This window comes from Populus alba, chromosome 2, assembly GCF_005239225.2.
Source record: "Populus alba chromosome 2, ASM523922v2, whole genome shotgun sequence".
NCBI lineage: Eukaryota > Viridiplantae > Streptophyta > Magnoliopsida > Malpighiales > Salicaceae > Populus > Populus alba.
The window spans coordinates 18741100-18813188 of record NC_133285.1 but is presented as its reverse complement, the minus strand read 5'-3'; the positions used below and the strand labels follow the sequence as shown (position 1 = coordinate 18813188).

The window sequence follows — 72089 nt, the reverse complement described above, 5'->3', positions numbered from 1 at the left end:
TACTTAGTCCTCTGTGTTTGAAAACCTATAACTTAGTCATTTGACTTTGATTGACCATTGTATAACTGAAACCTTGGTTGGTTTTTTAATAAACCCCAAAAGCATGATTTGACGTTTAAATTATTAGATAAAAACTAACACAGCAGGGTTTTAGAAAGGAAAAAAAAAAAAAACAAGACTTCTTTAATAAGACAGCAGTTAAAAAGAATCAAGGGACTAAGTTGTTAGTTTTCAAACATGAGCAACTAAGTTATAATTGTGTTCAAAACAAAGAGATAACAGAATAATATACTAGATAAATTACTTCCATAGATCTATATATGACATGTGTGTCTTCGTGGGTTGTACATACTACAAAGGAAATATGCTTTTGAAATAAGAAAACAAGTGATGCTTTCAATATTTTGTTTTATTTATTTTATCAATCAGTTCATGATTGGGTGGGTGGGAGGGTGGGTGACAGGAACGGCTATTAACATTGTCTTGCCCATTACACTAGATTTTTCAATTTTTTTAATGTTGTTCTCTTTTTGGTAGAAATTAAGTTAGAATCTCTCTGTTTTACGCATGTACTGAACTAAATTGCTAAAATATTGACTTGTATCGAGACAAGAGAAAGGTAAATTTCAGGAAAATTATAAATATGTAAAAAAGCCTCTGTAGGCATGATGAGATTCTTCAGAAAAGTGAAGCGCAAACGGTTACAAGAAAACTGTAAATAAAAAAGTTGCAAGCACAAAAATTCGTATCTAAAAGTCCAATTTATGAAGATTATTGAGAGTTGGATTGACATCTACCAAAAGAATTTTTAAGTCTTGGGTGCTTTCAGGAGTCCATGCCATAACAACTAAGAGGAATCATTATTTCTCTTGTTTTTCTGTTTCACGGCTAAGAAAAATTCAATAAGAGCGGGCAGCTTCCAAGTGCATTAGCAGTTCTATGAATAATTAGAATGGAAACCTTCCACTGAGAAGAGGAAATACGGTTTTTGTCATTATTTTTTCAGCATGGTTTTTTTATGGCTTTATAAACAGACTACCAAAATCAGTTTATATGTATATATATATAACAACACTATAGTTGATGCAAACGACAAAAGAAGCAGAATTAATAAATTCTATCATGACTTTTGTGCACAAAGGTATTTCTGTAATTTCCAATTTAGCTGGAAATTCTCTAGGTTCTTTTATTTCAAGTTTAGTCTCTTATTAGTCTTTAATTTAAGAAGATTTAAATAGAAATAGCAGTGTTTTCTTATTTAGGAGATAAACTTTGTTGAGTTTGTTTACATTATAGGACAAAGTAAGAAAATAAACATCCATGTACTTAGTCCATATATAACACCTAAAATTATTATATTTTTGGGTTAGGGTTTATTTGTAAGTGCTTCCATTCTCTACACTTTGGTGGCTAAAAACATAGGAGAAAATGTGAATTTTGGGTTACTTTGGATCTTGGAAGAGTGCAATTTTAATAACACCTTGTAATCTCCTTTTCTTATAGTGAATTTTCATGATCATCTTGCCCATAGAGTAGGCCTAAGATGCTGCACTACATAAATTTCTTGTTTGCTCTTGTATGATTGATTGTGCTTGATCTTTTATATTTCTCTACTTGCCAATTAGTTTGAGATTCTAGGGTTGTTTCCGTAACAAATTGGTATTAGAGCTTCCCTAGTTATCAGTTGACTATTGCTATGGCGACAAAAGTAACGTTGGCTACAAAGTTTGATGTAAAGAAATTTAATGGTATGAACAACTTCAATATCTGGCGTATTAAGATGCATACCTTGTTAGTTCAACAAGGTTTATTTAAGGCACTGAATGGTGTAGACAATTTGTCTAAGGAAATCAATGATGAGGAGAAAAAGGATCTCATGTAACGGGCATGTAGTGCTATTCAACTTTTTTTATCTGATTTCATTCTAAGAGAGGTTGCTAAGGAGACTACAGCCGCTAGATTGTGGACAAAGTTGGAAAGTCTTTACATGACTAAATCCTTCATAAACCAATTGTATCTGAAGCTTGGGTTGTATACTCTCCAAATAAAAGAAGGTATGCACATTAAAGACCATCTTGATGAATTCAATTGAGTAAATTTAAATTTGCAAAATGTTGATGTTAAGGTTAAAGATGAGGACCAGGATTTGATTTTATTGTGTTCATTACCTCCATCTTATGATCATTTTGTTGATACTTTGTTGTATGGAAGGAATATTCTTAATTTAGAAAATGTCAAAGCTTCCTTGAACTTTAAAGAGTTGAAAAAACACGTAAAAGAGTTATGATAATCATGCACAGGGCTTGATTGTGAGGTGTAGAACAAATAATAAAGATCCAGGTAGTGAAGGTAGGTTTGGATCAAAATTGAAATCTATAAAAAATAAATATTTTGAATATCATAAAGTATGGCACTTTTGGAAGAACTATCCTAGGCAAAAAGATAGGAGAAAGAAAAAGAAAACCTAATGATGCAAATGTTGCTAATGAAGGGGAAATTCATGTTGATGTTGAAAGTGTTCTAGTTGTGTCTATTGGTAGCTCAAGTGATGGGTGGATCCTTAATTTGGCTTGCACATTTCATATTTTTCCGAATAGAAACTAGTTTGACGCTTATAAAGTTGTCAATGGTAATGTTTTATTAGGAGACAACAAAAACCTTTTTGTTGTTGGTGTGATTACAATTCGAATTAGAATGTATGAAGGCATTGTTAGGACATTGGAGGTTTGAGATGTTCTAGAAATGAAGAATTTAATTTCTTTGAGTCTTTTTTATTTCCAAGGTTATGGTTATTCTACTAAAGGTGAAGTTTTGAAAGTTTGTACTGGTGCTCTTGTCGGGGTGAAAGAAAAGCTAGTTAATGGTCTACCGTCTTCAAGGTTCAATAATTATTAATTCAACTAGTGTATCATTTGTGATTGATTTGGATAATGATTCTACTTCGTTATGACACATGCGACTAGGACATATGAGTAATAGAAGATGATAGAGTTAAGCAAGTGAAATTTGATAAGTGGTCAGAAAATAGTTAAATTAGATTTATGTGAGCATTGTGTTTATGGAAAACAATGTAGTGTAACATTTAGCGTAGTTATTTGTTGATATTTATTGATGACTACTCTAGGAAGGTCTGGGTGTATTTTCTAAAAAGAAACAAGCAATGAAAAGCCTTGATTGAAAAGCAGACGAGTAAGAAAATCATGCACTTAGAACTGATAATGGTTAGGAATTATGCTCAAGTAAGTTTGATGAGTTATGCAAGAATAAAGAAATTGCTAGACATCGCACTGTCAGGTAAACGCCATAACAAAATAGGGTTGCAAAACATATGAACAAGACACTCCTAGAATGAGCACATTGTATGCTTTTATAAGTTGGATTGTCAAGAGACTTTTAGGCGGAAACAAATAACATGTCTTGTTATTTGGTTAATAGATCCTCATCGATAGTTTTAGAGTTAAAGTTTCCATATGAGGTATAGTCTGGCTCTCCTGTTGATTACTCTAAACTATGAGTATTTGGTTGTACTATTTGTGCTCCTTAGGGAAGATAAACTTGGGTTAAGAGCAAAGAAAGGCATATTCCTAAGCTATGCATTTAGGGTGAAGGGCTATCAATTATGGTGTGTTAATCCCAAGTCTCGTAAGTTTATTACTAGCAAGGATGTGATCTTTGATGGGTCTAATATGTTTTGAAAGGAAAAGAAATCGATTGGGATTGATATTGAGATGAACCAGAGTACTAGCAAATACATGGAACTTGAGGTTGGAGTTTCAAAAACAGTGTAGAAAGAAAATTTACATAAGCTTTTTAAGGAAGTGGTGCAGCATATTATTGTTAAAAATTCACCTAAAGAACAACCTTACAATATTGCTATAGGAAGAAGACAGATGAAAACACCAATTAAGAGGGTTATGCTGATCTAGTTGATTTTGCCTTGAATGTTATAGATATTCTTGATAATCTTGACAATCATGAGCTTTGTTCTTGTAAAGAGACAATTTCTTGCAAAGAATCTTCTCACTAGTTGTTTACGATGTATGAGAAGATTGAGTCTCTTTATAAGAATCAGACACGGGTGCTTGTTCAACCACCACAAGGCTGCAAATTGATTTGGAAGAGGAAAGATAGAATCTAAGAGGTGATGGATGCAAGGTTTGAATTGTTAAGGGCTTTACATAAAGATAAATTGACTTCAATGAAGTGTTCTCTTCAGTTGTGAAGCATAGCTTTATTTGGGTATTACTTGCTATGGTTGCTTTGTTTGACTTAGAGCTTGAGCAATTAAATGTCAAAACAGCTTTTCCATATGGTAAGCTGGAGGAGAGGATTTATATATGCACAAGTTGGATGGTTTCATTGCTCAAGGTAAAGAAGACCACGTGTGCTTATTGAAAAGTCATTGTATGGCTTGAAGCAATCACCAAGACAGTGGTATAAAAGGTTTGAAGCTTTTATGCTTGGACATGGTTACTTTATGTGTGACTGTGATAGTTGTGTATATTTTAGAAAGCTCTCAGATGGTTCATTTGTGTACTTGTTGTATGTTGATGGCATGTTGATTGCTTTCAATAACATATTTGAGAAGATCAACAATTTGAAAAATCAGTTGAGTTTGAGACGAAAATTTAGGTGCAGCTAAGTAGATTTTGGGTATAGAGATACTTGTCATAGATAAAGTATCATGAGAAGGTACTTAGTGTTTTAGTATACAAGACTACAAGTCAGTGAGTACACTTCAAGTTTGTCACCAGAAACTGAGGATAAGGACACGTCTCAGGTGTTCCACATGTTAGTGCAATTAGAAGCATAATGTATGTTACGGTCTATACTCGTCTAGACATTTCACATATTGTTAGTGTGGTCAGCAGGTTTATAAAAAATCCTAGTAAAGTTCACTGGCATGACGAGAAATGAATCCTAGAAATACTACATATGTTGGCTTAATATATAAGAGGAGTCGTAGTACTAGAAGTAATATTGAGGGCTTTGTAGACTCATATTACACTGGTAATTTAGACATAAGGAGATAGTTGACAGGTTATGTTTTCACTCTCTCAAATTATGCCATTAGTTGAAAAGCAATTTTACAATCCACTGTTGTCTTTTCTACAATAGAAGCTGAGTATATGACATTGACAAAAGCAACGAAAAAAGCTTTATGGCTAAGAAGTTTGGTTGATAATCTTAGTTTGTCACATGAGTTGACTGTTATACATTGTGATAGCCAGATTGTTATTCATCTGGTCAAGAACTAGATGTACCATGAACAGACCAAACATATTGATGTTATGTATTATTTCATTCTAGATATTATGTCACGGGGTGCTATATCAATGAAGAAGATTGCTGCAACTGAGAACCCTACACATGTGTGGAACTAAAAACCCACCCTACAGATATGTTGACAATGCTTATCTTTGTAGTCAAGCTCAAGCATTTCTTAGACTTGATTAGTTTGTGTAGTACTTGAAAGATACTTGATGAAGGTGATCATAAAGGAGTTCAGGTTTCGTAAGTTAGCTCACTCTAAGCCAAGGTGGTGATTTGTTGGAATTTTCTTAAATTATAGGCCAAAATGAGAATAAATAATCATGTACTTGGTCCACATGTAAAAGCCTAAAGTTCTCATGTTTTAGGATTAAGGCTTATTCATAGATGTCTCCATTCTCTATACTTTGGTGACTAGAAAGACAAGAAAATATGAGTTTTAGGTTACTTTGGGATCTTGAGTTTGAGTAATTTTGCATGACACTCTTGTAATTTCTACTTTCTCATAGTGAATTTCCTTCGTCATCTTGCCCATGGAATTGGCCTAAGTTCCTGAATCACGTAAATTTCTTGTGTGCTCATGTGATTGATTAAACTTACTCTTTTATATTTTTCTCTACTTGCCAACTAGTTTGAGATTTTAAAGTTATTTCCACAAGAAAGTCCTTAATCCAACCATATGCTTTTGGTTGAATGATGCAATCTTCCTTTTGGTGCAACTTCCAAGGGAAAATTAAAAGAGCATTAAAAGTAGTCATAGGATTGAATATTTTTTTCTTAATTTGTGTAAGAAGTCAAACAAGACGCTCTTTATGGGACAAGGAGTGCAGGATTCTGGAATACCAAAGAAGCTTAACCAAGCAGATCCAAAATCACTATGCCAACCATTTTAGTCATATTTGGAACCTAATTAGCTTTAGAAAAAGGATAATTCTGGAACAGAATAAAACAACTAAACCATAAAATGAAATCTAAATAGATAATCAACCAACTAACATCGAGAAGTATTTTCTAGTATAATGCTCAAATGTGTTTAAAAAATAGGAACAAAAAGGTATGAACCTTGATGTAGCAACATCATCAGCATAATCTCTAATTGAATGTCTATCACCACTTAACATGGACCGACCACGCACTTGCAATGAAGGATGTTCTGGACTGCAAAACAAAGATCGATGAAGTTGTTAGCTAAAACTTCACCATTACAAGTTTTATAGTTTAACTTTGACATAACCACAAACAACCATATTTAGGACTTATGAAAAATGAATATACAACACACCATCAGATCAATTGATTCAGAGTACATAGAAATCAATGTGTATTAATTGCATGCATGTGAATGAAACCTCTAACCCCACATCTGCCCAATAGAATAAATGGAAAAGAATGACACTGGCCAGGCAACTCAAATAACAATTAAGAATCCATACATGCAAAGTCAAGGCACAAACCAAACAATACCCAATGCAGTGTTAGAGCATCCAACCTCTATCTTTTCCATTGAAAAACAAATCTAAGGGTACCCTCCTATTCACTATTTGAAAAGAAGCATTTCCAAGTGACAAAGTTTCTAATTTTTCTAGGAATTAAAAGCTAGAAACTAGAAATGTAGAAAAGAAAGCTAGTGGTCTAGGTTCCCATCAAATAAGAAGTCAAAAGTGCATGCTTTCTTGAAAAGCATGAAAAAGCATCAAATTATGCTTTTGCTGGAAAGGCATGCAGCCTGGAAATGCCCAACCACATACTCATCTAGTTAATTATTGCTTATAAAAAGATATAATAAATCCCCTGGGGGTAAATGCTTGAAAAATAAACCACAAATTAAAAAAAAAAAAAAAAAAAAAAAAAAAAAAAAAAAACACCTAGAATATAACAAGTATGGTATCAAATGCCATAATATAGTTCAAGCCTTTAGCACGTCAATTAAAATGGGTAAATCCCCGCCTCACCAAATAAAAAAAACAATTTTAAGAAAAACTCGCATCCAGGCCTATATAAAGTTTATGAATTACACATTAATATACTTTAATAGGTTCATTATGCCCATAATACCACAGCCCTACCATGGGATCTCATTCTTTTAACTTATGACTGTTAAAAGATAGGAGATCATTCCCCCAAAGGAATGCGGGAAAAGAAAAGAACCAAGAGAGTACATATATTAGTACTCTTGGCAGAAAACCTTTTGAAAGAATTGAAAGTTCCCACCTAATAGAGTACTCTTGGCAGGGACAGAAGTAAAACATAAGACTTCCAAACATTCATGTTGATTCCCTGTAAATGTGAAACCAAATGAAAAAGCTCTCAAGGGAAACCATGCTATTACCTTGAACTAGCAGTCCGCTGTTCAGCAATGACCTTTTTCCGGCTATTTCTCCAAAAAGTTGTTGCAATATTCGGTTCGCTTTGTGATAAGCTGAGAGGAAAAGAACATGTTCAAGTACAACATTCTGCTCTATAGTATGGTTAAAGTCAACAAAAAGAAACAAAAAATTTAAACAATAAAATAGAATACAAGAAACAAGAAGTGTCATACCAAGTTCGCATTGCAAGAAGGAACTTCTCGGGTGAAGATATATATTATTACCTCAATTTTCTGTCAATAGACGTGGCAGATCGCAACATCATATTTCGCAATGAAGGGCCTGACACGTTCGAAGATGCCTCTAATTTCTTATGGAACTGAAGGTTTTCATCTTTTTCAGCACTGTGGCATCAAAAATAAGACATAGCAACTTACTATTTTCAGAACTCCCATTAACAGATTGTCATTTTTGGAAAAATCATGCATTAGCTATTTGCTAACCTGTCAGGGTCCGCTCTTTCTGCAAAACCATACAGAGGACTGTTTGGCTCTAGAGGAGAATCACAGGAATCATTTTCTGCAGAGTCACTCTCCCCTGCTGCTGAAACGTGAGTCATAAAAATCGCCCTGGTCGAACTCGGTATCAGTTGACCAGGAAACCGCACAAGATCAACCAGTAGTTCCACAGAATTCAACACAACAATCACTGACATGTGTTTATATGAGTCCACACACTCAACAATCCCATCATTTGGTAAACCCTGGGGGGAAAAAACAGTAAGAAATCTTTCAGATATTGTATATCTTAATTAGCAATAGATTGCATCTTTAACTAATTTTGGGCATTCAATAAAAATGGAGCAGAACAGTTTAACTCACTGGGTGAAGTTAAAAGCTTACCACCATGAGTCTACTTTCAAGACCAACAGAATCTGCTAAAACTTTAAACAAGATTGCCCTAGGAAAGCATGACCCTTGCCTTATTTGCCCCAGCAACTGAACGCCTCGATTTTCTAACACGTGGGAGGCTTCTTCTAGTGCAGCTTTTGCTGGACTCTCCACATTTGGTCTTTTATAAAAATCAGAAACCTGCTCAGGAACAAGAGAAATGAAAATGAAAAGAGCAATTTTTGGACTGAATAATGGAACAAAAAAATTATGAAGATCGACAAAACTAGGTAGAATTTGGTCCCCGAATTGGCTTGGAAACAAGGAATTATTACCTTAATACATTGCAATTAAATTACAAGTAAAAAGATAAATTAAAGCAGAAGTGAAAAACAGAAAAGAATTTTTCTTCATTGTAGCACAAATAGTTAAAGACATGTGTGGTTTGAGAAGCCTGCACCAGACATGCATGAAAATATCCAATGTAGTTGCATAGGCAAGAAAACAGTTTTTGCCAAGATGTGAAGGGGTTTGTAATATGTATTGACAATAGGTTGAGGATGTATAGATTTCCCTGGCATAACCAAGACTACATCACAGTAAAAAAGAAAAATAGTTTAAGGTGGAGAGGGCAACAAAAAAAGAAGAAAAAGGTAAAGATAATTAAAGGGTGAAAAACGAGCAACTGAAAACTTCAAATGAGATATCCATTTAATAAAACAATGGTTATTCAAGAATTCTTACCAATCCAGCAATCTTTTTTATCATTGCAGCGGGATTTGAGTTCAACCCTTTTACCAGTGCCACAATCAATTGCTTAAGCATGGATAGCTTTTTGTCTTTCTTAGAATCTACAATAATGACATCAACCTTGAAACCCTCGGCTCCCATAGAATGAAGCTCATCTAAAGTTGGAATATTAACAAAGAGCTCCTTTAGCCTTTTATCCTGTAACAATCCATGATATTAAATCATCACAACATGAAGGAAAATCAATGCTCTAAGTGGGCAACCAAACAAATGGAACAAGTTGGAAAGTAAATTATAAGCTAGGACACAATCCATCATGTAATGTTCGTCCTCTTTGAAAATATCAACAATTTAAATAATCCAGAAAATGCATTTAGCATTGTTTGAACTTATTTCATTTCTCACCATCCAAAAAAGAACAGAAAGAAAAGAAAGGGCATTTCTCAACAACACACGTGTAGAAAAAATAGTATAAAGAGGTCAAACTGTTTTTGGTCAACAGAAAAAATTCATATTGACTTTCAAAGAAGCAGAACAAAGAGACAATGCAACAACGGTCACAAGATTGATGGATGCATTTTCTGATACCACTATTTTATCATGAATAGTATAAAGAGGTCAAACTGTTTTTGGTCAACAGAAAAAATTCATATTGACTTTCAAAGAAGCAGAACAAAGAGACAATGCAACAAAGGTCACGAGATTGATGGATGCATTTTCTGGTACCACTATTTTATCATGAATCCTCCTTCCATCACTCAAGTCTGATTCTGATAGAACTAAATAAAACTATCTCTATCAAAGGTCTAAGAATTTAATAAAAACTAAAAATCAAAAGTTACAATGTTATAAATTTATTTGTTAAAAACACGAAAGGTCCACCATCTCAACCTCAAAGTTGCACATTATGCATCAATTTCAAAATTTCTCTTTAATTAAGTGTTCTACAACACAAAAAGCAAGAAAACAAAGAAGAATTTGACTCCACCCAAGATACCACCTATTGTAACTATATGGAAGCACGGGCCACGTTATCCACAAAAGACCTAATAGTACATTTTAACATGCAACTTCTAACTCTTAGTTAAGAGGAGAGGAAAATATTTGCAATAGAGAAGGTCAAGAAACAGAACACAAGGTTAAGGTTAAATCATAACCAACATAGTTGAGGATAAGAAGATAATGACCACAAATTAAAAGGAAATGATTATCAAACACAAGTATAAACAAGAGAAACAATCTCATAAATGAACTATTTCTTCACAGCCACATTATTTGTGGATCTGTTAAAAAGATTAAGTTCCAGCAAAGATCAGACTACTCAACCAAAGGAACTTATAGCAAATAAATTTGAACAAGAATTTAGAATATATAAATTCTCACCGGTATGACAGAGTAAAAACCATTTGGGATTTGTTTGGAAAGCATCCCAGTGCTCCAGAGAATTTGTGATGCAGTCTGAGAAGACAAACCATCTTCCTCATAACTTTTAGGTGATTCTTTATTACTCAAAGTATCTTCTTGAGAAAGCAAAGAGACAGAGTCAAATTTCTCGATAAAGTCTGAACCCCACCACACAGAATTTGAAGGCCCTTGCTCCACTGGCCCCGAATCATCTCTTGTCTCCTCCATGTCCTTAAATATTTGGGATGTAAAACCATTTCGGTCCCCCACTCCTTATCCCATAAAAGACCTCGCCAATCTCGCAATGGTTTTTACACAACTAAACCATGTATTAAAAATCTCTTCTGTTCTGGCTTGGTTATGCTGGAGCCCATTTGACCTGCAGAGCTAAAATCCTATGTGAAACTGGAAAATTCATAATGTCAGTTTAAATATTTTTCTTTTATCTAAAAAAAAAAAAGCTAGAGAGATCACAGTGCAAAGGCACAAAATCCCAACAATGATACAGAAGAGCAGAAACCAAGACAGTTCAGTCCCACCTCATTTATAGATCGAAAGATCACCACCACACCAATCTAGTAAAGCTCAATTATTAGAAAGGAGCTCTAAGAAATCAACGTCAGAAGCCTGATGGATGATTGATTCTGACTAGAGATTGCATCTGCTGATAGATATTTGATTTGACTAGAGATGGCAATCAAACATGATTTATTTTGCATTAAGGGAATGTCATTGCCATTGGAGCAGATACGCAGTCATTTACCATCACGCGCGCGCGCGCGCGCATGTAAAAGAAGAATAGAAAATAAAGAACAGAAAATAAAAAATGTACACACAGAATTAACTTAATTAAACAAATTTACTATTTCAGTATTGTTTAAAAATAATTGTGCCAATAATCAACCAATCAATCCTTAATGAATTAAACCTGAGCATTGCAAAATGGGCCTAACAAAGAGAAAGAAAGATCCAATCCTAAATCTAGAATGATATATAAATCTGATAGAAAAGAGATACAAGTAAATAGAGTAGGAAATCAAATCTAAAGAGAAAAAGGCAAGAGTGATACCAGCAGATCGAAGCATTGGAAGAAGCAATAGCCACTCCAGCCAACACCAATTGAATCTCAACTCTTCCTTTTAAAACAAATAAAACTCATCTCTTTTTTTCTTTCTAGAAATACATGATAAATATACCCTTTTATTGTGTGTTTGAGTAAAAACTAAATAGAAACAGAAAGCCAAGGAGAGGAGAGGGGGTTGTAGATGGAGGGAAAGAGAACAGGTTAGAGAGAAGAAAGAGACGGAGAAATATTTATATCTTTTTTTTTTTAATATGTCTTGAAGATGCGGATACGAAAAATAAAATATTTAGCAAAATCTTGGTTATTTTATATTGAGAGAGCGCGAGGGATAGGATATTAATAAATAAATAAATAAAAAGATAGAGTTTTGGAGAGATGGGTGACGTGCTGTGGATGCGCTCGATTCGTGTGAGTGATATTTTTTGGTTACTTTGGAATTATTTATTTATTTATATGTCAAAATTAATTAATGAGGAAATGGTTTTTTTTTTTTTTTTTTTTTACCTTCTTCTTTTTTGGTTTTTGTAGAAAGGAATGAAGGGAAATGTGTTGAGTCACGTGCAAGAGAGCGGGGCATATGGGGGGACCTCTTTCCGACGGGCAGCTGGCAATGGGGGTTGGCTCCCCGACACCTTCGTTCGCGTGAAGCTCTCTCTTTTTTCCTCTCTTTTATTCAATGTGTTTTGTTTGAGTTATGTACCGGATAGCTGAAGACTTTAGTGGGAAAAAAACAATGAATGTTCGGTTGTTGTTAGTGTTTAAAAACAAAAACAAAAAAAATCCATTACTTAGATATAAATTTAAATAGATTTAATAAGTTAATTTTTATTTATTTATACAATAAAAAAATAGTAAATGGTCTGAATTTAAAAAAGAATCTTTCATAAATAAGCCTAACTATTGTAGTGGGGGGTTTAAGCCATGCTTGGCTCAAGCTCATTTATAAAAGAATTTTTAACAAAAAAAATACCTAAGAAAACAAAGGATAATTTATTATGATACTTAAAGACAATAAAAATCACAAAAACAAATTTATTAGGCAGTGAGACTATAACTCGAGACCCGATTTGTGAGGCCAGATAACATCATAGCAAGTCGATAAAAATTACAGTGTTTAATTCTCAACAATCAAAATTTAGAAAAATGAAATAAAAACCAATTAAAAAAAAACACCAACAAACCTAGGTAAATAGACAATAAAAATCACAAAAACAAATAGACTAAATTTAAAAAAAAAAAATCTTTCATAAATAAGCGGGATGTGTTTGGTATTGCGGTAGCTATTGTGGTTGTGGTTTTAAAAAAAATTATTTTATAAAAAGTACTTTTAGTTAAGGTTGGTTTGAAAAAATAGGTGTTTGGTTAAAATTGTGGTTGAAATTGAGGTTGAAGAAAAAATAATTTAATATGTTTGGTTAATAATGCTTTTAAAATTGAGATTATAAAATAATTTTAAAATATATATAATTAATATTAATGGTTTTTAATTTAAATATTGTGGATTTAACTATTGCTATTATATCATGAAATAAATTATACTTTATATAAAAAAAAAATTGTTTCGTTAAACTATCAACAATTTCATTACGTACAAAATTCATTCAACAAGAACTACAAAATTAGATAAAATATTTTCAGGAATAAAATTGAGATTACAATATGAGTAAATTTAATTCACCTTAAACTAATTTAAAAAAAATACAAAAAAAATTATTGTTCACGTTCACATGAACAATGTGAATGAAATCAATTAACTACACTAGTTTTTCGAAGAAAAAAAAAAGTGAACAGTACAGCAGTGGAGCATGGCTCCACTATTCACTGAACAGTGGAGCCATGCTTTACTATTCATTAGAAATCCTCACGAGAAGTCTCCAAAACCTGCAGCATGGCTGCAAAGTTGGTGAGTCCTACCATGGAAAATTACTTTTTTATTTCTTTACCAAACGCTGATATGTGTGGCTCTAGGTGAACCTCATCCACAACCACATTACCAAACAACACCTAAGTATAGTAGTAGTGGGTTTAAGTCATAGTCGCTTAGCTTAAGCTCATTTATAAAAGATTTTTTAAATAAAAATACCCTAATAATTTATTATGTTACTAGAATACAATAAAAATTCACAAAAACAATTTTATATTCTGTATTGAAAAGTGTAAGTGGGACATTCTACAAGATACAATGAGGAAAAAAATCTTCTTTTAGAAAGAAAATAAACTTATTAGGTAAGTTAGCCGCTAACTCAAGATCCGATTTGGGAGGCCAGATAACATCATATCAAGTTGATAAAAATTACAATGTTCAATTCCTAACAATCAAAATCTAGAAGGAAGAAATTAAAAAAAAAAAAATTGAAAAAATTGAAAAAAAAAATAAACACTAACAAACCTAGGTAAATCTACCAAACCCCACAAGTGGGATCATGCAAACAAGATAGCCTAATACAAGGCAATATATATATATATATATATAAAGCTCAATTCTCAAACTAATCTAACATTGAAGAATGAAACTGAAAAAATATTCAATCTTAAAAAATAACCTAAAAAATACTCAAGCCAACTTGAGCTAACCTGTTAAACTCATGTTGAAGTCATAAAACTAGGATAACCTCGTAGAAAGTAAAGCAAAAAAAATCATGAAACCCAATTTCCAACAACCTTGATGTGGAAAGAAGAAATTGAAAAGGAAAGTTAGTGTCAAAAAAGGATCTAAAAAGGATTGATGTTAAACTAGGCTAGCCTTACAAATCCATGACCTAGGATTATGAGACCAGGATTACCCCATCAAGAAAATTACAAAGCTTAATTCTTAACCAATCAAATATCGAAAGATGAAATTAGAAGAAAAAAAATTAATTTAAAAAAAGACGTAATGCAAAAAATAACATTAAAAAAAATGATAAAAAAATTTGATAAAAAAACAAAATGACATGTTATCCTTTTTTATAGATTAACGTGAGCCCCAAAAAGAAGAGAAAGAATGAGGAGGGGAAAAAGGTTGTTAGAGCCTTATCACCCTTCCATCTAGACACATGTCATCACACCAAAAAGGTCTTGTCATGCCACTTCCATTGCCATTAACAAAGGTGGTGTTCGACCATCGAAGAAGATGCACATGTCCATTGCTAGTAACTTCCTTCACATGTTGGGGTGTGGTTTGCACACACCAACTATTTGTCCATGCCTCTTCACCCTAACCCACCATGTTTATTTTAGTTTCAATGTGGTCCTTTAATACCTAATTGTTTTATATGAACATAATTTTATTTTGTTTTGTAAAATTGAGTGCTAAAAATTTCCCTCAACATTACAAGAATCTCATAACCAGCTAACCAAAATAAAATACCAAGTCAAATTCCAAATAAAGACAAAGTGAATATTCGCTTAAACTTCAAATTTAGTCTTAGAGTTCTAATTCTTTTAAATCAATTAAATTGAACTTTATCTTGCCAAATTGAGCACCAAAACATTCCCTCGGCACTGTGAGATCCTATATACAGACATAAAAAACAAATATTCAAGATCAATCCCGAATCAACATAATGTTATAAGACCAAATAAAACAAATAAGAGAATAAAATAAAAAATAAAAATAAAAATAAAGCAAAACATTGTGTGATTCTACATTGGTTTGCCAAACAAGCCATAGTACATTACCGATGGCTCTTAGTTTTTTTTTTTAATACTTTATTAGTTTGTGTATCTGTTAACAAAACAATCAAGCTCTTCTATAGCCTCATTAGAAAAAAATGGGCTTCAAATTATGGTAAAAATAAAATAATTTGAAGATAGGGTGTTAAAATGAAAAACATTGATAAAATACATGGCTAATCCCATATTAGTGAGGATTTTTATTTTGGCCCAAAAATTTGTTTTCTTCATCTTTCAATCCTTGAGTTAAAGAGATGAGAGAGAAATTTATTTGAAAACAACAAGGAAAGATAAAGTGGTTGATTGACATTGGTTTCATCCATAAAAAAGATCATTTTTTATGTCAAAGGTTTCAGTCAATAAGAGAAATCCCATTGTGGTGTTCTTTAGCCTTTTATCTTAGCTGAAATGATAGATTTGGGCACGTGAAGTTTTACCAATTCAAGTTGATTTTTTTTTTGTTTTTCAACCTTTTTTGGGTTATTTAAAGTCATAAATGATTTATTTAGGTATTTAGAGTGTTTTTTAGGTGTCTTGGGCCAGAATAATTGAAAATAGATTTTTTGGTTAAAAAATCATCTCCCTCGATTTTTCAGTCATCTCTATGATGACTAAATTTTGGATATAGATGACAAGTTGTTTTTTCATTGTTTATAAACTATTTTCTATTTTTATTTTTGAAAAATAAAGGTGATCGTTCGCCTCTTATAAAAGAAAAAAAAAATTACAAGGTGTAAAAGCGCAAGTATAGGCTGGGAAGCCCACACTCCTAGTTTTATATATATATATATATATATATATATATATATATATATATATATATATATATATATATATATAATTTATTATTTATTATTTTTTATCATCTTTCACAAATAATATTATAGGTTTTATGGAAATTTTAACTTTACTTTTTTTCAATTAATATGTGCCTAACACAGACATAAAAACTCATGAATATTTAATTAACATGCAATTTAAGTTTATCTTAAAGATTTTTTTATATAATTTGATCACATTTATCAATAATTTTTTTTATAATATAAAAATTATAATTATTTTATTTTAATGTTTTATTTTAAATTTTCTTTTAAGATCATAATTGTTTTTTTGTTAAGAAAATAATTCTTGCCATTTACAAAATGTCGTTGATTCTTGGTTTTGCAAAAAAAACATTTTTATATATTATTAAGAAAAAAATATTTTCAAAGGAGAAAAACGTAGTATGATACTAATTGATTAGTTTTTATAGTTTTGAAATATTAAATAGTCCCTTTGCCATCCTGAATTTCATTATTTTTTTAATGCCTTCGTTTATGATCAACAAATTTTCAAAGGAGAAAAACGTAGTTTGATACTAATCATGTGATTTATTTGAATTTAATTATAATTTAATACTTGTAGCTTATCAAAACAAATTTTTTAATCCTTGTAATTTTAAAACTAATTAGATAATCTTTTGATCATTATCGGTGTTATTTAATTTAATAGCATTTTGTTTCAGAAAAAAATAAATCTCTTTTCTCACCAATCTTTCCATATTATCTACTTTTTTTTTTCTTAATCTATTTAAAAATAAATAAATTGAAAAGAACATAAAATGGATGAAAAGAATTGAATACATAAAGAATTGAAAGTAATAAGATTAGATATTTAATTGTTTAAACTAAGATGACTCATTAATTAATTTTTATAATCTATAGGTATTAAGTTAAAATTAATTATATCTTTAATTTTTTTTATTGATGCTAGAAAGTCTTTTCAACTTGACTTCCATTGCCTTATTACAAGTCCAATAATTCTTTTCTCTAACGTAAAAATATTATGTGTAAATATTATTAATATATATTTTTATATTTAGTAAAAAATAAACTATGAATCAAAACATTAAATTTATATATAATAAAATATATTAAAAATTATATGTATTAATAAAAAGATGTAAAATTTCAAGCTAATTTTTAACATGGTAGAAAAATAGAACAATGTTGCAATCACTATAGTGAAATATCTTTTTTTTAAAAAAAAATTGTATGATATGTTTTCAAAATAAAAGTGAAAAAGAAAAGAACAAATTAAAAAATCAATTACAAAAGAATGAAGAGTGATAAATATTTCAAGTATAAAGAATAAGAAAATAATATTTTTTTTCCAAAAAAAAGTGTAAAGAAAAAAAAAAACAAAAAAAAAATATTAAAAAAATGATAATAAATAGATCAAGTGTAAAATAATAAATATACCAAGTATGAAGAAAAATATAAAAAACCTTTTTCTAAGAGAAATATAAAAATCACTATTTTCCCACCGCTACAGTAAAAAAATAAAAACAATTATGATTAATGCTATTTATATGGTTTTTCTAAATTAAATATTAATGTTAAAAATATAACAAAGATTTAAGAGTTTTTAAGAAATTAAAATAAATTACATGAAAAGATGAGTTCTTTTATTGATAAAACAAAGAAGAAGAAATAATTAAAACATTACGTAGGTTTCTTTAAATATATAATAATAATATTATATAGTTTAATGAACTTTTCATTGATACATTATTATTTTTAAATAACTCTAGTACAAGAAAAGATGATACAGCAGTTAATGAATTACAAAGGTTTTTTTTTTTTTTTTTAAAAAAAAAAACAAAGTATAAATACAAGATCCATAAATGCATTATTGGCATTTATGTTATTATATTTTTAAGGCAATTTTTCTCCTTTAAATAAAAGTAGCCTTGCATTGCTGCTTGTGCTTTTTTAAAGCAAAAACCAATATATTTTCAAGTAAAATAACTTTTTATAATGAACATTTGGAAACGTGATTATACTCGTATTTTTAAAAAAAAATTATTATTTTTTTAAAAAAAATTTATTTTTTGAATTGTTTTAATGTGCTAATTTAAAAAATAATTTTTAAAAATAAAAAATATATCATTTTAAAGTATTTCAGCACAAAAAATATTTTGAAAAGCAACCACAATTATACTTTCAAACAGACCTAAAAATCAAGCAATGGAGTATTAAAATCTTTACCAAACACTTAAATGGTGCTTTTGATTGCTTTGCTTTTAAAAAAAAACAAGTAAAAATTATAAATCGAGGGTCAAACAGGCTTTAAATTTGGAAAATAATTAGCAAAATAAAAATAAATATTAAAGCCGAGATGTGCTCAATGAACTTGATTGGAAATTAAGCATAAACGAAGATTGTGATTTATCTCAATCAAAGAAATAAATCAATGAATCCCTTAGTTTGATCCAAAAACATATGTGATTTATCTCCACAAATTATACCAATTGATCTTATAATATGAAAAATCAATATAATTTAATATTCCTCACTACAATCTTATTTATTATATTTTTTTAGTGGAGGGAAAATATGAAATGAGAAAGAAATAAAATTGACAAAGAGATTAAATTATAAATTGAATGAAAAATATAAACATTGAATATATGATTTCCATGATCTCTTCATATGCAGGGATGACACCCACTATTTTCAATAACAACCACTATAAGAAAACATTACAAATTCTTAAAATGATGGTTATTATTTGTACTATTAGATTTTATCGGTTAAATTTATCTTGCTTCAAGGAACATAATGAAATAACTTGCAATTAAATGGATGGAGGTTATGCAGATATATAGCCAACTTAACGAATAGTAAATTGGATCAAAAGAGAACACTAGAGAGACTAGGATATCGGAACACTAGAGAGATTAGGATATCAGAAAAATTATATTATATAGAGAGTGTTATACTTTAATAATGACCATACATTGTTCTAATCAATAGTAACAAACAGAAAGATATTAAGTATAGCATAAACTATATAAATATATTTGAGTAATCAAGAGCGGATTTACAACCTAGGTGAATTAAAAAAAATATTTTATTTGTTCTCAAATAGTATTGATTGTGAAATGCTTGGTCAAAATAGAATGAGTTTTGAAAAGAGTTTCAAAATCTTATTCAAATAATCAATTACTATAATGTATTGATATTAAGTATAACATAAACTATATAAAGATATTTGAGTAATCAAGAATGGAATTCACAACCTAGGTGAATTTGAAAAAATATTTCATTTGTTCTCAAATAGTATTAATTGTGAAATGATTAGTCAAAATGAAATGAGTTTTGAAAAGAGTTTCAAAATCTTATTCAAATAATCAATTACTATAATGTTGAGAACTAAAATTAACAAAGTAGATATACTACTTTCTATAATGTCTAAATTAGAATATTCTTGATAAAGATATAATAATTATACCAAGAAACTAGTTACTAAAATGTTAAGTCAAGTCACTTTATAACTTTCTTTATATTTGGGGGATCATGACAGCTTGTTATACATTGTACTTGTTCTTCAAATATAAGTCAATCAGTTGTTGAATTGATAAAAAAATTAATTTTTTAATCTTATTTTATTTAGAATTATGATTTATATTTAAGCCTACTTATTAAAGAACCTAATGGGTCTCATACATAAGAACCATTTGTTATAAATTAAAATGAGATAATTAATCAAGTGTGACTTTATTGTAAAAAAATTTTAGAAATTGAGGATTATAATATAATTAATATAGGGATTACAATTCTATACCTAGAAAAAATCAAGTATGGACTTTATTGAATAGATTTATAAAATTATCTTAAATAATATATATGATATTATTTAAGGGATATATTGATATATTTTTTTTATTTATAGGGTATTTAGATTTATTTACAAGTAAAATGTCATGTCTCTTATTTTTTAAGAGGAAAAGATGAGGAAAGTACAATGCATAAACACCTAAAAAAAAAAAAATAGCTAGCACTCTAAAGTATAACAATTCCTTTGTTTTAAAAGGGTTTGAGAGATTTCTCACTAGTGGTTTGTGTGGATTACATCTAGAGGCCTGACACTTGGACGATTATGGTCAGTGTCAACCTAACCCTGAATCAAATATTCAAAGCCAAAAAAAATATTTGATCTTCAGATAATCTTCACATAAACCTTACACAACTTTAGATCTATCTTACAAGATCCTTAAGACTTATAAAAAAAATTAATATTTACCATTTTCGCTATGTGTATATGTTATGGGAAATCAAGTAATGTCAACTCAATGATAAATCATATAAATTCCCTAATCAAGTAAATTAATTATTTAAAGGAAATTTTTTTTATGAAATTAGGGTAAAAATAGTAGCACTAGTAGTAGAAAGGCTTTAAAATTAGGTTATATCTATCCCCTTATTTTTTGTCTTAATTTTAGGTATTTTTTTTTGTCTAGTTTGTTTTATTTCAATTGGTTTTTTTATCAAGTTATCAATTCAAATTTATTTTTTTTTTTCCAATTTGGTTTGGTTTTAAGATAAAAAATGGTTTATTTATATCCATATTAGTTTATTTAGAGCTAAAAAAACCAAAGAGAAAAAAACTTGAAAAAGTGGACTATTAGAATTAGGTTATTAACAAATTGTTTAAATCATGTATTTGAGAAGCTCTTATGGTAAATTAAAGTTATTAGAAGAATTAAAGAACTAAATTGGGTTTCACATTAAAGTTTTGAGTTGTTCAGTAGCTAAAAGTTTCGAGCAAATTAGGCATACAACTTTAGTTTTTGTTATGGCATGCACCACGTGAAATGCTAGACCATCCTTTTGGATCAAGGAGGTTTTTGATGTGTTGGGATTAATAATGAAATTATAATTTGAAGAATTGATGAGTCGTCATCTAGTATTATGTTCATTAGAAAACCTAATGGTAATAGTATAAGTAAGGGGATTAGTTGTGCATGAGAAATACATATCACTCCCAGTGCAACCTATTTATGGTAAATTGCATTATTGATTGATTGTTTTTTCCTAAATCATGTATTTATTTATTGGTTTATCTAAATTTCAAGAAAGGTCATTCTTAGTAAGAAGGTTCCTAAATATTTGAGGCAGATCCTCTTCAGTATAGAGGTTTTTATCTTTAAGGGCTCAAACAGACCCCTCTCAGTAAAGAGATCTCTACCTTATCAAGTTAAAACTTAATCATTGTAAGGCCTTAATTTTAATGGTGTATTTATTTTTATTTTATATCTTTAATATCTAAAGTTATACTTTACATTATAATTTTATACCTTCAAAATATTAAAGTCTATAATGGGCTTAGCCCAAGCATATGAGCTGAGCTTGCCTAGCCCATTCCCGTAAACAAAGTCCAAAGCTCATTTGTGACAAAAATAAGATTAAACATTCTTTTGATATGAATTTCACCAAGAACATGAAGAATACCAAGAAGAAACCCAAAAACTACAATATTATCATAGACCAAATGGTAACAAATAGAAAGTACAAAAAGATGCGAAACTAATAACCAATACACAATAATACATATGAATATCAACAACAATCCTTGATTATAACAAAATAAAAACGGACATTCAAGAACCCTACCCAAACATTCAAACATATTATAGGTCGATTGGCCTAAAATAAATGTGTAAAGGATGAAATAATAGCATAGAATAATCAATAATTGATTTTAGCTTTGACTAAAACTTATAAGAGAGGATAAACTACAAAAACAAAAATGCAAGAAAACCCAAATTTGGGTTCAATAATAACAAGAATATTAACCCAGATGGTCATGTAAACTCATAAATGACTAAAAAGCTAAAAATCAACAAACAAACCTAACCAAAAAATAAGACTTAAGCATTGTGACTATAGCTTAAACATACTATACACAACTCGTTTGAACCATTAGAAACAACAAGAAACTTTAAAAATAGGCAAGACAACAATAAAAACATATTACATTTAGCAAACCATAAATTCATTCTCTTTGGCATAAATATTGTTTCATTGATCATTCTCATTGTCTCTAAACTCAAACATCATGCTTACAACTTCAACAAACCCAATAAACCAAAAAATTGCCCTAAAACAGCTTATTAATTCACAACAACATCATATTTAACATATTTTGCCATAACTTCGATATTGTTTAACTAAAAATTAAACCATACAAAACAACATTATACACTATTATTTATCATTTTATTATCACCTTTTAACACATTAATCAAGGCATTAAACAAAATTTAAGAATACACAAGCTATTATCAGAACATGCTTAGACATCTTAAAACAATCATTTATGACTTTTAAACTAATAAATGACTATACTGGATGCATAATATAAATTTAAGTAGAAATTTAAAAGACAAAGCAAAAAAAGAGGGGCATTGCTCATTAGGCTACACCCCTCATCAAAGTTTAAAGGTATACCTTGTAAATAGAATGTTGATTCCTTCTATGGATTATTTGCTTCATTCCTTTAGACTTTCAGCTTTTTATTTATTCGAGATTGACCTTCACTCTTTTCCTTACTTCTTTCTTAACTTAGCACACAATTATTGTAGCTTATCTCTTAATCAACTCAGGTTTTTCCTCTCAATTCTTCTATGTTTCCTCTTTTTTTCTCTCTGTAATTTTTTTTTTAAAATCCACCCCCTATTGCTTAAGAGTAAATGCCATTTTATAAGTAAAACAATAACATAAATTTCAAAATCATAATGGTTTTGGCCATGAGGTTGTTATGGAAGATTATTATTCTTTCTCTTCCAAAATCTCTCATTTTAAAATAGGTGGCATCTTGTCCCTTTTTCTCTTCCTATAAACAAAAATCACATATAAGAGAGTAGCCTAAGAGTCTTTTCTGTCATGGTGAATTTTGCTTCAGTCATAGATGATTGTGTTGGATACTTTGTCAAGATCATTGTGGAGATTGAGCCATAAACATATCATTTATTGACCTAAACCTTGTAGAGGGGATGTAGATTTGTCATTAGGAACAAACCATACTAGATTTAGAGGTCTAAAACTCTGCATTCATTAATTAGAATAAGAGCTATTGATCAGCTTAAATTTTCAATATAGAGATAGTTGATTAGAGACAAGATGTTGAGTTCATTAAGCTAAATTAGGTAAAAACATGTGATAATGATAGCTAATCCTTGTATAGTAGATGTTTTTAAGTCAAGTAATGATGGTTGGAGCATGTAAGGTGATCAGAGATGTCACATTCATTCACCTGAAAGTGATAGCTAGATCAACCTTTTTGACTAAAAGAGATGATAAGATGGTTAGACGACGTGTCACTCATTTCTTCATTAAAGTCTAAGTGACTCTCATCGTTCATTTAAATCCTAAAAATTAGGGTTTTTAAAATAAGATTTTAGAAAAAATTCAATTTAGTCCACGTCTTTCCAATTTAAACATATGAATCCTCAATTGACCCTCTCAATTTTGTTAATTGGACCGCTGGAAACATTGATTTAAATCCTTTAATTTGATCATCGTTTTCCTTTTGGCATTTGGCTTCCAGATTATGCAATTTAACCCTTATCAACCATCAAACTTTGAATTTATTTCAAGTAGACCCTTGATTTGATTAATTTTAGTCCTTAAACTCACACTTATTATGTATTTTAGTCCTTGGTTTTGAAATTCTTTAATTTGACCATCAATAAGATTTTAATTTTTAAAATTATTTCAATTGAACCCTTAATTGCAAAAATTTAGCCTTTTCAAGTTTCAATTAGATCCCTAATCTTATAATATTTGCATTAGGCCTTCAAATTTGATTTTTCTTCAATTGAGTCCCCGATTGAATCCATAAAATATATCAGAAGTTAAATTAAGTCCTTCAACTTAGTTAATTCTTTTAGTTTTATCCAATTTGACTTTTAAACTTAATGTTTCTTCAATTAAATCTTTAATTAGGCTAATTAAACCTATTAAAAGTTTAATTAAATCCTTAAACTCAATTAATTCTTTTGATTTTAGTTAAGTTGGATTTCAACCTTCATTTTCTTTCTAGTAAGTCTTTCTTCGACCCATCATGTTAAAATATCTTGGTTTGGTTATTTTGGTATGTTGTAGTTTAATGGCTTATTTCGTCATGTCCCAAAAAAAATTTTTTTTTTTTATTTTTGAATAAAACATAAAATGTGGTTTATATATATATATATATATATATATATATATATATATATATATAAACAGGGAATCAAAAAGTGGATTATGAAAAGTTTGTTAGAAAATTTTGTTATTTCGATAAAGAATTTAATTAAGGATTTGTTTGAAATATATTTGAAAAAGATATCTATAGAGTGGGTTTGATCAGTTTGATATCTATTCCATGATTCATTTTGGGTCTAATTCTTGATTCTATAGTATTTATTTCATATATATTTTTCTTGATTTCATAATTCGGTAACGTTATTGCTTGTTCTTATCTTGTGCTTCCTTTATTGTATTCATTGGTTGAATTCATTAGGTTGAACTTTGTAATGTGAATTTTATTGATTGTTTAGTTTAGTTTTTTAAAGAGTTGAAGAGGGTAATTCAGGAGGTAAATGGCAAAAAGATAAGCATAATATCATGAAAAGCCAGAATTTAAGTGAAACACGAGTGGAGTAGCATCTATTTAAGTGTTAAGGTGTGGGAGAGTATGTAGGGGAAAAAATTTGTTGTTACTAGTTTATTTTACATACTGAATATATCATCCAAAAATGAATCACCATGAAAGAAAAGGAAGGCTGATAATTCTTTTCTGTTTTAGGACATGCAATAATAGTTAAAGAGTGAATACAATTGATGTTTGGCAAGATCACAAATTAGTTAGATCAATAAGAAACCAGGATCGATTATATACAAGAAAGACCACTATAAAGGTTCCTAATTATAGAATGTCATAGAGATGAGTTTCCACACTTATAAATGAGTATATTGGTGAGAATGAGGATAAAGATGCAAATGAATTTGAGCAGGCCAAAGATTTCAACAACAAGGGCGTTTTGAAGATTAAAGGTTTCAACCACATGCCTAAGGGTTTAGGCATGGTTTTAAGAGCCATGATGGTTTGGATAGAAACTTAAGGAGCTTCAAAATGAAAATTCCTACTTTTTAATAGAGGAACAATCCATAAGCATATTTAGAGTAAAAGAAGAAAGTTGAGTTGATTTTGAACTATCATAACTATTTAAAGGGTAAAATGTAAAACTTATTGTTATTGAGTTCATTACATATTTTGTAATTTGGTAGGATCAACTTGTTTTGAGCCGAAAGAGAAATCATGAGAAGCCTATTGAAACTTAAGAGGAGATAAAGGCAATAATAAGGAAGAGATTTGTCCCTAGTCATTACTATATGGAGTTGTACTAGAAATTACAGGGTTTATCTCAAGGATCAAAGAGTGTTGATGTAATATCCCACATTGGCGGATGAGGACTTGAGGGAAAGTTTTATATGAGCATGCTCATTTTGATTAATAAGATGCATTTTAGGCCATGCATGATTGCTAAGAACAAATTCATGAGGTCCGTGGGCAAAAACAGACAATATCTTGCTAGTAGGGTGGGGTGTTACATTTGATATCAGAGCCCAGCTCACTAGCTGTTTGATGGTGCTGACGGGGTCGTTGAACTTTTTAAGGGGGGTGGATTGTAATATCCCACATTGACGGATTGGGACTTGGGGGAGGGTCTTATATCAGCATGCTCACCTTGACTACTAAGACGCGTTTTGGAGCCATACATGGTTGCCAAGAACAAATTTATGAGGCCAGTAGATTAAAGCAAACAATATCTTGCTAGGGGGTGGGGTGTTTCAGTTGATGAATACCATAAAGATATTCGGATCACAATGATTCCAGTATATATTATGGAATTTAGAGAAGCAATCATAGTTAGGTTTCTTAATGGGTTAAATCGTGAGATTACAAACATTATGAAATTATAACACCATGGAGTTATAAGATTTGATCTCTTAGGATATTGACGTTCAATCACCTTTTCTTTACCTTTTATAGAGTATGAACTTGTACTCCCCTTACTAAACCTCACTTTCTCATTTAATTTAGATGCATTCCATATTAATAAAGATGTGGAAATAGATTTTGAAGCATTTAGTGCTATTATCTCATCTCAAAAACTCATATTCTTTTATTGTCTTTTTATCCTCATTGCAAGTTTTATTACATCCTCAAGAAAGATATATTGTTGCAACTTAATAATATTAGTAATATCCTCCTCAACCCACCAATAAATCCAAATATGGTCTGTTATTAGGTTTCTATCAATTCACAATGTATAATTAGTAGCTCAAACCTCATTTTATACTCTTCTACACTTAAAGAACCTTGTCGTAAAGTCTAAAGTTTTATGTATAACTCCTATTTATAGTAATCATGTACAAACTTCTTTGTCACCCTTTTCAAAATCATCTAAATGATTTTATCCTCTTTTTTATCCATTCTTCTTTGAATTTTCAAGTTCTCCCACCATAATAAAGCATAATCAGTAAACTCTAATGTAACCACCTTACACTTCTTCTTTCTTTCTTTTTTTTTCCAGTATACTCATGCCAATCAAACGCCTTCTCAACCTTCTAAACCTATTCCAAGAACTCCTCAAGTTAACTACTACCTTTAAATGATGGAGCTTCAAGTTTAATTCCATTAGAAAATTGATTATTTTATCTTCTCAATCTACCTCTTTTGTCAGCCTTGTCATCCCTATTCGACTCCATTTCAGCCTCTATAACAACATTTCATTGCACCTTATGATCTTTCATTTGTTGGGGTTGCAAATTTTTCCTTTGTATTATTTGTATAAAGGCATTTATCTTATCAATAATTTTCATCATTTCTTTCTAAATCTCGTTATGAGATCATTGCACTTGTTCCAAATTGATTCCCATAAGATCTTTATCTCTTTCTTCAACCATTGTATATCAATTTCTCATAATTTACACAAAAATCTGAACAACAATGTCTTTCAACTCATATCACAAATTCAATAAAGAATACGAATGATTAGTACTTAAAAGTGTATTTTTATGAAGGTTTTATATCATCATTTTGCACTTGAAGTATCAATAACTCTTTAGCTAGAGCATGTTTTATAATAACATATCTAATAATATAAGATACCTTTAATTTATGGTAAATTTTAATCTTAAATGCACGCCTATCACATAAATCAAGGGATTGATTGATGAGTTTAACTACTGAAATTGAGAAGACAAAGAGAGTGCTAAGTTTAGAAAAGAGATGTTGGTTTAGTCCAAACTAAAACACCATTCGGTTATTGGATCTTAACTGGAGTTGTAGAACTTGGATTTATGTGTGCTTTATATGGATGGAAAGTTAAGACATAAGCCTAAAACTTTTATAAGGAGTCTAAGATTCAAAAAGGTTATTTTCAAGTTCAAATTATAGTAACAACGGAGAAGTTCGAATTTATCCTACAGCCAAACACCGTTTAGTGTTCAGCCCGTATCTCGAGTTCTAGAAGTCCAAATGCATCAATTCGTTTTTTGTTGGAAAGCTAAGACAATTTTCTAGAACTTTCATGACAAAAATTTATTCAAATTCTGACGTTAGCAATGATGTTTTGTTTAGACAAGAAGATAACGATTATAACCATGACATGGCCACCCATTCAACAATTAGTCATCAAATCAATAATTCCAATTTTTGGCCTATAAAAGGAGGCATTTGCCATGCATTTAGGCATTTTGGTGTTCAGATCAAGATCACTCTCTTTCTTTGTATTTTGAAATCTTATATTTATTTTATGTTTATGCTTTTCATTTTATTTACTATACTTATGTTCTTATGTTGTTTATTTATGTTTATACTCTTCATTATGTTTAGCTAAGTTTATTATGTCAAGGTGAAAAGGTTTCACTAATGGTGTTAAAATAGATATAATATAAACTCAACATGGACTTCAATATTTATATCCAAGAAATTTTGTTATTAACATGTCTTATCTTTTTATCTTATTAATTCTTAATACCTTGCTTGTTAAATGGTTAGTTTAGATTTGTGTTGTACAATACTTGGTACAACAAATGCTTGGCACTTTCATAACCAAGCGTATGATATAACCTACACCTATGCTATGAAAGGAACTTGATTTGTTGTTAACATAAATTAGCATCATGAATTCCTAATAATATTTAAAATTTTAGTGTTACTTAAATAAGATAATTAATCTAATCATGTTAACAATTTATAATGAACTATTAAGGATAAATCATCCGATTGGAACCTTTTTTGTGTGTGGTTTCCAATTGATTAATAAAAGAAAGTTTATACTATACTTATTTCTAATTCCATTAGTGGATCCTCTAACCTTGATAATTATTTTATCATTATTTAATCCTTACATTAATATCCCATAAAATTCTCATAAACTCTTTATTTTATTATATATATATATATATATATATATATATATATTATTTGTAATTTATATAGTTTGCCTCCATGTGGTCCGACTTCGGTCTTGCTAGGTTATTTATATTTTGATACTTCTGCAATTGGGATAAGACATCAATCTTTTGATTATGTCAACGAACGACCACCACAATCAACAAGGAAAAACTCCTTCCAATCCAAATCCAAGTCAAAGAAAATAATTTGTTTCAGTCCACAATCCTTGATATTTCTAATCTCAAGTCAACCATATACAAAGTCCCAAATCAATTCTGAAACCTTTGCTATAATACCAAGATGATATGCCTAAGCTTCGTAACCCGAACAAACTAGTAACTTGATATGAAGATGAAGGAAGGTAGGTTTAGTTATACAATTTTTTTTTTCTTATAGTGTTTAAGCTGGAAATTACATGATTTGTAATGAAAATGAGGGATAAAGTTTGAATGAAACTTTTTGATAAGTCAACAACACCACACAAGAATTCCTATCAAGATAAAGACGTCATACTCTTTATGATTAATAGTGATAAGTCTGAATAAGTCTTCAACCATTCTTGAAAATGAAGAACAAGGAAGAAAATTCTCTAAATAAGAAGTTGAAAAATTTTATATCATTTAAAAAGTGCCTAATATTTGGTCTGAAATATTGTTATATATTTGGAACAACCTTCCAAGTTTAGAAAATATCAAAATGATATAATTGTGACACAAATAAATAACTTTGTTCAAAAAACTAGAAAAATAATAACAAACATTTTTTGTTTCTAGAATACACATAGACATAAAAAATAAAATAACAATAACTCTTCGTACAAAAATCCAGTGCATGCATGGTTGGACAAAATGAAAAGATGACATTCTGAACTTGAAAATCATATAGAATACGCTTATTTTCCAATGCAATAAAATGGTGAAAATTCAAGCTCAAATTTATCCATAGTCTAACTGGTAAACCCAAACTCTCCATACTCTCAAATCATGACACAAGCATTATTTGAAAACAAAAAAATATGTTTGAACCATTTTCATTCAGTTTATAAGTCTTCAAACTCATCGAAACTTCAATCGCTCTAATCTAACTTGTTAAGGCACTTTGTAGTTATTTTGCCTGAGCTCTCATCATTGGATCATCTGAGTGCCTATATGCATTAGAATCAGCCTCTTCCATGTTAGAATTATGATGCATATCACTCTCATCATCATCATCATCATCATCATCATCATCATCTCAATTCTTATATCGATCAAGATCCTGCTAGAGCTACTAAAATTGCCTTATAATTTCATCCATTTTAAAGGCACGAATATCTTTATGAAATTCTTACACATAATGTCCATGAATAGTTTATATAGATTAGAAACAATATACTTACACAAAGGATAATTTATGTTCACCAATTTAAGTTATAAAACCAAAGAGATATAAATGCAAATAACTCATTACTCTAAAGATACAAATTCACTCATCACTTTAGAGATACATAGTTAAGGAATAAAATTTCATCTCTCACAATGAGATATATAACCAAATAGGGTGCTAAAAGGTCAAGTCAAAGTTTTTGAATTCAATTTCTTCAAAAGATGTTTAATACATGTTTGAATGATCATTATATACTTGGAATAACCCTCCAAATTTAGAGATAAACCAAAATGACATAATTAAGACCTAAGTAAATTAATTTTTATAAAAAATAGATAAATAATAGCTAACACATGTTTTTGACTTATTGAAAATCTAGACACATAGAAAGTTTAAAAACTAAGATAGCCATAACTTATTGTTACATAACTCTAATGGTTGGATAACCTAAAAATATCATATTCCAAAATTTAAGATTAAGATAAACTTGTTTTATCATTTAATGAAGAGAGGATAATTTAGACTCAAAGCTAACTCATAGGTATAACCATTAAAGGACTCTTGCGACAATAAACAACATAAAAAACTTCATTCATTTGCATTGTCAACCTAAACTTAAGTAGCCGAACATTAATAGGACCATTAGAGGAATCGTGTAAAATCACTAGATTTTTCGGGAATTTGTATTTTTTGAGATTTGGTCCACGATTTGTTATTAGTCTAAGGCTCATAACCTAATAGACATGGTGGTCTATTTAGGTGAAGACCCTTTAGTAGTATAATTTAGTATTTCCCCCTTTTTTTTCTTTCAGTTTAGCATGTTATATGTTAATTCAGTTTTGGAGACTGATTTAGAGAATTGTATAAGAACTAGAGAATAATGTGGAGGGATTGAAGTGGATGAAATAAAAGGAAAAATTGGATGGCATGTGTAATACACGCCCTAGCATGTAAGTCACGAGTCACTCCCAACTATTTTTGGACGATACATATGGCTCACCCCAAGCTACAATAATGGCTTTTTATGGTGTTATTGGATTTTTCTCAATAAGATCTTTTCAATGATGTAAGGTGTGCTCATCAAGAGCTTCAGTGTATCTCCGATGTTCTATTCTCTCTTTGTTCAGTTGAAATTTGTGCTGCACTTCTACTCCTTTCTCTTCCCACGTCCGCTAGCTTCTCTTCTCTTTTTTCTTTGTTTGGATGGTTTTGTTTGGGTCTTGTTCCAAATAGAAAAGGTTGTCTGGCGAAGATAGGTAAGCTGCAAACAGAAGAGTTGTCGAGCACAAACAACGTACTCTTTTTTTTTGGTAGCCCATCACCATCAAGTTTAAAACATAGGAGGTAAGGCAATTGCCGCAAAAACAGGAGGCAAAAAGGTAATGTTGACTTATTTGAGCTATCATGACACTATCACCCTTCGAACTTCGAAGAAGAAGGTGATAAGTTTAGATAGCCTCGTCTTAAATATTTGGACCCTTCGGAGAAGATGAATGGTTTAGATAGCTTTAAATATTTGGACAATAATCAACAACAATACGTAGATTATAAATTTTTACATAACAAGCTAAAGAGCCTGGACTCGGAGAAGTGAAAAAAAGCTGGAAGATAAAATGAAATTATACCAGAAAATGCAATGCACACTCGGCTATTCATAAAGAAGAAATAGGACGTCATCGTTTCTTCATGAGAAAATGAACTGGCAATATAATCATGCAGGTCCCCTAACGAACTCTACCTAAACAATAAATCCTGTGGACATTGCCGTGCAAACCTCTACTCTTGCAGGTTTATTCCTCATGATTCAGTTAAAAGGACGGGAGCAAGATTCAATAGGGTTGTTTCGCGAATGCCACATCAAGATTGTGATGCCCATTTATGCGAATGAGCATAAACGTGCAGGAGTTTATTATGCAACGAAGTTAATAGATGTAAGGAATACCAAAGTGAATGAAGGATCTTTCCTATGGCATTATCAGCCAAAGTAGAGTCAGTGCACAGTCTAAGCATACTCTTCTACAATCAACAGTAAAGTAACAAATAAATAATTAATAGATTGAGAACATTAACAAATAATTAGAAAAATATAGAACTGGACAGTACCCTCTTAAAAATACAGCATATATAATCAATTTGGTTATATTTACAAACCCACTTCTCTAGTTTTCTCCTACCCTACAACTGGTTCAGGCCAGACATCATATCCTCTCAACTCAATGTATAAATCCTGTGATATATACATGTCAAATGGAGAGAAAGAAAGAAAGAAGAGTTACAAGAGCAACTGACCTGAGCAGGAGCTCAGAAGATTAATAGTCAACATTATGAGCATTGAGCATTTTTATGGTCGGACAAATAGGTATATTTTCCCTGGAGTAAAAAATGAAACAGATGAAGCTGCTCAGGGATGTGGAGAGGAAATGAAAACTTCCAGTGTCAAGGCAAGGCAATCAGGCAATCTTGATGGATGATGTCAGAAACCATCTTTCGTTTCTGTTTATCAGAACTTTTTGGTGAAGCATCAGAAAACTGCTCCTTTACTTCCATACTCCACGTTTTCTCCCCCATAGACCCCAATGAAACCATCATATAGCCTGTCATTGCACAAGGAAAAAAATGTATCAACATCTGTTGTTTATGAAATAATTTCAAGTCTCTCCAAACTGAAGATCGGTTTCTTTCCTTTTATTCTTCCAAAAACATGGTTTAAAATTGCACACTCAGAAACTTCTTGTTTGGCTCAGTGGGTCATAATCATAAGCATCGCCAGCTTTGACAAAACGACCCTTCACACGCCTTCTTACATCTGCCCTTGCTTTGCGAGACACATACCTCACTTTCTTTTCAAACCTATGACAGAATTAGCCAAGCTGTTAAACATAGGACTGCCATACATTGCAGAACAATATGCAGAGGATTCTGAAAATCCACAAAAGTTTCAAATAAAGTACAACCATAAAAACCAGAGTTCAGAGTCTAGGTGAGCAAAATATTTGTGAAAATCACTAAAGAAAAAGGTTACTTAGGTATACAGTACGGTATGTTCTCTTGAATTCTCCTCAAACCAGGTCAGCTAAAAGAAAGAAGTTATATATGCAGTCATTTATCTTCACATGTGAACTACAAAAACAAACACAAGAAAAGGATAATTTATACACTCAAATGCATGCATTGCACTATTTCTTGTGAATTGTATGATATCTTAAGACTGTATTGCTGCACTATATGGACATATTACATGATGATAAAATACAAGATGAGAAAAATAATACAGTACATAATATACATGTACAACTAAGTGAGAATCAACCAAGTCGATAATTTTTTGTACTAAAAATAAACAAGAGCAGTAGTTGTTCACTTGGTGTTTGTAAGCAAACCAGTGATGATAACTACAATCAATCAAGGAGATGAGGATTTAAGTTAATGATCAACGATGAAGTCTTATTCAAAATATAAGTCTTTTGCAGTTAACATTGGTGAATGTTGCAGTATAATTAGAGTTATAACACTTACAACTGTCAAGAGGTGGTGCACGAATAGGAATTGTACTAGGATTCAGGTTCTAAAATACTTTTTTGCCATAAAAAATTATAACAGAACTAGGATTTATAGTTTATGTAACACTCGATCTCTATAACATTATAAATAGGTTGTCTAAAAACTGGAAACAGGAGTCAGCCCAATATATATGATTTCTTTACAAGCTTTCTGCAATTTATTGATTTCTTTTATTTATCGCAATTTATAACTTTCTTTTATCTTTATTGCTTTACTTTTTACTTGGTTTGTAGATTTCTTGGCATTACACACCTTCATCTCTAAACCTGTTAAACCAAGTTAAGAATTCCATTTTGTTTGATTTGCAAGATTGTCACCTGCCTCAGCTCGGGATTAAATTTCTAAATGTAGCTTTTCCTCATTGAAAAAAAAAGAACAAATAACTAGCATATTGTTCGAAGAATTCATCAATTGATTAACACACTCATTGGGACCAATTTGTTAAAATAATAACATATTAGTAATCATGCCAAAAAAAACATGGTAAAAAACATGATTATATTAACTGACAATCAGTCAGTCCATACAATTGATAAAGGTCATTTCCCTGACACGAGGAGTCTGAAAACAACTCACAAACATATAGGCCAATGGAGTAGCCTCCATCAAATGTGTCACGTTATGGTTCTTCATCATCTAATTCACCCCATCAACAAAGAATTGCACCTAGACATAACCACAATGTCTTGACGATGCCACACTTCCCAACATTATTACCTCTACCAATTAGTGGTGGATATGTTAGTGTTTTTATACCTCCTACAAAACCTTATGATGGTAAGATCAAATGCTCACAACTAACTGGACTCTTTCTAAAGGTAAGTCTTTTTATCATAACTTAAATCTATCTAATGATGATTTAAAAGTTATCTAGTTAAAAATGAAAAATACAATTGTCATAACTTACCACAATAATATTGTTATAGTCAACAAGACCATGCAAGTTGTGGCAATCAGCTCAATTAAATCTAGAACAAGCTCAAATAGAGTCGACTGGGCACTCCTTTTGACTAGTTTCCGATAAGGCAACTCCCATGATATACTTCGATAACAAGTATCTAACAGAAATGTTTGGAAGTTCTTAGCCACATCCTATGTATCACATGACCACACAATAAACAACACAACAAGCTTAGCCCAAGTTAGACACAATCGGACACAAGGTACCACCTACATCACAATTGTATAGGCAGTCTCAAGCTAATTACAAGGCTCACCCACCTTATCTACAACCATCTCAACTTGTGTACTTTTTCAGTTCAGTGCTCCATAAACTGCCTTTAAACTAGGCAATCTCAATCTTTAGATGCCTCAAGGATCTGTTGTCAACCAGCAAGCAACGAGAAAAATTGATAGGGTTGAATTAACCCAACACTTAAGGAAAATAAGGCTTGATGTTGGACTTATAGCCAGATGCAAAATAATCATTCATATCCTGAAGCGATTGGCATATAAATCCAATTCTCAAAGAATGAAGATAGTTAACTTTAAATAGTTTTCTAAGGAGAACTACTAGTCAAGAAGGAAACACATCACCAAGTTTATTGTAATTGTGATGACGGTGTTGCTAATGTCTTTTTGAAACTAAGTTTATTTGGTTCATCAGTGACCAAGACTGTCTTTCACAGGTTTTCCACACTGCCACCCAACTCCATCAATAGCTAGGAAGAAAAGGAGGCTCATTTTCATAAGCATTTTTATAGAACCAAAAGTAACACCGGCTAACTTGGATAATCCAAGACCAAGGGGGGGTTTATAAAAAACCATGTCCTTCGTTTCTAAATATAAAGTACCCTACAACCATAATAGAACAAAAGTGCAAAAAGTTAATTAGGGAAAGGATGCCATGAAATATACAAAAACAATTTGTAGAGACCAAGTACTAAAATATTTACACCCTTATAGATGATGTTGTTCGATTCAAAAAAAATGTTGGCAACCAAGCAAAAAAGAAGACACTTAGAGAAATGTACCTTGTTGGCTACTTAAATGAGGTCACAATGACACTTTCAAGCTTTGAGGAAGAGTTTGAAGAAATTTAGTAGAAACAAATATCGGTCACAGAATTCAAAGACGAAAAATCATTTGAGATTGTTGCGGTAAAAATGCCTAAAAAGACTAACAAACCTATTAGTAAAGAAACAAAAGTAACCATAAAATAAAAAAATACTCATTTGACATCAAGAGGGCTGAAGAGATATTCAACTAATTGATGGAGGAAAAATCAAACTTCTGAGCAATCACACAATCTCCATTATTGAGAAAACAAAGGGGAAAATAAATTGTAAGTGGCATGACTCATGAATACATTATACAAACAGTCGTGTCATCTTTATGAATCATATCGACAAGGCATTAAAAGTTGGTAGCATTCACTTCTTGAAAGAGAAAATGAATCAAGGTGAGTCCCCGGTGCCTTTTATTTTTCCAAGCAAGGCAATTTAACTAGGCATTGCATATAGGCAAGAGGTGTATCGATCATATTAAAGCCAAAGAATTGACAAATTAAGAGAGAAACAACTTGGACAAGTACTTATTGCCAGTGTTGTCAAGAGGTGCTCCAAGCAAGACAAGGTGAGACGCCTTTTATTTTTCCAAGCAAGGCAATTTAACAAGGCATTGCATAGGCGCTCGCTTGGAATGCAAGCACTAGGTACTAAAGCAAGCACTTGTTGAAATTTTTGTTTTGTTAATTAATGTGTTTTGACATATTTTCCCATATTCTTTCTATCCACCACCACCAACAAAAATAATTTAAGGGTATAGTTGTAAAAGTAAAGAGTAGGGTTTAAAAAGGAAAAAGAATCATCAAAATGGGGCTGCAAGTACATTTAAAGAGAGCATTGTGGGTTAGTGGCAGCCATGGTTTTTCAAAAATGATAAACATTGAAGAATCAGGTACATCTTTATTAAGAAGTATAGGAGGAGCATCAAATTCTAGTTCTGGATATGAAGTGGGATCAAGTTCTAATTCTAAAGAAGTGCATTATGATTTAAATGATGATTCGGATGATAATCTTGAAATGGAGGATATGGGAGACTTGAGTGAAGGAGATGAAAGTGCAATGATGATGTTGTGTTGGAAGATTGATGATGATGATGATATTTAAGTTTAACTATTTTAATCTACTTGCTCTTTTAAATTGTCTTATTTTGTTTTTAAAGGTGAATAGTATAACCTTTTAATGACTGTTAAAATATTTTAAGTTTCAAATTGATTTTCTAGTCTTCGTTTTTAAAATATATATTTGTGATTTATATATTATACTATTATGCATAAATTTTATTTGAATTTACAACTTAGTGCCTTGTTTTATCCAGGTGTGCGCTTGAAGTTTCAGACATTTGACAGACTTGACGCCTTAGGGTGCCTTTCACTTTTGACAACACTGCTCACTACAACAAGGAATGCCATGGACTTGTCACTTCTTACCATGGCTAGGAAGGCTTCCACATAGCATCAAAAAAAGAAGCTACAGAATTGAGTATTCATCAACCTCTCTCCAACACAGATCAATTGAGGGTCGGTTGTCTGTGTATCACTAAACTCGTGGAATAGGTTGCAGCCCATAATTGCACCCACCATGAAAGGATGTTTCTTGCTTTTTCCTTGGCATTCCTCTAAGGCCTTTTAAATTTGGCTAAAGACAAAAGGCCCTAAAGCCACGATGCAACCTTCTACTAAGGCAACAATATCTTCAAGATGCCTTTGAAGGCTTCTTGGACCTGGAGTAGATTAGTAATCTACATACCTAGTATAGCAAGAAAGCAACATGCTCACACTGAATTGCAAGGTTCCTTTCTTTCTTCTCTTGTTTTAAACAAGCATCATACACAAGAGTAGCAACTAATTGGTCTTCAAATTGACTAGTGAGCACTTGTTAAAAGACACATAATTCTTCACCCTCTATCCAGAGGTCTCTTATCTTGGAAAATAAAAAAGGATTACAATCTACATCTCATACCTAAAGTTGAAGACATTACCAAACTTTGACCAAAAAGATTGCGCAACCAACATCACTTTGTTTTGTTTGATGGTGATCCTATAAAATTGAATGGCATTGAGAATCCTTTAACGTTTCCACTTATCACCAAGGTGTTGTTCGATTCAGTTATAGTCAATTGGTATAGTCAAGTTTCCACTTATCACCAAGGTGATGTTCGATTCAGTTAAAGTCAATTGATATAATCAGAAGAGGCTATGTTAAGCCATGTTGCAATTTATTTCTTCCAAACATCAAGGATGACATGGTCATCTTGAAATTTTTCTCTTTTGTTGTCTAATGGAAAGAGAAGCCCTTTCAAGGCCAATTTCTTTTTGGTGGCCCTTTGCATTCCCCAATCATACCCTCTGGGGATGCAAAGGGCCTTACTAGATTTCAAAGGACAATTTCTTTTTGGTAAGGCCCTTTGCATTACCCATGTTGCAATTAACATTGGGGATGCAATCACATTATGAAAACAAGTAATTAGAGAAGGTTTTAAAGGAGAAGTGTTGTTGGCCATGACTTTTTGAAGAAGAAAACTTAGGTTTTGGGGAAACTATAGTTTTTGTAGAAAAATAGTAATGATTTTGGGAAGAAGATGAAGAGCTGAATATAAATTGATAGAGAATTAGAACGACAATTCTTATAGCTCTTGCTCTTAAAGTATCACACGAAGGCAAAACAACGCTTCATTTTGAAATTGCTTAGCTGATTGACATGTTAGAAAGTGAAACATAATCAATATTTTAAAGTAGTGCTCCATTTGCCACATGATTGATGGTCATTTATCGATCAAAAAGAGGCATGTCAACATTACTTCATTTTTTTTCTAAATAAAAGTAATACAGGGAGCATTGTTTATATAAAAAATAAACAACCAAGTGTTTTTTAGCAAACCAAAGAAGATAGGATTTAAGTTATTGAACAACGAACAAGTCCTATTCATTACAAGAGTCTTTAGCAGATGACTAGCAAATGTTGTAGTATAATTAGAGTTGTAATACATGACTTCTAGGAGAAGATGCGCAAATAAAATGTATGAATTGTGTGCTAGGATTCAAGATATAAAATCCTTAATTATCATAAACAGTTTGTATAGGACTAGGATTTATAGTTTACGAGAAAATCTATTTTTGTAACATTATACATAGGTCGTCTAGCTGCTAGAAACAAATGTCGACCCTATATAAACAATTTCTTTATAAACTTTCTGCAAGTTCTCACTTTTTTTGTACTTAATGTAATTTACAGTTTTCCTTTGTATCTTTCTTTTATCTTTATTGCTACTTTTTACTTGATTTATAGATGTCTTGGCATTGTGCACCTTCACCTCTTAACCTGTTAAACTAAGTTAAGAATTTCACACTTCGTTTGATTTGCAAGGTTGTTACTTGTCTCTGCTCAAGATTAAGTTTATAAGTGTAGTTTCTCCTCGTTGAAAGGAATGAAAAAATAACAGGTACCATATTGATTGAACATCAATTGATGGACTATAACATGATAAGATTTTTTGAAAAATAAAATAAGGAAATAAGTATAAAATATATGCAAGTCTCATTTTGGGAATCACAAAAAAAACTCCAAGTGAACCTACCAAATAGATTTTCATATTATTAGATTGATAGCATACTTACTTGCGTGTCTTTTTCTTTTCCATGTAACGCTTTACTGCATCACTTCGGTTAGCTGAAGGTAAAGGACTCTCAGGGCATGGGGGACACCATGAAGGCTCTCCCATGAGAAGCATTGAAGATGTTCCACAGTCTTGATAATCTCCAGCATTACTCTCTCCAGTAAGGCCAGAAAATGATAGGCTGGACTGGCCTTGCCTTGCCGTAAAACAAAGGATTGGTTCAGTCTTAGTACTAATCATAGAATCAGTAGATGGTGCGTTGCTGCATGTTGGCTGTATTGTGTTGACCAGTCCAACTGATGACCCCTAGAGAAATCAACAATTAACTATGAATGAAGTAAATAAAAAATGTCTAATGCTAAAAGTGTTTATAAAAGACAAGTGACCATAGGCAGGTGGATTTAAAATTGTAGTAGCCATGCACATTATCATGCAGTCAAAGGTAGGTAGAAAATGGCTCGGAGACAAGAGAACATGTATGAGAATTGGGAATCAGGACCAACTGCTAGGTAGGTACAGTACCATGAGGGTCAATTAATCCTGAAATGCATGAACTGATTTATTGTTCAACAAAATTTGTTGTTGACAACTAAAATGATGCCATACAAGTTGATGGCATTTTTTAACCCCATGGCAGAGCATTTTCTTCCACTCCAAAATCAACTAGCCAATGTTGTTTGATAATTACTTCAATCCGGTTCCAAGATCAGTAAAATCAGGAATTAAGATTGTTTCAGCTTAACGATGAACATTTCTTCTGGAGCACACGTGAACACATTGCCCTTATCAGGACATTTACTTCCCTTTTCCCTTAGGTGAGAATCCATAAAACACAGGGTGAAATCAGTTCATGAAATATATATCAACAATAAAAGTATTCTTTTCAATCACGTCAGAGGGAAGTATTTAAACTATATAAATCCCCCATCCCCACCCAAAAAGAAGGAAAAAAAACCTATAAATGGAAAGGAAATTGACCTAAGAGAGCTGCTGCAACTTAAAACTGTTCAATATTATCTTTTTCCAGTTACTAATTTGACATAATAAAAAAATAAACAAAAAAGACATGGTAACCCCAAAGTATACATTTATTTTCAATTTTCACAACAAGGAACAAACAAATCAAAAGACAAAGATACATGCACAGCAAAAGATAAAAATATAAGAAGAGAACCTCAGCTGCAACTGCACCCTGACAATTGGAATCAACAATGGGCATGTCCTTTGTCCCAAATAAGCTATCAATGCCACCATTCTCAAAAAGCTCTTCTGAATTATTGAGGGTAACACCAAATAGTTCTTCATAGTTTTCAAGATTCAAATCCATTTCAGCCATATTGAAGTCCTCATAAAGATCAGCACCTTCATAGCGTGCAGGACACTTAGTCCCAGGACAGTATAACTGCAGATGGATAGAGTGAAATTTGCAAAAGGTCCTTAAGAAACAGAAAATCAAATTTTCACATATCCAAAAAGCAAAGGTAAAAACTCTCTCTATATATCTCTATGATCACGCATGTGTGTTTATTTCAGTTTGCTAACTTGAAACGATGAAATGAAGTTAGGCTTTGACTGACTATGAGCTTAGATGGATGTAAGAAAGCTCAAAGACCAGAATAGTCAACAGCTGTGAAAGCAAACAGGAGACAACTGCTTTCACAACAGCTGAAAAAGAAAACAGTCTCTCTCTTACAATGTAATGTACGAGCCCCTCATCAAAGTTGAAGTTACATTTCCCAAACTAGTAATGCTTCAGTGGACAGAGTTTGCAAGGTTTAGCTTATATATGAGGTTGCTTCATCTGACACGAGAGATTTTAGATTCAAATCAAATAGCACATAAACTGTAATTGGACAAACCACCAGACATTCCAAGTGCATCATTACCATGCATGTAGAAGGCAAACACTATCACAAAATTAGTTCTGAGATTAAAAGAACCTTTGAATGATCGAGAATACTACTACAATATAACCTGTTAAAATTGATAAACAGAAAAATCATATCATTAAAAGGAGGGATGAGATTCCCAACTACATACATTTTCTCAGAAAGAATAGGCTTTATTTAGCAATTTAAATTTTAAAAGCCAGACTGTCAAAGGTTAAGCATACTGCATAGACAAAAGATTGGACACGATAACAAAGATTTTCTTAAGAGGAAGTTTAAATTTATAACATTCTTCATACCCAGAAATCTAAAATATGAAAACGATTAAAGGGGACCTAAAATGTGAAGATGACTGAGAAAAGTAATTTTACTTTCCTGCAAGCCAAAATTTATATCACCATGTTGCTTATTAGATTGTTCATGCAACCAAATGACAGACACCTACATCCCTACAGGATAATTTAATTACACCTACAAGATGGTAAATATATAGAAGTACCACATACCTTTGGCAAAGATGAATTTGGAGATCTGGTTGGCTGGTCTAAATTGTTTGGCACAGAGCTTGATTCAGGTACTGAAGAAGCCTCATGCCAAACACCTGATTTAGCTATTTCACACCTGTCATTAACCCCAACAATTCCAGATGTATTATGGCAAATAGTATTCTCTGTCAGACCCCAGGTGTTTTTGGTGCTATTTTCAGCAATGCTCATTAAACCCAACTCCTGCTCACAAGTAGATCCACCCCCAGAAGGGAAGTCTAAAATGAATGGCCATATTGAAGAAAGCTCAGAAACTGATGGACAGCCAGAGTAACAATTGATCGTTTGCCTTTTATGTGTGGAAGCTGATGTTGAGGAGCCATAGCCCGTCCAATCACAATTCTGGCAAAGAGAGATTCTTTCTTCAGCACGTCTAACTAATGCAGGTTGTGAATTGCATCTTTCACATAAGAGGGTCCGTGAGTGACGCTTGGACAAGGCATTAGCAGAATGAACAATTTGATCGCATGATAAGCATAAGCATGCAGCATCTGACTGGCAATAAACCATGGACCTTTGCTCCCCACAAAAATCACAAATATAACCCATGATTCAACTCACTATTGACTCAAACCAAACTTCGCCAATACTGAAACCTCTAACCGCACTAATTTGCAGCTAACAGAAGCTACCTTCTTTAGTACACCACAGTTCCACAAACGGATTTTACAGTTTTCAGATTTTAAAACAACCTTCAAGCATTACCTAATATTAAAAAAATGTTATTATTTATGCTAACAAAGATGAATTACAGGAAATCAGATGAGAGGTATGTATTCAATGAGATAACTGGATTGTCACTCTACAATCAAGACTAGATGGGCAAGCTTCATTTATGTTAGATAATAATTTCTACACAATATGAAAGTGAAAAACAAGAAGAAAGAAAAGGCCAGTTCTAGAACAAATTAAGCTTCACAAAGAACCAAAAGAGGGGGCGGAAAAAGACAACTGCAAATGTGTAACTCCATTAAACAAACAGAAAGAACATGATCTATCAAGGGAAATCGAAGGCCTTAATTATGAACACTACATGAAGCAATGCAAATTAAAAAAATAAAGAAAACAGAAATCTTCGATGAAAATTAACTACTTTTCCGAGCCCTGACCTTTCCTTTCAAAGAAAAAAAAAAAAAACTGTGTGAAAAACAGAACCAAATCCAGTAAAGCAACAAAGCATACCTTTTCGTGTCAGAACTGTTTACTACTTCAAAAAAGAAAATCAACTGATTACACTTGATGTTTTGCATGAAAACAGGAATTAAATCCAATAACGGAATTCAACCCAAAAATACACACAAAAAATTTAACAATCAGCCAGCATCCAAAAATAGCAAACATCAAAGCACAGAATCAAATAACCTGATGATAAAAATGGAAAGGACTTGGTAATAAACAAGCTCACAAACAAGAAATCCATTTCTTACCTTCTCAACAAACAAACAGAATTAACGATGGAAACGATCCAGAAAAGCAACCGGATAAGAGAGTAAATAAAACAGAATTATTACCCGAAGGAACAAGAAGATCGGTCAAAGAGCTGTAATTCATGCAACAAAAATATTGAAAATATTTACAAAGCTGAAGAACCCTACAAAGATAAGAGCCCTCTTAAAGCCCACTACTCTCTACTTATATATACATTTATTCTTGAAGAAGGAATAAAAAAAACCCAAAAAACAAAGCGAAGCTTATCGAAGTGGTGGTACAAGAAAGAAACGACGAGGGAGGGAGAGGGTGGGTGGGTTATGATGCGCCAATGCTTGTGCTTTGCATAGGAAACTGTGTATTTGTTTGTGACATAAGCTATAAATTAAGAAAAAAAACTGCAAAAGAGAAGAGATACATCAGCGTAAGAAAAAGGATCCAAGCTGTGGGTGGGGAAAAGTAGTAGTGGGACCCTTCCTTCCTTCTTTTTATTTCTTTGGTCCCATCCTATAAAATATATTGCCTTTTCCATTGACTACTCTTTTGCATCCTATAAAATATATTGCCTTTTCCAATAACTACTCTTTTACAGGCTCCTTGCTATTTGGTCACGGGATAGCAGTGCAAGTTCACGGAGGAGGAGGTGGTGGAGGAGGTTCCTAATTCCGCTGCGCTCTCTTGAAAGCTTCCTAACCTTTTTGTTTGCTTTTATTTTCATCAAAACAAAAACCATTTTTTTTATGTGTTTTCATCCCACGAGGTTAACATGATTATAAACCTCTATTAAATAAAACATATAGGATATAAAAACAAGTCTTTTTATATACATTATAAATTATTACAAATATATTATTTGTATATATTAATTAGGGTATGAAAGTTCACCAATTATACCCTTTTTGGGTTTCCCAAAATACATACACACAACAAAAATAATAAATTTAAAATATTTTCGAGATTCCTAATGATCTCGTTAGACAGATTTATTGAGTTTCTTGAAACACATACATGTAGCAAAAATGATAAATTTTAAAAAAATTTTAGGAGTTCCAGGGATTTTATTAAACAAATCTAAAGTTGTTTAAGGTTTATGTGAAGATTACTTAAAGATTTGAACTTTTTTCAGCATTGAATATATACTTTAAAACTAGGTTGTCATAAACCACAAGTCGTTCAATTGTTCGGTCTCTAACAGTAATCTAAATGAATCACTAGTGAGAAATCTCCTCAACCTTTTTAAAGGAGAGAGATTTATATACCTTAGAGTACTAACTTTTTTTTTTTCATGTTTTAGGTATTTCAACCATATACTTTACTCACCTTTATCACCTTCCACAAGAAATAAGAGGCATGATATTTTATTTACAGAGAAACTTGAAAACCTTATAAATGGCAAAGTATCAATTTGTCCCTAAATAATATCAATTTGTTTATGTTTAACAACCGATACTTTGATATAAATCCAAAATATTAATTATATATGTTTGACTGCTAATTGGATTGATGAAGGTTATAACTTGAATAAAAGAATTCTAAACTTTTATCAAGTTTCTAATCATTAAGGTGAAACAATTGGTTAAGCGATTGAGAGTTGTTTGTTGGAATAGGGAATTGATAACATTTTAACAGTTACAGGAGACAATGCAAGTTCAAATAATTTAACAATAAAATATCTGAAGAGAGTAATAAATGGTTGGGCAACCAATATAATGTCAAATGACTTCATGCATGTTAGATGTTGTGCACGTATTGTTAATCTTATTGTATGTGCAAATTTGAAAAATATTGAAGATTCAATGGTTAAGATTCAGAATGCAATAGGGTTTGTTAGATCTTCTGTAAATCCCGAGAAAAAAAAATAAAAATCAAGGCTAGATTAAATTTAAAGGAAATAAACTAAACTAGAAAAAAGTGGGGGCAAAACAAATACACTTAAAGAAGATGGGGCCTAAATGCAAATAAGAATAATTATAGAGCATAAGTACTCCTTTTGTCAAAAAAAAAAAAAAAACAGATCTGGAGATAACGTAAAGAAAGAAAAGAGGGAGTTTTATGTTCATTTTTACAAACCATCCAAGATTAAGGGTTGTAGGTAAAATAAAACACTGGTGGGAAAGGGGTTAACAAGAAGAGAAGAGGGAAGGAACAGCTGCCATTAAAAAAAAAAAAAAAAAGAGGGATTAAAACTTTGATGTGTATCGGGTAAGGTATTCTAAACCTGTTTTTATGAGTCATTTCAAGTTGATTTTGAATTGATGCCTGGATGTTAAACTATAGATTTTAGTTCTTAGACTTAAATTGAGGAAAAAATATGAGTTACTAAATTAAAGAACTTCTTGTGTTGTGTGTAAATGGAAAGGCTGATGAATCTGGACAGTTTCGTCTCTTGATTTTCAAGAGATTTCAGGTAGAAGGATGAAAGAATTAGGATCAGATTCTTTATAGAAATTGTAGTTTTGAATGTTGGCTAATAAATGAAATTGGTCTTGCTCAATTTGGAGTTATAGAACTCCCGTTATGGGTCACCAAATGAGACAATAACAGTTCAAAAATGTCTAGATAGTAACAGTTCAAACAGTAACAGTTCAAAAATGTCTAGACAGTAGCAGTTCAAAAACGAGACAGTAACAGTTCGGATTTTAAGTAGAAATAGTTCAAAAGTATGTATAAAGAAATGATGACTGAAAGAAAGACTTATTGGTTGTTGATATGTTTATAATAAAACATATCCGTGAGTGAGAAGAACTTATGAGATAAACCTGTGAATTTCGGGAGGGACCACAGGCGTGGGGCAACAACAACAGCAGCAACAAGGGAGTACGAATAGAGCTTCTATTTCAGGTAGGTGAATCGCACCTATACTTCCTAGTTAATTTCCATGATTTATTTATATTACCAATGTGAAATGTGCATTTCTGAATGTATGGGTATTCAAGGTGAAAAGTTGTATAAATTGTCAAATGATGAAATTATCATTGACAAAGGAAATATGAGAAGTGCGAATTGAGGCGTAAACTAGCATACATTTAGTGTATGTTAGGATCCCGGGCAATGGGATCATCATGTATGGACTAACATACATTTAGTGTATGTTAGGATCCCGGGTAAGGGGATCACCATGTATCGGCTAGCATATATTTAGTGTATGTTAGGATCCCGGGTAAGGAGATTGTCATAATTGGACTAGCATACATATACTGTTTATTAGAAAAGTAACTTTCTTTTTTTGTCATTTAGTTGGTTTTTTTTTTTCAATTTCATTTAAAAAATTGAATATCATAATTTTTTGGTTTCTTTTCTGTAACGGTTATCATGATTTTTTAAAACAAATCTTAATATTTATTTAGTACTCGATTTTGTGAATATTTATTTTTATTATTGTATTATTAAATAAAAATATATTTTTTAAAAAAAATAAAGTTATTAAATTTAATAAAATTCATAACTCGGGTCGGGAATTGGAGTTGTTAACTGAAGTTTTTTTCATTGATTGTTTTTTAAATTTCATCTTTATTGGGTTAATTGAGAATTGAGTTTCATAATTTGTTTTAAATTTTTTTATGGGGTTATTATGGTATAAAAAGAATACCATGACATTAGGTTAGTGTTTGCAAACATCTATTTTGTTATTATATGATTAAATAAATAATAAAGTTATTAAATCTAGTGGAGTCCATGACTTAGGTCGCGGGTTTGATAGGTAAACTTGGATTGACCCAGGTTGATCTAATATATATATATATCTTGAATTATTTTTTAAATCAAAACTATTTTTTTACTTGTCATCTTGGTAGCTTTTCGACTCATCAAGTTGTTTGGATCATATCGAGATAACTTCTATATAATTTAATTTGAAATTTGAGCTAAGTAAAGAATTGGGTTGAGAGAGTTCATGATTAACTTATTAAAACGAGTTTTATGACATTATCAAAGCACCGCTCCTCTTTTTTCAAATGGAGATCTACATTAGTGTTTGTGTGGATATTTACTCATATATCATGTCAAACATAGTCATTAAACTGTCAAACTATTTTTTAGATTGGTCCTGGCCTTTGGACTTGTATATACCTATGTAAATGAACCTAAAAACAGATTATTTTTATAAAAAGTATTAATTAATTATTAATAAAAACTGAAATAAAAGTTAATTTATTTTTCACTTTCTCACAAAAATACTATTTATTAGAAAAGTAACTTGTTTTTTTTTTTTTTGTCATTTAGTTAGTTTTTTTTTTCAATTTCATTTTTTGATTGAAAATTAAATTTCATTATTTTTTTATTTCTTTTCTGTAAGGGTTATCATGTTTTCTAAAAACATCCTAGTTTTGGTTTAGTGCTCAATTTTATGGACATTTACTTTTGTTATTTTTATTATTAAATAAAAAAATAATCTTAAAAAAATAAAGCTATTAAATTTAGTGAAGTTCATTACTCGAGTCGGGAATTAGACTTGTTAACTTAAGTTTTTTTTTTGTTTATTAGTTTTTTTCATTGATTGTTTTTCAATTTTATTTTTATTGAATTGATTGAGAATTGAATTTTATAATTTATTTTAAATTTTTTATGGGGTTATTGTGGTGCGTGTATGTATATATATATACACACACACACACTCACACACACACACATTAGGTTAGTGTTTGATTTTGTAAACATCTATTTTGTTATCATATGATTAAATAAATAATAAAGTTATTAAATTTAGTAGAGTGCATGACTCGAGTCACAAGTTTGATAGGTAAACTTGGGTTGACTCAGGTTGATTCAAAATACCGTGTGTGTGTATCTTGAATTATTTTTGAAGTCAAGCTATCTTTTTACTTGTCATTTTGGTTGCTTTTAGACTCGTCAAGTTGACTGGATCATGTCAAGGCAACTTCTACACAATTTAATTTAAAAGCCAGGCTAGATAGGGAGTCTGGTTGAGAGGTTTTATAGTTGACCTATTAGGATGAGTTTTATGACACTATCAAAGAGTTTCCTACAACCTGAACATTTCTATTTTACAATTTTACATTCAATTTTTTTTGCCATGCAGCGTAGCCTAAGCCAATTGTCTTTGTTTACTTGGTTCTTCATTGAACTCTTCAAAACATATTAAGGATTAACTATTTTTATGGCGTTCAACACGAGCCAATTGTCTTTACTTGCATTCATACTCTTAGTTCTTCATTGAACTCTTAAAAACTTATCAAAAATTAACTGTCTTTTGTGGTGTTCATCCTTATAGTTTCTAATTCTTGATTCTTTATAATGAAATGTTTGGAGTTTTTCATCTAATAACTTCAATTCCTTGGTTTAAGAATCATTAGGTCAAGTTTTCTATCAACATGATTTTAGCTTTTTGTGTTGTTTTCTATCTTGATCGTGGGTTAGGGTTCTTATCCTTCATGTTCTCATCAATTGCATCAAGAAACCGGAGATTCGAGGCACAAGTGCAAAACCGTTTCAGAAAAAGGAAAATACCAGGGATATTAGCAGATTTTATATCATTGAAATCAAGAAAAATGTAATGAGCACAATGCAGAGCCATCACTGAACAAATAGAGCCACAGAAGTCCAAAATATAATTTCTCTGCCCAGTAGTTCAGAATTGGATAACATTTCCATGCTTTCTGAGGTGATAAAGCTCTGTTTCAACATGCAACAGAATGAAAACTAGAGAAATTAATATTATGACTCCCTGCTAAGCAATTAATCAAGCAAGCAAATCTGTTACTTGAGCTCACAAGATGACTAAAGAGATGGAATTTTAGACACTTGCAATAAACAGGTTCCATTGGCGAACTGTTTAGCCACTTGTGCACTGACGGGTTCTTTTGGGTGATAGAGACATCATTTGAAACAAGGGCAAAAAATGCTAGGAAAAAGCCAAAAAAACAAGGTCAAGCAATGCATAATTAAACTGAGCGTAACATGACTAAACTGAAAGATAGGAACAATCCTAATCTATGATAATATGGAAAAGAAACGGAATAAGCCAAATGGAAAATTCGGAATTATCATATGAATAGATTCCAGGTTAAAACTGTCTTCTCATCATAGTACATAAAATTGAAAGAATTCAAACCCAAACTAGTGTTAACATCTGAGACTTGTGCTGCTGCTACTCCAAACATCACAAGTGAGAAGCTTGTAGCTCAACATGCAAAAAGGCAAAACTATCCTGCATGCAATCTGTTTATTTAACAAAAGCATTACAATCATTAATTCTGTAATACGATACAAGATTTAACAGGTTTAAAGGTTTAATGGACATGGAGCAATTTCTTTTCAACTAACAATACCAGAGCCATCGTTTCAAATATCTAATATTGAAAAGCAAATATGCTAAATGGTTAATTTGTATCCAACTAATCAGTGTGTCATACCTGTACCATCAGTATATTCATTCGAACTCAAATATCCTTTAAATACAATAATAGTGCACATATTGTCGACAAAAACAATGATACATTAATATACAGCCAAAATAGCAATGGCATCCATCTCTAGAAACACCCTTGCCCAGAGAAGCCCCCCACCACCTTCCCCAAAAACATGCTGGACAAGCTTTCAAAAAATAGAAAAAAAATCTTTTCGAAGCTATTCTTCTTGCAAAGCTCCAGAAACAGGTGTTTATGTTTTGGAGGCTAAATCTTTCCAAGTGCAAGAGACAAAATGTAAATGCCATAACAGATTTGTATGGAACTCACATTTTCTCTAGCATTGGAAAACAATAACATGGTCAAAACCCAGCCATTGAAGTCAACCGACATCCCATTTGAAGCCCTGAAGCTGATACTGTGACAAATGTTCTGTTCGTGTTTCCCAGTACTGCAATTCTTCGCCTTCATGCTCCAAAGAATTTTCTGTATCATCAATATCATCGATTAACCTTGACTTAATCCATGCTGCTGCTACATCGTCACTCAGCTCCCTTGGCATGCCCTTCACTAATTCGTCCAGTGCATTCAACAAGTTGGCACGACTATATAGTTCAATCATACAAGTATAATGTTCTACAACAGGAGTTATCCCATAGTGTTCTCTCATATATTTGAAGTACATATCACCCTCTCTTACTTTGTCGGTCTGTAAACAAGCGCATATGACACCTACAAAAGTGATTGCATCTGGCCGTACTTTTGCCTCCTCCATCTTTGTAAAAAGAGAAAGGGCCTCCTCCCCATATCCATGCACCCCCAAGCTAGTTATCATAGCATTCCATGTAGCTAAACTTTTTATTTGCATCTCGCGAAATACTTGCCTGGCATCATCCAAACTGCCACATTTGCTATACATGTCAATAAGAGCAGTCCCAAGGAAAACCCCAAGGTCGAACCCGTTCTTGAGTGCATAATCATGAATCCATCTACCCAATTTAAGACTACCCAACTCGGAGCACGCCTTTAACAAATTAACCAGAGTAAACTCATTGGGCTTCACATTAGCAAGCAGCATTCTCCAAAACAATTCAAACGCCTCATGAGGTCGTTGGTTCCTCACATACGCATTAATTATTGCCGTCCAGGAAACGACATTGCGTGTTGGCATTTGATCAAAAGCCCGTCGAGCAGCATCCAGATCTCCACAAGCAACAAGTCCTGCAATAAAAGTGGTCCACGAAACCACATTTCGAACACGCATTTTGTCAAACACCTTGCGTCCATAGCCCTCATACCCGCAGCTGAAATAAAGATCCATCAAAGTGTTGTACAAAAACATATCCTTTGAAAACCCAGTTTTAATAGCAAGGCCATGGACCTCTTTCCCTTTTCTGATGGAACCGGAGGCCAAACACGCCTTAACAACGAAAGGGAAAGTGAACTTATCGGGAGGAAAGCCACGGCGAATCATGAGGTTATAGAGAAGGAGAGCTTTCAGAGAATATCCATGAATAGTGTACGTCCTAATCATGAAATTCCAAGTAAAAGTATGGGGTTCTTGAACTTGATGGAAAAGTAAAGCAGCATAATCCAATCTCCCATAAGAAGAACAGAGGTGGATCAATTTCCTAACAAGTAATTGATTAGCAGAGAGGGCATTGCGGATGATCTTACCATGGACAAGTTTGAGATGATTGAAACTGGTGCAGTTTTGGAGTAAAAGGAGAGCTTCAGCAGAACCAAACTTAGGCCAACATCTAGAACTAGTGTGATAGTGAGAGTTCAGGAATGTGCTTCTTCTTCTGCTGGATATAATAAGAGCATCAGGTAGAGGAGACGAAAGGCATGCGACCATTATTCTTTTCACCGCTCTGCTAGCTGCGTATTGACTGCAGTTTGTTTATTCTGCTAATGTTGCAGTGGAATAATACTATTGTCTGGCGATAATCCTCGGCCTCACAGATCGCACGGAAATTATCGCATGATTTTGGATAGTGTATTGAGGATTGAGCGAGGCCGTGTCACCTTTTCCCTTTTATAGTTCAACAAAATTTACGCATGATAACCAATTTCTCACGAAAGTTAATTGTGATTTAATTTAACTTGATTGGTTAATTTTGATCTAATTAATTAGTCAAAATTCATTAATACTTTTTTGAATTTTTCATAATATTTTTTTTAAAATATTATTTTGATATTTTTTTAAAAATAATAAATTAATCTAGATCAATCTACTTGATTATGAGTCAAATTTAATAAATACATTAGTAATTACCTTTATTTTTCAAAAATAATCGATACATTAAGTTTTTTTTCATTGCATTAGGTAAAGGAATTGTACCCTATGTATGTATCTTCTTTAAGAAAAATGTTTTCATATTGTATCATTTTAATACGAGAAAAGAATTTGATGAGAATTAACAAATATCACTAAATGATGTACTAAAAGTGTCAATTAGATCTATTATAAAGTCAAAAACAAAGAAAAAAATCAATATTTTATAAGCTAATTCAAATATTTTGACCAAGTCAAATGTCAAGATGAGTTTAAAAGATGACTACGCTTTAATTAACATAATCCACATATGAGAATAAGTTGGGAAAGCCATTGCTTACAGATTGGGCAAGAAATCTTGGTAGCTTGCGGATTGAGCAAGGAGAGGCGGTTTTAGGCTTTTTTTTTTTTTTTCTAATGTATATTTTATATTAACAAGCATAACTTTATATCTGATTGATAAATCATATTATAATTTTCCCATAGATTTTAAAGGTCATGTTTCCTATAAGATTAAAATTTCATAGCAATCAAGCATTAGGAAGGCTTTGCAATAAAGACCATAAGTCACTAAGCGAGAATTGCATTATTTTCCTAGTTGGTTTATGATATTTTTTCTATTTTATTTTATAATTTTTTTGTTATTTTTCTACCTTTAGTTAAGACATTTTACCTAATATAAATAAAGTTTTTTAGCTTGTCTTTAGGTTTTCTTTTGGGGGAGATTGTTTATTATTCATAAATAATATTTTATGTGCGATAAGATTGCTCATACTCTTGGTTCTTCATCAAACTCTTTAGAACTTATTAACTATTAATTGGCTTTGTAATGTTCATCATCTATAAACTTCTAGTTCTTGATTCTTTATAATTAGTGGGTTAGGGTATTTTGACACAATCAAATAATTGATATCTTTTCTTAAGTGCAAGAGTGTCAAAATAATAATAAACTGGGAAAATTGGAGTCGATCCATAGGGTGGTTAAGGATAAAGAACCATAAATACTAAAAGAAACAAAGCTAAATAGATATATAAGTTGTGATATTAATGTAAAGATTTAATAGCGATAAGATAATTGTCAGCGGTTAGAGGATCTACTAATGGTATTTCAAATAAATATAGCTCAAGCTATTTCTATTATTCAATTGGAAACCACACACAAAAGAGATTTTAAACAGATAATTTATCATTAATGACTCATTTTAAGTTATTAATATAATTATATTAATTATCTTTAATTACCTTATTTGAATAATGTCAAAACTTGTAAATGTTGTCAAGTATTCATGGTGCTAACTTATGTTAACAACAAATCATGATCCTAACTTAGCATAAATATTGGTTCTCCATACAGTAAGCTAATCAAGTATTTGTTATCCTAAGAATTGTACACCACGAATCAAGACTCATCACCTAACAATGAAGGTATTAATATTGATTAAGATAATAACTACAACACATGTTAATAACAATCTTTCTTGAATTTGAACATTAAAGTCCATGTTAAGTTTGTATTATACTCATTCTTACACTATTAGTGTAACCTTTTTATCTTGGCAAAAATAAACTTAACTAAACATAATTAAGAAGAAAAACATAAATAAACAAGATAAGAATATAACTATGATATACATTAATTAAGTATAATAAAGAAAGTGATAAGCATAAAAAAGAGATTAATGAGAATATAACATGAAAAAAAAAACTTGAATATTGCAAAAATACAAATAAAGAAAGCAAAAGCATGGATCTTGATTTAAAAACTATGATGTCTAAATATATAACAAATGCCTTTTTTTATAGGCTAAAATTTAGAACTATTGGTATGGTGGCTAACTATTGATTTGGTGGCTAGATAAAACATTATTAATAACATTATAATCTATACAGATGATCTTAATGAAAGTTGATGATATAAAACCTTAATAAAAATACATTTTTAAGTACTTATTACATTCCCAACTAGCTTATTACTAATCCCTAGTAATTAAAGCGTTTAAATAGAAAAATAATATAAAGAATGTAAAGCTAAGACATTAATTATTTTACTTCAACTAATCAATTCAAATAAATAAACTCTCATTAGATTATATTTCTGCCACATACGTCTTAATCAAGACATTACTAAACATTTATTTTATGCTCAATATATCAACAGATAGTTATGAGACTTTGCTTAGAAGAAAACAAAATTTATTCTAATGTTTTTCTAACGCTAACTTCCTTGGATTGAGATATAATAAGCTTTAGGCAAAAGACTCTCAAACTAGTTGGCTTTAAAGCATTAGGTGTTGAGACACCTTTAAAAGCTTAATAACATGGGTTATAAATACTTAAATATAGATAGTGCAATGTTTGATTTTCTTAAACTTTCTCCTTAACCTATGTAACAAACTTTAGGCTAATAACTCTCAAGTCAGTTGACTTTAGGGCATTACGTGTTAAGACACCCTTTTCGAGCTTAATTGCTTATATTAAAAAAGCTACGAAACCAAACTTGTATATATATAACTGTATTAAGTCACCGAAACAAGCCAAAGACAACTCCAAAGCAAAATTAAATTTTTCAAAGCCATAAATGACCACCTTTACCAAATTGAGACCTCATCTATAATAGTGCCTAACACCTCCCAAATCAGTAACAATCCTCTAACCTCCACAAACCAAATAAACACCATTCAGAATAACTAAACAGATCAAGTTCAAACTTCTGATGATGATATTTTCAAAAAAAAAAAAATCCTGAGATTAGTAAACTCCTCTAGAGAAGCTCCAAATCCCTTACTGCCCCAGACATATACATCCAAAATGAACCTATCATTATCAACTAATACAAATACAATGCCTCATCTCTTTATGAATGAAATCTAGATGGAATGTTAGAATACCACATCCTAAACACCCTCTAACAAATGATAATGACAACCAATGCATACAAAACCTAGACTAGTACTCTAGATAAAGCCATATCCGAACTTCTTATAGCTAGTTTCTCTGGCCAATTAAAAGGATGGTAGGATTATCATCTCATCAAAGTCGAACATCTTCAAATCCTAAATTCCATCCAAGAACAAACAAGTATCCTTGACTCCTCTGGAAACACCATTTAAGATTTATTTTCAACTTTATAAACCATCTCTTTACATTTTATAGGAATATAGGCCTGTCTGTCATCCATAATAGAATAAATTGAGTTTTTCAAAAAAACCTACTAGTGGAAGAAGACCTCCTAGGGATAAGAGACATAGGGCTAGAGAGAGAGCCAAAAAAGGATCACTATCTTCATGTTGTGCTTGTAATATATGTTCTTAATATATTGGTTATACCTTTTATTGTGCTAGTAATACCCATTCATAATTCATGTTCAACTGAGCCCCTAATCTCCTCAACTCTGTTAGTGATTGTTCTTTCCATATTGGTCGCCTTTCCAGGATGGTATTCTATAGTGCAATCTATTCTTTGATGAGTTCTATCCATCTCCCCCATTGCATATCCAACTTTTTTTACAACATCAAATATTTAAAACTTATATGGTCTATGAAGATTTGGACTCGAGACTTGTAGAGGTAATGTACTCACACCTTCAAGGAATATCTCAACTGCTAATTCTAGATCGTGTACCGGGTAATTTACCTCATGTATCTTTAATTGTCTTGATGCACAAGCAATTACATTTCTATGTTGCATCAAGACATATTCGAGTTCCTTTCGTGAGGCATCACTATAAACCACAAAGCCTTCGGTTCCTGATGAGAATGTCAACATAAGGGTAGTGGTAAGTCTCTTCTTCAATTCTTGAAAGCTTTCTTTATACTCTTTTGACCACTCCTATTTAATATCATTTCTAGTTAAGTGTGCTAAAGGAGTTGCTATTAAGGAAAACCCTTCAATAAATCTCATATAATACCCTACAAGCTCTAAGAAGCTATGGATTTCAATTACTATAGTCGGCTTTTCTCATTTCAAAACTGCTTCAATCTTTTAGGGGTTTATAAAGATGCCCTCAACAAAAATGATAAGTCCTAAAAAGGTTACCTTTTCAAGCCAGAAGTCATATTTATTCAATTTGGCGTATAGTTAATGACTTATTAAGGTCTGTAGTACTTGCCTTAACTATCATTCATGTTCTTCAAAGGAATTTGATTAGACCAAAATATTTTCTATAAATATTACGACAATTTTATCAAGGTATGACTGAAAAATCAAATTCATTAGATCCATGAAAAGTTTTGAGGCATTCTTCAATCTATACAATGATAACAAAAATTCATAATGCTTGTATTGAGCTCTAAAAGCAATCTTTGACACATCTTGTTCTTTAATCTTCATCTGGTAATACCCTGACCTTAAATCAATCATCAAAAACACCCTAGCCTCCTTTAATTGGTCAAATAAGTCATCTATCCGTGGTAGTGGATACTTATTCTTCATTGTTACCTTATTTAGCTAATGATAGTCTATACAAAGCCTATGAGTGCCATTTTTTTTCATGAACAGAACCAGCGCTCCCCAAGGTGATTCGATGGGTCGCATAAATCCCTTATCCAGTAACTCTTGTAGCTAGATTTTTAATTCATTCAATTCCATCAGAGCCATTTTGTATGGTGGTTGTGCTATCGAGAGGCACTTCTAGAAAGGTATTTATGGAAACTTTGACTTCTTGATCCGAAGGTAGTCCATATAGTTTTTTAAGGAATACATCTGGAAATTCCTTTACAATCAAAATATCACTTAGCCTTGTTTCATCATTTTTGGAATTCAACACATATGTAAGGTATCTCGTTCATCCCTTCCTTAATAACTTTCTAGCGCTCACACTGAAATCAGGTTGGTTGGGATAGTAGTCCTTTCTCCCTTAAAAATCATTCTTCTACCCCATAATCCTTGAAAGGTTACAATTTTTGTGTAACAATTTATCTAAGCTTTGTGTTTACTCAACCAATCTATGTCTAGGATTACATCAAAATTGTTTAATTCTAAAGGTATCAAATCTACTTCCAACTTGTATTCGTCGAGGCCAATTTTCACACTTACATACATACCATTGGTTACTACCACATCACCTAAAAGTGTCCTTATTGTAAAACCCTTTTTTTTCTACCCTTTTTGCTTCTTTCCCCAAATTGGCCGTAATTCTACTAGTTATAAATAAGTGAGTGGCACTCGAATCAAACAAAATATCTATTTTTAAATTATTCATGTGTAGCGTACCTGTCATTACATTAAATGTTACTCCGACATCTTCTTATTTTATATGGAAGACCCTCCCCTAAGTCCGGTCAATTTGTGTCCTTGGTTGTCCTTGACTAGAATTAGCCCCCGATTGTGTGGACCTCACTAGTTTGTTTACTGTGATGGACTGCTAATTACTCTAACTTGGTTGCTTTATATTCTGCACTTGCCTAGTGTTTTTGTGAGGGAACTCTCTTTTAAGGTGTCCTCTTTCACCATAATAATGACATCATTATCCTAGATACTGATAAGCTCTTCATCTATGACCCTCTCCTCGGCATACAAAACATTGCTTCGGTGAGACTAAACAATTACCGGGGTGTCTCTGTTCATAACATACACAATAAAGGTAGATAATATTTTTCTGGTCACTAGATCCCCCCGATGGGTCAATCCTCAAGTGTGTCTATCCCCTTATCACTCTTTCATCTGTATGTCAGTGAGAACCCAATAATATCCACTCTTTCCTCTTAAACTAATTAAACAGTCCACTCTTCCTTTTTATTTTTTTGGGAAGCAATGGTCTATTTACATAATAATCAATATCCTCTCTTTTACCAACTCCATACTGGCCCTAATGGCTTTCCCCAATGTATGTCTTGTGCTGCTTCAATTAACTGTCTCACTGTCTTGAATTGTAAAGTAATTAATCCTTACCTCAAACCATGACAAGACATTTTAACGACTTGTATTAAGACAAACCAAACATAAAGTGATCTACTTAACAATACAACAAGCATTGACATTATTACATAATTGCAATGGGATTAATGAGATTAATTAAATAATACAAATGTTAAATTAACATCAAGCAAATTAACAAGAAGATATTTTTATGATAAATAGATTGGTACTAAATTCATACTCCATACCATATTTTAAATAGACGGAATTTTTAGTAACTAAAAACGAATTCACAAATAGACACTCTCATTATTTTTTTCCTTAACTCACAAAATAGCCCATATTACATATACTCTTATTCTTCAAGCAATCTTGACCTTAATAAAGGTGGTGATTTCTCAATAATAACAGTTAAAACCCCATCTTGACAAACAACATAAATAATATTAGTGTTAGCTTTCTTAGGCAAAACAAATATCTTTGTGTTGCATCAACACTAGTAGGGGATTTGATTAAAATGTTCTCGTTGATAAAAAGGAACAAGTAAAAGATGTCACTTACCAAATATCACTATAACTTTATAATAGAAAAATTCCTAAATTTTATGAACATTCCATTAAACCAAAACCCTAAATTTCCTCATGTCACTCAATTCAAAAAAAAAATAAGAAATGAAGATAGAAATGTTATAGAATAAATAGTATGTATATATATATATATTAGACACACACACACACACAATAAATTAAGGATTTAAGCCTTTAACAAAAAAAAATCTAAAAATCTACATGTCAAAAATGTGTGTTAAAACATGTGGAGATAAGTGTTGATCTTTAGGTCAAATATTCATGTTTTTATATATTTTGATAATAACAATAAAATAAAAAATGAACTAATAATATACATTGTTGAGAATAAGTTTTAAACAGATTTATTCAAAGAACATATTAACAAGAATGACAGATTTCATGATGAAATCAATCAAGTAGTCCAAGAAGAAAGCAAAGTGAAGACTTAGATTAAGTGTTCATTTTAGTGTTCATGTTAATCTTTATATCCTACTTAATAGATCAATTAAAATGAATTCATACACTTCACTTTGCATGCAATAAATGATTGATAAATAATCTAATATAATATAAGATAAACATTTCTAAGAATTTACCAAAGTTAATCTATTAAAACTAAAATTTTGTATGAATTAATCAACCGTTTGGTATGAAAAAATGAATTAGTCGAACACTTATTCATTGGTGATAAACACTTGGGGATTCTGCAAGAATCAATTGATCAATTAATTTGACCAATCTAAATTGGTCGACCATTTAAGTTGTCAGTAGGATTATAACGACTAATTGGTTTTTAGAAATATATATATTGCTTATATAATTGAAAAATTAGTAAGGGATTCCGAGCATATATGATATACAAGCTAATCTAAGAGCAAATACACTTTAAAATCATTAATCCTTGATTATACTTTAATTGGTGATATTAAACCTTCATAATCTAGCATAATAGTATTCAATCTCATTCTCATTACATTTAAACACCTTTAAATCCTATAAGTGCTATCTTGTTATATATAGAGATAATAGATCTTTCAGTTGTATTATCCATTTATTGATAGAGTTAATTGTGATAGCAAAATCACTTTTGTAAATCTTTAAGAGTTAGGTAAGAACTCAAGCTATTGGTGAGGTGATTTCACCAAGAAAAAATCTTGAAGAGGTTATATCTTGGAAAGGGAAAAATCTTGAAAAGGGCACATAAAAAAAGTAGGAAGAATATTGGTGTGGATTCATCAAGTGGTGAAGAGTCTTGAAAAGAGAATATCTTAAAGTGGTGAAAAATCTTAATGTGAATTCATCAAGAGGTGTAAAAAAATTGGTGTGGATTCATCGAGTGGCTATTATACTTATTGCATGTATACGGCATCACAACAATCATCCTCCCAAGTCAGGATCTCTTTAGTAATGGGGGAAAAACAATGAATTCTTGTTTATTATTAGTAAAAAAAGGATGGCGTTATGACCTAATATTTTGATCACTAAGAACCCTAACTAGTCTCATAGTCTGGATAAGAGGACTAGTTGTGTGTAGAAAAGGATGTATCACCCCTAGTACATCTTACCTAAGGTAAATTGTATTATTTGTTTGTCTTATATATACTAAGGTATTGTTATGTTTTTGAATTGTTAGTCTGTCTAGAATTTAAGAAAAGTCCTAAGAGGTTCTTATTTTATCAGGTTAAAGTCTAGTCATCATGGAGTTAAAACATATTTTTATATTTTTTTTCTTTTAATATCAGGAATACGTCATACGTATAAGTTCATAATCCTTGATAGTAGAACAAACAAAATAATGTTTTTGGTATTTTTTTAAAATGTAAGCCAAGTTGTCATGACTTTAATAAATTAGTTACTAAATCCCAATAATACATATATAAATAAAAATAATATATATATTTTTTATTTTTTAATAAGCTAAAATATGAAAATATAATTTATTTTTGAGAGACTTGGTCATATGCAAACTAAAATAAAATTTTTATATTTTAAAGAAAGATTTTATGTTGTTATTTTTATGGAAAGGAATCGATTCGTTTAATATTGAAAATACATCTCACGTGTAGGTCATAATTCCAAATATTAATTATGTGAAGGTAGAAAAAAAGTGAAGAATTCAAAGTTAATTACAAAATGATCTTTCATGAATTAAAAATTTATTAAAAAATAGGTAAAGACCGTGTTTGACTGACAATACACAACTGAAATGTTTTTTATCAAGGTTATCTTAATCATAATACCAATTCAAGGCAAATTAACACTTATCAACTCAAAACCAGACAACACTAAACATCCATGTAAATCTTCATTTAAATAAATCAACACTTACCCAAATATAAATCATCAATCAATATTTAATGTTCAAAAAAAACACAAATTATTGAAAAAAAAACACAAAAAAAAATCACAGCCCAAAAAATAAACTTGTAATTTAACACAAATTATTGAACCAAAAACACACATAAATTCAAATCAAATAATATAAAAAAATATATATAAAACAATAAATAATTTATTATAAATTTCATAATATTATACAATTATTTGAATTTATAATAAAATGTTCAAGATGTAATGAAATTAACCATGAAAGCATAGAAACAGTGATAACGTATGGAGACCATACACCGCCACCACTAGCAGCCAGTGTGCCGGTTCATGCACCACTGTTATTGGAGAGATGCCACCTAGTGGATTTGAAACTTCATTCCCTTTTCACCTCCCTGTTAGCGGTTTCATGCAATGCCACTCCTAGAGAGAGATTTGGTCACTTAAAAGTTTAGTCATTTCCTTTTTTCTATTTTCAAATCTGCTTCTATCTCTCTCTGCTAGTTTTTGACACCACCGATCGGTGTTGTGGAGGAGGGAGGTGAGTCTAGTGGTTGTATAGGAGTTCCCAATGGCTAACAGTGACGCGCACAAAGAGAGAATAAACAAATGACAAAATGGGTATGTTTTGGGGCTTATAATGGAAGATAGGAGTTGTTATGGGTTTATTAGTGTGAAGAGGACCTGTTGGCGGTTGGAGAAGGTTGGTGTTTGTGTCTTTAGCTGTTGATATGATAGTGGCTTCAAGAGGAATGATAGTGTGTGGGAGGCGGTCATTTGTGTGATTGCTGTTAGAAAAAGAGGTCATTTGCTTATGGTGAATATGGATGGAGGCTATGGAGAGGAAGGTCGGCTGAGAGAAGGAGGTTAAAGATGGTGGCTATATGGTGGAATTGGGTCTATTGGAAGAAACAACTTCAGGTGGCTATGAAGAGTTAATTATTTTGCAGTTTTTTGGTTTAAGGGAAAGAGGGCTGTGTGGGCTGCTTTCACAATATGAAGAGGCTGCTGTCACAGGGGCTAATCTGTCGTCTATAGTGGAGGAGAATGGATGGTGGCTACTAATATGTTGGGAAAGTGATGAGAAAATGAGCTCAGGATTTTCTCTAAATGGTGAAGGTACTTGATGATTTTTATCAGGGAAAAGGATTGATTTTCTTTGTTTTTTTTTTTTTAAAAAAATTAATATGAATGTCCAGGTTAGTTTGCGTACATCTCAACTAATTCCACGGACTCTAAAGTTAATGACTATATAAACTTTCAATGATATCATATTAGCAATCATAAGGTTCAAATTTGAGATCATAGAGAGAGTAAACCCCTTGAATCTAAGCTTTTATCATTGGACCACTTACTAGTCTGGTTTTTTTTTTTTTTTTTTTTTAATGTGATAGATTATGGCTTTTTAATAGTTTTTAGGAGAGAGAAGCAATTTTTTTTTCCTTTTTCATTCCTCCCCCACAATGGGGAAAATGTGGGATAAAGGGATGAAATTTGATTTGTGTATGTTTTTTTTTTTTGGATATTGTTTCCCCTAATTTTTTTTTTGGTATAGCCATAATAAACTTGTTTTTTTTTTTTTCTTTTAATTGCTTGATTTTTAGGCAACTAAAAACCTTTGGTCCCTTATTTTTTTTTGTTTTCTGTACTTTTGGTTCCATGTTCAGATATTTTTATTTTTTATTATTTTGTATTTTAATGTTTTTGAAAAAGACAACGTTAATGTCAATTTAATAAAATTAATCAATAATTTTAAAATGAGTGCATTAAAAACTGAACACGTTGAAAGTAAATTTTTAAATTTTAATTCTTTTAAAAAGACGCTGAAAAGACAACAAATAACGCAAACACAAAAAATATATTATTTTGATTTTTTTTTATTTTTTGCTATTTTTTAGAATTTTTAGAAAAAAAAAAGGTATTAAATCAGGTTATGACAATACTCTTGAACTTGGACTAGTAAATGAACACAATACTCAAGTATAATTTAATATTTGAGGTGTGAATGTAGGTTTGTCAAATTACGTTAAAATTTTGTTATTTATTTATTTATTTACCTTAAGTACTTTAATTATATTTGCTTATTTAAATTAATTTATATTATTTATTGATATTAATGATTCATCAAATTCACCCAATCACGTGTTATAATTTCCCTAATTCTCGAACAAGAAGAAGAAGAAATGATAGGTTAAGTCCTTGAAAATTGAAATTGAATGTAATCCAAGCTTGAATGGAAGGTGAGTACTCGCTAGCAGTAGAGGAGCAGAAAAGGAATATTGGGTGTAGGTAAGGGAGGACGATAGAAAAAGATTGTCTTTTGCGTGTGCTTGCCTATCTTGAAAATTAAAGTTTTTTGAAATATATATTTTTAATTGCCATAAAATTTAATAATTGTTTTTTTTTTTTAAAGCCTGGCAATACTGTGTCGTTACTGCCTTTTGAAGGAAGTGGGGGCGGGCTGACAAGTTTTCTTTAAAATTATGATAACAATTCTGATTTAAAATATTTTTTATTTAAAAAATATATTTTTTTTATTTTTTTAAAATTAAAAAATTAAAAAAATATAACAATATGTAAAAAATAATTTTTAACAAAAACAATTTAAAATTTAAAAATACATAATTTCAACCGCGTTTCTAAATAAAATATAGATAATATAATACAAACCAAAATATTAATTAACTCTTATTCTTAAAAATATTTTTATTAAATAATAAATTATTTTTTCATATTGTTCACCAATTAAAAAAATAAAAAAAGGGTAAGATGAGAAGCAATTTGGTTCTTCTAAAAAGTGTATTAGAAAATGTGATTGAGGTTACTTTTTAAAATATTTTTTATTTTAAAATATATTAAAATAATATATATTTTTTATTTTTTTAAAATTATTTTCAAAATGCCTTTTCCTTGTAAGTAGTTTGGGTTTAAACCGATCGATTTCGGTTCGATTATTTTACAACAAAAACTGGTTTGACTCTGTTTTTTTCTCGTTTGACTTGGTTTTTTTGATTTGGCTTGGTTTTTTCTGGCATGACTTGGTTTTTTTTTCCAATTTTTTTGGTTTGGGTTCAGTTTAGTTTTTTTTAGTTTCAGACTTTATAAAATTAAAACCGAATCGAATCAAACCGGTTAGTTTTTTTTTTTAAATTCAAATTAATTTAATTAATTTTTTTTTAATGGATTTATTTTTAAAATTTGTTTTTTAATTATTTTAATTTAATCAATTTTTTTTCACCCCTGCCTTTCACTGCCGGGCAGATAAAAAGAAGCCGATTCCCCTCTCCTCCCCGCTCTATTCACCACAGCTCTCTGCTGCTCTTCTTTCTTCCCATAAAACAGACAATGGGAGGTAGCAGCGACCCAAATCAAGACGGGTCGGACGAGCAACAGAAACGATCAGAGATCTACACATACGAGGCACCATGGCACATCTACGCCATGAACTGGAGCGTCCGTCGTGACAAGAAGTACCGTCTCGCCATCGCCAGCCTCCTAGAACAGTACCCAAACCGGGTCGAGATTGTACAGCTGGACGAATCCAATGGAGAGATCCGATCCGACCCGAATCTGTCCTTCGAGCACCCTTATCCACCTACCAAAACCATATTCATCCCGGACAAGGAGTGCCAAAAGCCTGACCTCCTCGCGACCTCCAGCGACTTCCTGCGCGTGTGGCGAATAAACGATGAGCAGCCGCGCGTGGAGCTCAAAAGCCTGTTAAATGGCAACAAGAACAGCGAATTTTGCGGGCCTTTGACTTCCTTTGACTGGAACGAAGCAGAGCCAAGGCGAATTGGGACATCCAGCATTGACACGACTTGCACCATCTGGGATATCGAGAGGGAGACTGTTGATACACAGTTAATCGCCCACGACAAGGAGGTATACGACATCGCATGGGGCGGTGTTGGGGTATTCGCTTCTGTTTCAGCCGACGGGTCGGTTAGGGTTTTCGATTTACGGGATAAGGAGCATTCAACGATAATCTACGAGAGTTCGGAGCCCGACACGCCTTTGGTTAGGCTGGGGTGGAACAAGCAGGATCCGAGGTACATGGCCACGATAATCATGGACAGTGCTAAGGTTGTGGTGTTGGATATTCGCTTCCCAACTCTTCCAGTGGTGGAATTGCAGAGGCATCATTCTAGTGTTAATGCCGTTGCTTGGGCCCCGCATAGTTCATGCCATATTTGTACTGCTGGGGATGATTCACAGGCGTTAATTTGGGACCTCTCTTCCATGGGTCAGCCTGTTGAGGGTGGATTGGACCCCATTCTTGCTTATACTGCTGGTGCTGAAATCGAGCAGTTGCAGTGGTCGTCTTCTCAGCCTGATTGGGTTGCCATTGCTTTCTCTACCAAGCTGCAGATTCTCAGGGTTTGATTGAATTTGCTAGGTAGGGATTTAATTTTTCTGCGTAGAAGCTTTAATGTGGTTAAAAAACAGCTTAATTTAGTATTTTTTTTTTTACTGTTCTTTAAAAATCAAACTTTTTAATCTTTTTTGGTGTACTGCTTGTAGTTTGTGTAGCTTACCCTGTAGTATTTTCTGTGTCTTGCCCCTTTGATTTGCTAAAATAGGAAACTGAACTCCTTCATTAATCTAAAGTAACTTGGACTAATAGCTTTAAAGCTGGTTCATGGTTCAACCATCAATTTTAGGATCTCGATAGGAAGATTTGAGAAATTGCTATATTGAAATGCTGTTCTCACCTGAGACTTTTGTAGAGTAGGTACGCATTATGGGCCGCTCTGCATTATAGTTTACATATCCTCCATTATGGTTTTTATGTCCCTTCCTCTCTGTTATCTTTCTGTATGAGAGAGGAAATTTTGTGGGATACTACCATTATGATTTATGATTGTTATTGAGGCTATTTGGGAATTGAAGAATTCAAGATTTTCTTTCTTGTGGAAAGATGGCTATTGGTTGCCGTTTCAAATGTAGGAATAATTGCTTGAAACTTTGTGCAAAGAAGTGATTAAAGATCATAACAAAACATAAATTTGGTTATGCAATAAATTTAGCATTTGACACTGTCTTCTGCAATTGGCAGAAGTGCAATTAGGTAGTGGATTGGAGGCTTTTCAATGTTGAGCAGCAGCAGTAAGTGTCACCTTCATGCCATCTGTCATCTCACTTGTTTATTGTTTCTCAGCACAAAAGCTTTCTGAAATGTAGATGACATTGTGGATGTGTACATGAACTTGTGGGTTTTAGCTAAAATGAGGTGGTTCTATGGATGGCATAGGAAGGATATTGTTTTGGATCAAGGTGGTGCAGCAAATATTTTGCCACTTGCACAATAACATTGTGAAAGAACATCCTTGCGGTAGCATCAATAGCGAATTAGATGAGAGAAATAAGGTTTGTTGGATATTTGCATGTTAGTCAAGTAATTTACTGATAGAAAGGGAGTGTACTGTGTTTTTTTATGGCAATGGAAGGTTATTTTGGCAAGCGCAAGGACAGGTTTTAGAAAGTGAGGAAAAAAGGTAATTGGGTCACTAAATTTTGTTGGATTGAATTGTTTCCCAGGCTACATCTTCTATGGTTTTCGGTTGCTGTTGTGGTAACTGGTTAGAACACACTGGTTAGAACTTCTTAGGTGTCTTATACGGGAGGCAGGAGGAAAACTTCAAGACGTGTATGCTGTTGGAAATGGACCTTAGAGTCCTGCAATTAATAATCTAGGTTAAGGTATCTGGACCTGATTGTGAATTGTTTCTTCCTTCAGTTTGCAGTATAAAACTTTGTCACCATCAACATTATAATCTGTGCCACTTCTGCTATTGCTCTTGGCACTTGTGGAGTTGTGGATAATCTTACTCTAGATTCTCCGTGGTTTATATTTTCTTTTAGTTTTGTGTCGACATCTACCAAAGCTCTGTTTCCTCTCATTAATGTAGTGTATAGATCCAGACCAGAATGCGTGTAGCCATGGCTTGACCTTGCCGCACGGATATGAACTCTTTGCCGTCTTCCTCGGTCAAATCTAGGAATAGCTATTCTGCCCTCCTCTATCGAGCCATCCTTAATGTTTGCTTGAATAGGTAATCAGAATGTTGGCATATCATATTTTATGGTTATCTAGTTTGGTTTGAATTGCAACTCGATCATATTCTTCTGTTCTGCACAAGCCCCAAGTGCCAGAATTTGTTCCATAGATTAGTGGTGGAAAATGACTTCGTGTTAGATCTAGTCTGTTCTGTGTCATGCTCTGTTTGTCGGCTGCGGTCATAATAATACAAAAAATTAAGCGCTGTCTTCTAAGAAAAGAAATAAAATTTCGACCATGAATTAAATGATACTGGATATAAAAACACTGGATCAACTTAGGTTAAATTGGGGTAACTTGTGGGGATAATCGTGAAAAAAAAATTGTAAAATTAATTTTAAATTAATTTAATATTGAAAGGAATGAAATTAAAAAAAATAATATTTAATTAAAAAAAAATGAGCTCGAGTTAAATAAACTTGTTGGAGAAGTCATGCACATTATCAGATTTAATAAGTATTTTATTCAAAAGGTTATTTTTCATTTAATTACATAACAATAAAAGCATGATAAATTTTTATATGAAATATTTTTTAAAAGTTAAAAATTCAAGATAGGTTTAACTTAAATAAAAAAAGGGGTGAAATTCATTCTTTTATATTTGAATTAAATAAAAAAATTATTGTTAATAAATAGTGAAATTGTATATATTTTAAAGTGAGATAAAAAAAAAAGCATAAAAAAACAAATAAGTCGTGGATTAATGATTAATATACTCAATTTTGTTTAATGATTTGTTTTATTAAATATATTTAAGTCAAATATAAAACAACAACAAAAACAAATCTAGTCATGTGGCTTTGGGCATTATAAGGAAACAACTTAGGTGTGTGAGCCTTCCATCCTAGCTTGCGTGCCCTGAGCTTGGCATGTTTATTTTTTTTTTTAAAGGGATGGATGATATGTTGTTTATTCTATTTATTTATTTATTTTTCAAAAAAGATAATAAATTGTGAACTGCTTTTTCTAGGATCTAGCAACAAGGGGTTCCTAGAAAAATCAACCTTTTAGTTTGTTCTTTTAATTTTAAATTGATTTTTCAACTTATTTTTTAACTTAAAACATCTAGAAAAACACTCTAAATATCTTGAATAAATCTATAATGTGGCCACAACAAGCCTAAAAAACACCTAAAAAAAAATCAACTCATTGTCAAAATTATTCTCGTGGTTAGATTTATCGGGCAAGGAGAAGGGGAAAAAAAACTTAGATAAAAATCTCATTGTTAAATGCAACTCAATGACACCAAAATCGATCATTTTAGTGGTCAGAATCATCATCATAAATAACTTTTTTTCTCCACACTAGAATTCATCAATTTCCTCTCTCCTTCTAACAAAAAAAATGATTGAAAAATAAGAAAAATAAAATTTTGGTACTAAAATTAGATTTTTAAAAATTAAAGGGATCAGATATCTAATAACTAAAAAAAATAAGGGGCTAAAATAAGTTTTTAACATGAAATTTAAAATTGTCATTTATTTTACTTATTTTTCACTTCAATTTTCTTTTTTTCAATTCAACTTTTCTTCAAAAAAAAGAGCATGTAATTGGATGCTAATTTGGCTCAAAATGGCCTAATTATATTAGAAAAAAGTGTGAAAATTTAAAATGGAATTCAAATTATAAAGAAATGATTAAAAATAAATTAAATAAGATACCATCTTGAATTGCTTAAAAAATTCACTTCTAATTGATATTGAAAATTATTTTTCAAAAATACCCTCTCTTTATTTCCTTTTAAAAATTAAAAGTACTATTGTGCTAAAGATTCATGATGTTCTTCCAATACTGATTTTACTATTGAGTCAAATCATGTTGCCTTCCTAGGTGTGAGAAGAAAGTAATTGGTGCGCTATCACAAGTGAGAGAACTGAATCAACCCTTTTTCAACAATTTTTTTCAACTTTCAACCGTGATAATTAACTTGTGTAATGAATAATATTTTGCAAAAACTATTATGAATACAAACTTATTTTAAGGTTGAATCTTTCAAATTATCAGTACTAAAGATTAATATGGTGTATTTTTATAAATTTATTAACATTGTCATTGACTGGTAAGATGATCAATTGCTATGATTTGATATGTAAAATATTCCCTACAAATCACACATTGAAAACTCTACAAAGTTCATCACCATACAAACAATGTAAGTGAGGTATTTGAGATTTCTAGATTCGGTTTTCTTTGACAGAGTCGAAGCTTGATTTGAGCTCAAAATTGTTTGTGAATACACTCTGATGAGAGGAAGAGGACTGTATTTAGGGCAAGCTACTTTCGATTTTATCCCTAGAGGAATGCATGGTTTTGTGGTGGCTGAGTTGTCTTGTGAATATGGTTAATATCTTTTTATGGTTTAATATAGTGAGTATAGAAATACTTTTTAAATTTTATGTGTGAGAAAATCTATGCAAGAATTTTTTTTATGTGAAACTAACATGTATACCCATAGATGGAAGGAGGGATTTTTAATTTTGAAAAGGAAGAAAAACATATTTAAACAAGTATCTAATAAGAAATAAATTTAAGAGGTAGGAAAAAATTAAATACTATTAGAAATTACATGGGAATAAATGTATGTACAATTGAAAAAAAAAATGGTAGGGGAGTCTCTTTCGCTCCCCAATCTTTAAGAGAATTTGCTTGAATTGCAAATTGATATTTTGATGGTAGTTAATCAAATGTTCATATCAATATATTTTTTTTTTAGCCCATCAAATATGAAATTGATAGGTAGAAATCATGTCCTGCAAAATAGTTCTTATCGATAGGATGAGTCTTGAAATTCTAAAAAAAAAAGTATTTGTTATTGTTTCTACGTGATTAAGGCTCTAAAGACTTGGTTTATTTTGAGAATGTGATATTAAGTTGATTTTTAAAGTGTTTTTTTTTATTTAAAAAAGTATTAAAATATTATTTTTTTTAAAAAAATTATTTTTAACATTAGCACATTAAAAAGATTCAAAAATAATAATTTAAAGCTATAAACAATTCAAAAATCTTCAAAAGCATAGTTGGACCATAATACCAAGAAAGGCTTATGACATATAAATTTGGAGAGTAGAAAAAAAAATTGAATTGTTGACCTAGATGACTCAAGAGGTATTTATACTCCCTTTGAACCTTGTCGTTTTGATGAATAGAGGGGTTGAAGAGTCATTTTATCTAAATAACATTAATGAGGGATACAAATCGTTTACATATTATTAATAAGATAAAAATATGGTAGGCCCTTGAAAGACTTTTTAAATACATACATGTGTAAGGAGATTATTATTTCTGATATTGTTATACTTCTAAAGGTATAGAAAGATGATTATTTTTTACATGAAAATATCATGTCGATAATCTTAAAATAGAACATTATAATTCTAACATGGATCTCTAAGGCCAAATATGTTTAGCATGTAGCCAAACCTAAAGGAAGTGAGTTTGATAGCTCATCAAACTCATGATGTCTTTGGTTTAATTCACAGCTAAATCTAATGATATTGGATTTGGCAACTCACCACACCAATGATGATTTGGATTCAGATCGCGGCTGAATCCAAGCATATCAGGTCTGGTAACTCGTCAAACCTACTGTGATGTCTTTAACTCAACTCATGACTAATCCCAAACATATTAGGTTTAGTATCTTGCCAAACACAAGGTGACTTGGACTTAACTTATGGTTGAACCCAAGCATATGATAGATATGACATCTTGCTTTATTCATGGTGACTTAGGCTTAGTTAATGGATGAGTCCAAATATATTGGGTCTGACATCCTTCTAGATTCACATTCAATTGGGTTAACACCTTATTATGAGTTTGGTTTTTTCAAAGTATAAAAAATATTGAGTTCGAAAATATGAACTCATCATATATTACCTTATACTATAAATTGCGTGGGTTTTTCACTATTTATCCTCCCATATTTTGTCGTGGATGAACTATGCAAAATTTGTATTTTTTTAATTTGATTCTCAAACTTTCTTATGTGATTTAGTCCTATTTAAGAATCAATTGATTTGGAATTCTTATGAAAAAGTGCGATTGGAAGAGGAGAGACTGGAATGAAAAACATGACAAACATGATGACATATCATAAGTTTTGAAAAAGATGTACTTTGGTCCTCCAATTAAAGCAATCATGTAAATTATACAATTTTGGTCCTTTGAAACTGTTCCAATTTCATTTTGGTACAAAAGTTTATTTTTGTTATTTTTTTATCCCTAGTTGAGAGAGAGAGAGAGAGAGAGAGAGAGAGAGAGAGATCATTAGATTACAATGGTAGAGAAAGAAACATGTTGTTGACATTGATTTAGGTAGGGATGATCATTTTCGGTTCGGTTTTAACAAAAAAAGTAACAAAACTGAATTAAAAAAAAAAAACTAAAACTGAACTGAAATCGGTTTTTTCGGTATGGTTAGGTTCGTTTTTTATGAAAAAATCAGGTTGGATCGATTTTAGGCTCGGTTTTAATTAATAAAATAATTTTTTATATATAATAAATAAATAAATAATAAAACCTACCACAATACTGATTGATATCCATAGGTGATGGCATTCTTATACTTATAGCTAGGTCATCAACCATTCCAAGCGAATGATGGCATAATTCATCTAGTTCATAACCAAAATCACACCAAGTAGTACGAGGAAAAAGCCACACGCGAGGTGGGTCGATAATGGCCGTTCTGTAAATCATACAAGAGAAGAAGGAAATGACAACGCTGGCCATTAAAGGCGGCAGATGAGAACATGGCTGTAATTCATCTGGGAAGATAGCAATGGCTCAAAAAGATCATGCCATGCCAAACAAACACTGGCCATTCATCCCTTCCCCCCTCCACTCTATCCAAAATTCTTTCACCATAATGAATATTCCATTGCAAGTACCAATACGACCTCGTTTGGGTGGTTTCGAATTCAGTGTTGAAAATGTAGCAAACTGTTTTATGACCACAAATTTGAAGAATGCAAGAGCTAGTTTGGCCCACTTACAAGAAATCAAAGGTGGAGGCCCAAAGATTGAAAACCAGATGCTGTAGAGAGTCTCGAGACTCTACAGCCTACACACGATTATGCAATTCTACATGATTGGAAAATGGAATGGTAGAGATTTGGAGACACAAACGCAAAGCATAACCACAGCCATACATTGAATGAGAGGCTATCCATAATCTAATCCTCTCTTATTTTTTCTCCAGCCTGTCTTCTCTCAAACCACCCTTCTCTACTTGTAGTGCTGCTACACCAACGCAAGCACAACTACTTGAAAGAGAATTTCTGCTTTTTTCAGTGTGTTTATTCCTATCATAATGGCCTCGGCTACCTTTTCTGTAGCCAAACCATCTCTTCAGGTCCATTGCTCGCAACTCTTGTGCTTCTTTACACTCTAAGCTTTATCAACCTGTTCTTGTACTTGGTGTGTTTTTGGTTTCCGGTTTATGTTAAAGTTTCTTAATTTCTTTGGTTATGATACAGGCAAGCGGAAAGGGATTCACAGATTTCTCAGGCCTCCGCAGTTCATCAGCTTTCCTTCCCTTTACGAAAAAGACATCAGATGACTTTGTTTCTGTCGTTGCTTTCCAGACCTCTGCT

At 31.5% G+C, this 72089-nt stretch overlaps 5 protein-coding genes across 11 annotated transcripts in view; 2 read left to right on the top strand and 3 right to left on the bottom strand.

Annotated features, from left to right (window-relative positions):
* The window catches only part of LOC118044186 (serine/threonine-protein kinase EDR1), a 20150-nt gene extending 8166 nt beyond the window's left edge, over positions 1-11984 (bottom strand). For 2 of the 5 annotated variants that reach the window (XM_035052390.2, XM_035052392.2), the window contains exons 1-8: positions 11691-11984; positions 10601-11026; positions 9212-9415; positions 8480-8668; positions 8081-8340; positions 7862-7981; positions 7601-7690; positions 6334-6429 (exon numbers count right to left, since the gene is read on the bottom strand). In XM_035052390.2, coding sequence (XP_034908281.1) covers positions 6334-6429; positions 7601-7690; positions 7862-7981; positions 8081-8340; positions 8480-8668; positions 9212-9415; positions 10601-10849 — 1208 coding nt within the window. In that variant the 5' untranslated portion in view covers positions 10850-11026; positions 11691-11984. Of the gene's footprint in view, positions 1-6333; positions 6430-7600; positions 7691-7861; positions 7982-8080; positions 8341-8479; positions 8669-9211; positions 9416-10600; positions 11027-11160; positions 11306-11690 lie in introns of all 5 variants that reach the window. The other 3 variants (XM_073407760.1, XM_073407761.1, XM_035052391.2) reach the window with 3 other exon arrangements.
* A 20582-nt stretch (positions 11985-32566) lies between these two features.
* On the bottom strand, positions 32567-43528 carry LOC118044168 (zinc finger protein CONSTANS-LIKE 9). 2 transcript variants are annotated; one of them, XM_035052355.2, is made up of 5 exons: positions 43038-43528; positions 41572-42315; positions 40351-40578; positions 39178-39482; positions 32567-32846 (listed from the first exon to the last, which is right to left on the bottom strand). In XM_035052355.2, exons 2-5 carry the CDS (start codon positions 42157-42159, stop codon positions 32717-32719), a joined length of 1251 nt encoding a protein of 416 aa, XP_034908246.1. In that variant the 5' UTR covers positions 42160-42315; positions 43038-43528; the 3' UTR covers positions 32567-32716. The 2 variants fall into 2 exon arrangements, with proteins under 2 accessions (XP_034908246.1, XP_034908247.1); XM_035052356.2 differs by having other exon boundaries at positions 43122-43528.
* Positions 43529-48463: 4935 nt separating this feature from the next.
* LOC118044120 (pentatricopeptide repeat-containing protein At3g26630, chloroplastic) lies at positions 48464-51417 on the bottom strand. Of its 2 annotated transcripts, XR_012169089.1 has the most exons (2): positions 49734-51417; positions 48464-49215 (listed from the first exon to the last, which is right to left on the bottom strand). XR_012169089.1 is itself a non-coding variant. In XM_073407363.1 (1 exon), exon 1 carries the CDS (start codon positions 51259-51261, stop codon positions 49786-49788), a length of 1476 nt encoding a protein of 491 aa, XP_073263464.1. In that variant the 5' UTR covers positions 51262-51417; the 3' UTR covers positions 49402-49785. The 2 variants fall into 2 exon arrangements, 1 of the variants encoding a protein (XP_073263464.1); XM_073407363.1 differs by lacking the exon at positions 48464-49215 and having other exon boundaries at positions 49402-51417.
* Positions 51418-63704: 12287 nt separating this feature from the next.
* LOC118044121 (WD repeat-containing protein LWD1) lies at positions 63705-66013 on the top strand. The gene is made up of 2 exons (XM_035052274.2): positions 63705-64833; positions 65494-66013. The coding sequence occupies exon 1, from the start codon at positions 63780-63782 to the stop codon at positions 64818-64820; it is 1041 nt and encodes a 346-aa protein (XP_034908165.1). The 5' UTR covers positions 63705-63779; the 3' UTR covers positions 64821-64833; positions 65494-66013.
* Positions 66014-71635: 5622 nt separating this feature from the next.
* Positions 71636-72089, top strand: part of LOC118044122 (glyceraldehyde-3-phosphate dehydrogenase A, chloroplastic) — a 2646-nt gene continuing 2192 nt past the window's right edge. The window contains exons 1-2 of the mRNA XM_035052275.2: positions 71636-71848; positions 71973-72089. Of these exons, the coding sequence (XP_034908166.1) occupies positions 71807-71848; positions 71973-72089 (159 nt within the window). The 5' untranslated portion in view covers positions 71636-71806. The remainder of the gene's footprint in view (positions 71849-71972) is intronic.

Coding starts and splice junctions, on each gene's coding strand:
- LOC118044120 (XM_073407363.1), bottom strand. CDS start 51,261: ATGGTCGCATGCCTTTCGTCTCCTCTACCTGATGCTCTTATTATATCC.
- LOC118044121 (XM_035052274.2), top strand. CDS start 63,780: ATGGGAGGTAGCAGCGACCCAAATCAAGACGGGTCGGACGAGCAACAG.
- LOC118044168 (XM_035052355.2), bottom strand. CDS start 42,159: ATGGGTTATATTTGTGATTTTTGTGGGGAGCAAAGGTCCATGGTTTAT. Junction 40,579..41,571: donor CAAATTCATCTTTGCCAAAG/GTATGTGGTACT, acceptor ATCCATCTGCAG/TTATACTGTCCTGGGACTAA. Junction 39,483..40,350: donor AGGGTGCAGTTGCAGCTGAG/GTTCTCTTCTTA, acceptor TGATTTCTCTAG/GGGTCATCAGTTGGACTGGT.